Consider the following 66,062-nt stretch of genomic DNA (forward strand, 5'->3'; position numbering starts at 1 on the left):
CAAAAACTTCTGATGATGCAGCACCTCCTTCAAAGTAAGTTCAAAAGAATTATCAAGAACTTTAAAGGCTTCTTTTTTATTTCTACCTTATAAAGGGTTGCAAGACTTGCAAGATATTTTTATTTTGGTATCTGAAATTTTTTGAGTTAATTGATTAACGATGAATATTTTTTTGACTTGCAGGGCTAAGATAGTGGGGTGGCCACCAATAAGATCTTACAGGAAGAACAGTTTGCAAGAGGCTGAGGCTTCTGGGATTTATGTGAAAGTGAGTTTAGATGGAGCTCCTTACCTTAGGAAGATTGATTTGAGGGTCTATGGTGGCTATGCACAACTCCTCAAAGCTTTGGAAAGCATGTTCAAGTTAACCATAGGTAATTATTCTGAAAAAGAAGGTTATAAAGGATCTGAATATGAACCTACATATGAAGATAAAGATGGTGATTGGATGTTAGTTGGAGATGTTCCATGGGAGATGTTTGTGACTTCTTGCAAAAGACTAAGAATCATGAAAGGAACAGAAGCTAGAGGTGTTTGAGAAACAAACAAAAACAACAAAGTTAGTATGAAAAGTGAAGTGTTTTGGTGTGAAGGGAAAAAACAAAGAACCTTTCTGCTTGTGTTATCGGAAGAACTAAACAAATGGATTTTTGAATCACTGTAGTGTATGCTATGCTGCTATCAGCATACATATCTATCTGAAGTTGTGCTCTAAGGAAGGGAAATGGAAGATACAGTGCAGTTTCTTAGTTTCCTCAACATTAATTAATTTCTGGTTACTTTAGCATCTAGGAAGAGATGCTATTCTATGCTGTTAATTATTTCTACTGATTTTTTTTTCTATGTTTCAAATGAGAAATCTCATAGAGATTTGCTATCAAATGAAAGAGATAGAGAAGGGTGCTAATATGTATTATATTGTTAATCCAAGTTTTTTCTTGTATTGATGCAAGATTAATACAGTGTAGTATACCAAGTGTTGTATAAATTTCTTTGTTATTGAATGGACTAAAAATTAAGTATATGTGCACTCCTCTAACTGTCATCTTTATTTGTTTGGATCACATCTCATATAATCAACTAATTAAATTCCAAAACAAGAGACAATTAAATTTTGGTTTGTTAATCTTTTTGTATATCAATAATTTAAATATAGACCATCGTCTAGCTTAATGACCAAGTAAGAAGACATGCTAATCGATATAATTTTTTTTGTTGAACACCTTATAAAGATGGTATCTTTATTTTACATATGCAATTGTCACCTTCAAAAACAAAAATATGCAATTGTCAGTTTTCTATTAAAATTTTAAAAATCATATTGGTGTTAATTTTATTTTTTTTAACAGTCCTTAGGTGACCTCTTCCTTAGTTTAGTACAAATATTTATTATTCATCATATTTACCTGCACACAATCCTTACATATCCAGGCAATTCATTTCTTATCCAAACCTGACCCAAAATAGTGCGCATAAGGAATCTCATTATTAGTCTGCGGATATATATTTAGAGGTGACTATGCAGAGGACAGGGAAGACAATTATTGGTGGTTGGATATAATAATCTACCCAGAAAGTGATCTAATATTTGATAAAAATAAAAGGTAATGGACAAATAATGCAGAAGACAATATCTATGTTTCAATGCAATATAGTTGGTAATAGTGATAAACAAAATTGTGTTGAATAGTTTATGTTATAGTCTATGGATATACCATATACTACGCAGTGGCCTAGTGGGGGGTTAAGGAAGAGAAGGTTGCTCTATAAATCCATAATGTGGATTTGGACTGTTAAAAAAAAGCACACAGTTTCACACCATCTTAGATCACAACCATTGATTTCAAATCAGACAGTCTTGATTACTTATTATCAAAAGCAATTAGAAACGATCTCAAACGTCAATTTTAGATCGGACGGCTATTACGAATAATTGTGTGAAACTATGTGCTTCTTTTACGGCACATAATCCAAATGCCCATAATGTTTGTTCAAAAGACCTCTAATTTATCGGAACATATCTCCCTACCACACAAATCTATTTAGAGATATGTTCCAATCGACCTTTTTCTATTGGAAGTTATCTCTCGATCGGTCTTTTTCAGGGTTTGATTCAACCTCCCTTGGTTATAAAATTTGATACTCCCTCCATTTTTTTCTTTTGATGTTTTAAGACTTCAAGTGTATTTTAAAATATTTGATGTTTCAGTATATTTAATTTTTTTTTCCTCAAGTTTACCCTTGTTAAAAAACACACACCATAAAACTATTAAATAAGTTGTGACATTTGACTTATTACATGTGAATTTAATTATAAACAAATACTTTTTAATCCAAAATATACAATTATTTATATATTTTAATTACTCTTTAAGACTCAAGAATTAAAACATCAAAAGATAAATAAAAAACGATGGGAGTAGTAGTTAGAGAACAACCAATAAGACCATAAATTCCAATTTTAATTATGATATGAATAAATGAGTCAAAGCAGCCTTAAATAGAGTTTAGAAGCCATGTATACAGAATGGACTATATGCAGCTCACCCTACTAATAAAACATTAATGGTGGCGGCAATTTATCAAAGACGCTGTTTTAAGGTAATTGATGAGCATGGAGAAAGTAAGTTCATGCATCTCTGTAGCATAATTTATTAATTTAAGTAGTATTGAAGATGAAGATGAGGATGAGGAATAACTTCATTTTAATAACGCATGCATGATGGTGCCTTTTTTCTCCATATTTTGTGTGGGTCATCTTTTGGGTTTAGAAAGTATCCTATGCTTCTATTCTATACCTATATATATTTTTGTCAAATGACTTAAATTGCTAGAAATTTATTTTTTAAAAGTGAATAAGTTTGCGTATTTAAAATATTAGGTGAATAAGTGGACTGTCTATTCAATCGGTAAATTTGAAAAAATTAAAGTTGAACTTTAGTATAAATTTATTATGCATAAATTAAGGTTAGTATTAGTAAGAACTATAATTCCAGTTTTGAAGGGAACTAACATTAATATTGTATCATTGATAATAATTTCACATAATTAAAAATGTGTATCTTTCTTTTTTGAAAAGTTGAAGTTTAAATTAAGGACTCAAAGTTTTAAAAAAAATCGCAGGCACAATTCTATGTTCACAAATTTTTTATTTTTTTTTGGAAAGAATGTTCACAAAATTATAAACCCCTTAATTTGTCAAAAATAAAATAAAATTTAAGACCCCTTTATAAATTTCACATATAAAAAGAGTTGCACCCATTTTCTTTTACGGCAGGGTTGATAGCACAATTAATTTTTTTTAATCCATTTCTCTCTCACTTTTGTTTGATTCTAACCATATAACCTGATTTCTAGCTCAACTGGCAAAATGCCGAAATTGTTAGACCGGATGTCATGACCGGAGTTCGAACCCCGGTACCTCCAATTGTGTGTGTGAGTTTATAATGGCTTTGCCATTTCGTCTATCTACCCAAAAGAAAAAATATTATTAAACCTTATAAGTCGCATTTCCAAACTATACAAACCCTAAGATAACACAACTGATAAACATAACAATAAGTATGAATCTATAATACCTTTCACAGGAAAGGATCAACTTGTATCTCATGAGTCAAACGATGATAGATCCCTCAGACAAAATTCTTCATTAGGATCAAGACACCGCACTCACTTATTAAAGACGATACTCTACAACATGTTGCTCCACCCATGCAAACAACTGAATATGCCACCAGTCCACCACCATGCATCCCCTCTTGACCCAAACCTAACCTACACATTACATCCACAAAAACATTGTGATCTACATATAACTCAAAACATCTTTTAAATCTAGAGCAAAGAAGATCACCCTCCTATTAAAAAAGTGAATACTCTCCCCATTACCTACCGCTCTCCCAAGGTTGTCATCATACCAACTCAATATTCCAACTATTCCCATCTCTAACACTATACAGACGCCTTACGACCCACTCGCAAAACGCTACCATCCTTTATTCATATTCGGCTACTAACTCCTTAAATCATAATCCCTTTTGACCCACATGCATTCTCCAACACCGTTTATCTAATAAAGATAAATTAAACTCCCTTGCCCTACAAATCCCCAAACCACAGCCGCTATCACGATCATGACATACTCTATCACAATTAACCCAATGTTTTATTCTACTATATTATATGATAAAATAATTAAATGGTCTTTATTTCTATTGAAAACAATTTTTTAAAGAACATTAATTATGAACAAATTAGCAATGTTTTTAAAATAAAAAATATTTGAAGATTATTTTTTTTAGGGATATGAAGAAAATTGTTCTAAAGAAGTTTTTTTTTTGTCAAGTAGTCTAGTGGCTATAATTCACCTTTTTCAAAGTGAATAAGTGGGGTGTCCGGGGTTCGAACCCCGATCCTTGCATGCCAACTGAGCTAAGCTCACGGGGACCAATATAAGTTATTTTAAAAGAACATTAGTTATTTTGTTAATTCGCACTAGATATCCAAAATTATGTGAATATACGTTGAATCGTTACATCTTTGAGTTGATCGTGAGAATTGCTGAAAAAATATAATGTAAGAAAGATTTTGGATATTCTTTTGTCCCGATATAAAAAGAAGATACAAATCTGACCAAAAAAAAAAAAGAAGTTACAAATATTAAGATGCATTGCTTATAATATCAATTTTTTTTTTTAGAGAAACTATAATTGTTTTTTTTAGAGAAACTATAATATCAACTTTTGATCGTGACTTCTATACACTCTTTCATGTTTAGTAGTGTTTAATTTTCATATGAATGAGTTTAAAAATATTTAATGTCAAAATTATTTTAAATGAGACTCTTTGTTCTTTATGATTTTTGATTTTATTTTATTTTTTGGATTCTAAAGCACTAGCTACAAAACTCATGCTAAGTGTCAATTAGTGGAAAACTGCACGTTTAAACTCATGCTTATGCATATCAATTACATCTGCATTTTTCATCATCTAAGTTGTGATTACAAGACTATTTTTCCTTCTTTTATACATAAGACAAGATGAATCTTGGGACCTTTGATGTACTCATCTCAAGGTCTCATATTCGACTCATTATGATGCTAATTTTGGTGGTTTAGTTCATATAAAACTTTATTTTGGTTTTAAATGGGTCCTTTGCAAGTTGATTGTGAGATACCGATCATTTTAGATACCGAATTTTTATTAATTATTTTAATAAAAAAAATTAAAAAATTAGAGCCCTAAATATATTTACAATATTTCATTTTGGATACCAAATTTCTCTATCATCTTGGATACCGAATTTTGTATAAAAATATATACATGTACATATTTGAGTTCAGATGCATTTAAAAAATTTATTAAAAAAAACTACGAGTACGGATATATGATGACTTTGGTATCATAATCAAACCCTACCAATTATCATTCTTGTGCTGCATACATTGACCCCTTTTTTTGGTTTAACTTCATGACTTTTAGACATAATGAAAATGAAAATATAGTAAATAGAAAAACATAATGAAATGTTCCTTGTAGATCCTAATATATTTCTTATCATAATTAGCCCCAAAAAGGGTAGAAAACAAGAAAGAGTAGGAACATACAAAATATAATTGTAAAAGAAAAAATATACAAAAAAGATTATTCACTTTTTATCTCTGCAGTCCAAACTAGCATTTTTTATTTTTTTTTTCATTTTAGAGTTTCAGTTTAAACTTGTTTTTTATGACTCTAACTGGGATTTTCTCAGAAAAAAATTATTTAATTGAATTTGTTTTTGTATCAAATTAAATCTACCTTGAATATTTCCATGTAAGCTTAGCTCAGTTGATAGAGATATTGCATAATTTATGCAGAGGTCGGGGTTCGAACCCCGAACACCCCACTTCTTCACGTTTAATTGTGTGAGCTCCAGCCAATAGACTACTAGACAAAAAAAAAAAAATATTTATCTTGAATATAAAAACTTATAAATAACTCTTTAAAAAAAAAGTTATTAATAATTATTAATTTACACGGTAGTTTTTAATTTCTATAGACATATATTTTCCTCTTTGCAAATTGTTTTTATGTAATTACAGCAATTGGTCTAAATGCAAGGTCTGTGATTCTTCATATAAAATATTCTATTCAGATACAATATGATATTTTTTTGCTTGTTAATGGTAAAACCTACTTTTCTTCCTTCGCTACTGTACTCTGTTTATTTTAATCAGATGCCTTTTGAGAATATGTCTATATATAGTATAAATTTCAGAGATCATGATAAGAAAAATTAATTTAATATATTTATTTTCTGGGAAAATCTTTTCGATCTATGAGAAAATCTGTTAAATTACTAAACAATGCTTTAGCTAATATTAATTTTATTATTCCAATAAAAATCCTAGGCATGACATAAAAAGTGCATCACTTTCAGATTATGTTGGCATTTGCTTTTTTTCACCACTTCATGATAGGAAAACCCTAAATATATTTAGTTTCTTTTGAGGAAAGGTTTGGGTAATTAACTTGATTAATTAAATAAACATAGAAAACGGTTGTTCATTAAACTATAGTATTCACTAGACATAACTTCAGTTTTATGGCAATATTCTCTGCTTATAAACATACCACTTGTTTGTCAAAATATAATACAATATATGAACATGGTTTTATTCTATATAAAAAAAACTTTGGTATCTAATCTAAATTAACTACATTGGCAATATAAAATAATCATGCTACGAATCTAGCTAATTAAGAAGTTTAGATCCCTTTTCCCGGCAAAGTTTAAGGGAAAGGTAAGAAATAATATTTTACTAACAGAGCAGAAACTGTCCTCACTGTTGCACAATATAGGGGGAAACTATGACAAGTAAAGAAAAATAATTGTGCAGACATTAAACTGTGATGTTTCAAAATGCTGTGTTGACCAAATTAAGAAATGCAGATTACACAAGAAAAGGAACATATGCTCCAACTCTCATGTGCTGTAAAAGAATGTGAGACCCGATCTATCAATGTCAGAAAAATTATGTTGTATTATTATAAGTCTGATAAAATATTTAAAAAAGTATGTAGTTAATACAATTTTAAGATTCCTTAAAAAAAAAAAAATACAATTTTAAGATAAATTGTTTTCGTGAACTTAACTCAGTTTGTTGTGACACATAATATATATATATATATATATATATATATATATATATATATATATATATATATATAAGGTTTAAGGTTCAAACTTAAAAAAAAAAAAAAAATATTGATAGTGATATGTATGTCACATATGCATATACACAGTAATATGAAACTACCGACCTATTGACAGTTTTTTTCCTATCCCTAGATCAATGAGTTGAATTTCAACCGTTTTCATTCATTAAAAAGATATGGTTGCTTTGAGCTCAAGGCAATATCATAGTGTTTCTAAATTTTATGTTTGTTTACTTTAGTGTCCCCACATTCAACAAAAGTAAAAGAAGTCCTAGAAACCATATTTCCCTTTTCACTTTAGTTATAATTGAAAACCTAGTTTATGGGTGAAAATCTAATCGATTGAAATTAAAATGTTTGATGAATTTAGATTATTATTTTTTAATATATAAATTTGTGTTCTGAAACAAAGAAAGTGATTGTCATCTCAATTAAATTGGCAACACAACAACGAACAATCAAAATATGTTAATAATTGTTGAAATTGTGACTAAAAATTGATGATTTGGATTTGATGAAATTTTGAAAATTGGCTACAGTGCAAATCGAGGGGGTAATTGTTGGGATTGTGAGGTGGTTGGTAGTGTTTTCTCATTGCCCTAATACTTTCTAGATCACGAGGCGATGACATGCACATCGTGTCTGATTCTGCACACTATTTCATCATTTTGTTGAGCAATATTGTCAAACCAAATGAGGAAACTTTCATAGAACTTAAAGTTAATAAGGGTTGAGTGTCTACCTATAAACCAAAAAGATGGGTCACTAAATGGATGAACCAACGTAATTGCTTGAAAAATCCTTGAAGCTTAGTTTGTTCGCTACAAATTTATCGTTCTCGATGGGATAAAATTTGACTTAAACGGAAAAGAAATATTACTTAATGTGGACTTCAATCTTTCTATTTTTTTTAGAGGTGCTAAATATTACAGATGGTTTTGGCCATGAATTGCAAAAATAACAGTTTTTTTACACAAAAAAAAAAAAAAAACTTTTAAAATGTGCATTTGCTTTCGCCGCAAACAATGTTATGCCAAAATAAAACAACAAGGCGGTTACACATTACAGGTGGGTTTAGCACAAATCATACATGGTGAACAATTAAAAGTGTCGAACAATTCATTCTTTACTGGAAGAAGCAAACAGTGTTAAGAGAAAGGGGCGTTTTTCATGCATTTGATGAAAACTTAATAGAGGTTAGTGTCTATTGTAATAATTAGAGGGGATGTTACTGTCATTTAAAGAGACTTAAGAGAGGTCAATGTAATTTTTCCTATATTTAATTAAAATATCTCATCACCCATCCCCTCCCCTCGATTAAAAATCTTTCCTCTTCCCCTGTTGAACCAAACATACCACTAAGTGTTACAACTTTTTTTGGGAAACGTAAGTGTTGAAAAATTTAATTAAAGAAATGATGAAAACAAATATAATATATCATTAAACTTCAGTTGAAAAATAAAAATTAAATATGACTCTCAAAATCATTCATATAAATCACAAAAAACATCACTAACCAAACACACACACATTAGTCATCAAGAACTTCATCAACCAACTACATGCATAAGTTTTGAATCCACTCTTCCTATTTTTCATGTATTAAATATGTATTTTGGAGTCATACATGTGACGTGATGATAAATATTATATATATTAGCTAGAAATAAAAAAATATTATAAATTTTAACTGTTATTATATTCATGTATTATGTATATATTATAACTTATTTATTTTTTTTAAGGAATTATAACTGATTTTTTTCCATAAATTATCACATAAAATTATACTTCTTGCAATTACTACTTTAAGCACAGAGATTACAAATTATTCTCCCTTTCCTACAATGATTGACCATTTAACACATATTAAGAAGAATATATAAATGAAATAGAGTGCAAAATGTTTTTACTAAAGTACTCTTATCAAAAGTATTTAATAAATGCAAAGTAGAAAACATTGAATTGAAAGTTATACAAGTAATATTAATCTGAGGCTCCGTATTTTACTTTTTTTTAAGGAAGGCTCCGTATTTTATTATAAGTCACTTTGAAAACAAAAATTATCTTTTATTTTATTTTTTGAAAAAAAATTGTGTTTTATTATAAGTCACTTTACAATACCAATGTCCCATTAATAATTTATTTCACTATCATATCCTTTATCACTTATTTCTCTTTCTTCTTTTTATTCTCTTAATCTATTTTTCTCAAGTCATTGTTAAGGGATAATTTTGTAAAAACACTAATAATCTAATACATAATTAACAATATTTTTTTAATATGTGTGAAAATATCAAAACGACTTATAATCAATTACGGAAGGGGAGACATCCATTTTAGGATAATTTTTATTTTACATACGTGTCGCCCATTATTGTGCGGAGGGAGTAGTTTTACATGATTGTGGATAAATAATGGTGTTTTGCTTGGTGAGCGTAATAGATAGAGAAAGCTAGTGGGACATAAGTTGGCTTTAGATTAGATTAATTTTAAATATAAAACTAATAAGATTGCTATTATTCCCTCAAAAAAAAGATTGTTATTTTTTTTTTAGGGAAAGAATTAATTCCCTCAAAAAAAGATTGTTATTATTATTGTTATAACATGTAAAAATATTATTATTATTATTATTATTATTATTATTATTGTTATTATTGTTTAGATGGACACGCCGTACTCGTTTGTTTGCTTTTTTTTATTGCACTAATGACGAAAAAATATGAAAAATATTTTTTTTATGAAATTAAATAGATTTTGATTAAAATTAGAAAGAAGACCAAAATCAACCCTCGCAATTTTTTTTTCCGACCATATTCAATTCCTGACAAAAAATATTACCCAAATTAATCTCTGACATTTTGATGTTGGGGAAAAATTAGTCCTTAACTAATTGCATTAGAGGGACTATTTTTTCTGTAGTATGAAATGTCATGGACTAATTTAGGTTTATTTTTATTAAAGGACTAAATTGGCTTGTAAGAAAGTTGTTAGAGATTGATTTGGGTTTTCACTTTTAAAATTATACGTATAGATGATTGTGATTTCAAGTTGTAACAACATGCTCATCTTTTTAAAATATTACATTAACAATATAATAATAGAAGAAAAAAAAAGCGAGAGCTAAATTTATGTACTTTATGATATATAGTATAGATAAATTATTATTTGTATTTAACTTAAAGTTAATTAATTAAATCAACTTATAAATCCGCTATTGTTCCATATAACAAAAACAAAATAGAAAAAAATTCATATTCAAACACGAAAAACAAACCGTGATTTAATTTCTATGTGATCGTTCGTCCTCTATCCGGTCGTTCCTTCTCTCACGAGACTCTTCGTTGTGACAATCATCAATCGTTCGTACTCATACATACATGTAATGCCAAAACAATATTTGCTCTCGTGAATAAAACTACGATACGATGTAACTGCTAGAGCTAATTTGCCAAACCTAATACTTCAATCGAGTCATTCAAAATAGTGTTTGGTTGTGGTTTTACCAAAAACAATCTCCATCACTTAGTCGTGATCTGCCATGACCCAGCATCTAAAAACTCTCACTTCTGATTTAGATCGGTGTGATAGAGAATAGATATTAATATCCATATAAGGAAAAAATATACGCTTTTGTATTGAATTGTTTAAATATATAAAATTACATTTTGGAAAAATTTTCTTTGTCCCATTTGAAAATAACTGAATTGCACGAAAAATGGCAAAGTACTGCTTAATAAATTAAAACTTCAATCAGAAAAAAAGAAAAAGAAAAAATATGATATTATTATACAAGGTTGACAAAAAATATAAGAAGAACAACTTGAATAAAACTACGATACGGAGTAACTGCTGGAGCTAATTTGTCAAACTTAATACTTCAATCGAGTCATTCAAAATAGTGTTTGGTTGTGGTTTTACCAAAAACAATCTCCATCACTTACTCGTGATCTGCCATGACCCAACATCTAAAAACGCTTCTGATTTTGATCGGTGTGATAGAGAATAGATGTTAATATCCATATAAGGAAAAAAAATATACGCTTATGTATCAATTCAATTGTACATTTTGGAAAAAATTTCTTCTGTTACTGCTTAATAAACTAAAACTTCAATCAGAAAAAAAAAAAATATTATACAAGGCTGACAAAAAATATAAGGAGAACAACTTCCATTAATTTACACAAAAATTTTAAATCATCCAAATCGTTAGGGTTGCATATGCAAAGATTATACTACAATTGAAGACCAACCTTATTGCAGCTTGAACGACAAGTGAACTCATTTTTTGAATGACACTTGGTTTATCGCTCCAATTGTAGAATTGTTTTTATGAGTTGAGTTGAGTTGAAGTGATGAGATACCATCTAAGTTAGAAACCATTCATTTAGAAGTTTAAAACTGTGGTGAGAGTAAAACTGTGTCTTCTAAAGGATTGTCGATTGTTTTTAGCACCAATTATTCTACCTTTCTTTCAAATATAGGTAGTATCTCAGTGAGCTTGACTCTGGGATAATGTAAGAAACTATCGGTAATGACCCAAAAATTTGAGACATTAACTTATACAATTCTTAACGAAAAATGGTGCATATTTTTTTTAATCTTTTTTTTTTATCATACTAATAACTTAAAACTCCTTCACTTCAAAGTAAAAATAAGTAATAAATAAATAAGTTTTTCTTTGAACTTTTTAAAATAACAAATCAGTATTGTTTTACATCAAAATATATAATTCTTAAGAGTAAGGCCCTTGGTCTTTAACTACCCAAAGACACACCCTAGCAATAGCAGCTCTTAAGATTTCCGTCAACGGTCTTTACTCCGTCCTACACCTTCACGTTTAAATATTTACTAACTTAGACTAGATTCCAATTGCTCTTACCCCTACTTTCTACTCAAGGCTTTAGTTTGGTTCTGGTATGATTCACATCTAACTACAACTAAATTTAGGAAGTCACCGATCACTATCCTTTCATAAAGTCATTTAGTGATTAATCAAACTACACTATTTAAAATTAATTAGAAAAGAAATGTTTGATTCCAAATCGGTGTTCAACTCAAAATTTTGACAACAAAAACATAACTTTCCATCTAATCTAATTCTATTATGAGGAAATAAATCATAAATTATTTCTCTCAAAACTATTACTCACCGTTTCAATAAACTCATAAGCACTGTTCCACAAATCGAGACGTTTTTAGGTGGCAAAAACGTGTTAACTCGGAGGTAAACTCGGTTTTTGGTGAAATCGGAAAGTTTGACGAGTTTGACCGAGTGAACACGTGTTAAACTCGGTAAACTCGTGTAAACTCGGAGTAAACTCGTCCGAGTTTACCTTTTAATTTTTTTTTAATTTTTTTTTTGGTTATTTTTTTTGTCTCATTTTTTTTAATCCCAAGATGCTGAAATGTTGCCTTTACGGTTAACATAACTCGGTTTTTTCATGCTTGTTATGTACAGAAGCTACGCCAATGCGTGAGAATGACATACATTGAATTTTAGGGAATGCATTCAGAAGCTTGTTATTATTTATTGTTTTGAAATCATTCAAATATATTACTTGTTCAAGTATTTAAATGAGAAAATGGAACAATTGAAGTTAAAGTTACAACTGAAGATGAAAAAGAGTTTAAATGTACTGATAAATTTTATTTTTTATTGTTAGAGTTTATTATTTAAATGTGGTTAATTGGTTATGTTTTGTTTAAATATTAGCTTACATATGCTATATATATAATAAATTTTATATAATTTTAATTTTAGGTAAACTCGTACGAGTTTACAAGTCGAATTTACGATTCGAGTTTACATAGCTAAAACGAGTTGAGATAAACTCTCGAGTTGTAAAACCTTGCTCATAAGCTTAATTCTCATCATAAAATATAGCAGTCCTAATAAATTCCTATTGCAAATTTTCATACACTAAAACTGATTTCTAGAAGAGAATTCAGAAGGAGAAAACATTTGCAAGAGTAAAATAAATATTCTTACTTGTGATAGATCTAAATGCTAGTTTTAGAGTTGATCTTTGTTCTCATTTCTTTCTCCTGCAAGACTCTCTATGTTTCTATCCCTCTCTCCCTCTCTCTAAACTTCTCTCTATTTTCTTCAGAGTGTAGAATCAGTAAAGTGGTGAATGAATGGAATAAAGAAGGTAACCGATTTTTATTAATCGTGAAATAACCCTCCCACTAACTCCCTTCCTAAAAAGAGTGGCACTATGCTTAAGGAGTGTGAAGTGAAATTGGCCATGTAACTAGGAAAGGAGGTTACATTGTTTCCTCTGTAAATACACGTCCCCATTTTCTTTTCTACAATTATGGACCAATTAATAAATGTAATCAGTTTAATAGTAACATGATATAATGAGAGGCTTGCTACAAGTACACGCATTGAAAAAAGAAACAAAAAGAATGAAAGCCCAGCCTAGTCATGCTATGATACTCTAACTACCAGTACATGTGCTAATTCACTCAAGTCATTTTTCTTTATCACAATAATAGGCATAAATAATTATAGGGTACACTATCTAATAAATAGTACAATGGATTTTGGCTATATAATTTGAAAGAAAAATACAGAATAATATTATCACTCAATAAATCACAAAGGTAAATTATTTTAAAGTCAAAATTAAGATAAAATAATTTAAAATAAAAATATGATAAAATACTGGATCTTACATTCTACCCACCTAAAATAATTTCGTCCTCAAAACTGACTAAACAAAGTAGATTTCCCTAATAAATATGAGGCAAATTACCCAGATGTTACATCATCTCCAACCTAGTTCTGGCAATAACAGTCTGCAAGCAACATTGCATTAGGTGAACCCATCAGTTCTATCATTGGCCAGACATACAACAGAGTTAGAAAGAAACTACCACATGAATATATCCTCTTTGTATTCATATGAAAATAACTCGTAGCGAGTATCAAAGTTATGCTTATGATGTATGGAGTGAAATTGGGTTGAAAATACTTGTGTTGCAAGCTTAGTTAGTTGTACATGTAAAATAGATGTTAAGTAAAATAGTTTGGTTGAACTAAGATGATGTTCTTCCATTCAAGTATAATAAATAAATTATTCTATTAGTTTCCATGACATCATTGTTGATTCCGAAGAGAGGGTTGGAAACACTTCCTCCATTTCTTAGTTCAGGTATACTCCATTTAGTCCATTTACGTCATGGATGTGAGACATGTAGCAAAAAAACATTTAACGCTGAGATTTAAAATTAAAAACAAATATTTTAATGTAATAAAAAAAAAAAAATCAACATCTTCCTCAGGTTCCCTCTTTCTCCTCTGTTCCGACTTCTCTCTCTACCCATGGCCGCTCCTGTTACTCTCATCACCATAATATCCTTATCTATTCCAATTCATGGTGGTTGCTAATGTTATGTGCCAAGTATTAATATCCTAATTTCAATTTCTTATCCTAATTTCAATTTCTTTTCTTGTCATGAATCAGCCATATCCAAAACCTAAAATCACAATTGAAATCACAGTTATTCGTGTAACTAATCCCAAATTCAATTTTAATTCATATCACTTTTTATTGAGAGTATTTTAATCTCAATTTCTGAATTAGCATAAGTGATATGAACGTAGGAAACGAGAGAAGAACAGAGGAAGATGGTGATTTATGATTTTTAGTTTTTGTTTTATTAAAAAAATAAATGTTTTGTTTATTTTAAAATTTAAACAATTGATTTTTTTTGGCCACAGTCATTCATCCAAGGCCTTAAATGGATTAAATGGAGCATACCTAGACACCCCATTTCTTCTATTTGGTCAATGCTAAATCACAAGTAATTTCAAAAGCCTTCGTAGCTCCTGTTAACTCTGCCTGAAAAACATCACCAATATTAGGTGACAATTAGGGTACCCATGGAAAAATGGTGGGTAATTTACCCCAACCAATACACATTAGCCACATAAGCACATTTTTAAATGGTATCTATGAACTATCTTGACCCCACCAACAAATTGTTCATTTTCATTGGTTGGTGGGTAAATTACCCACCATTCTTTAAAGGTAATCTAGAAAAAACTCCAATATTAATGTTTTAAGAAAAATAACCTGTTGTAAAAAAAAAAAAAAAAACTAAAATGGATGCACTCTTATATCTGAAAACACCACTACAAGCAAGTCCTGTCCAACGTATAACTACGCCGCCATCTGTGTTGCACTTAATTAATGAAAATCTAACATAAGACCATTAAACTTCAATGATTTGAGGAGCATTTATAGATGCCCGCTAACCTTCAATGGATCCAAAGAGAAAATGGAATCAATTGGTTTTATTGCTTTTTTTTTTTTGTTTACAAATGCAAAAGAATTGGTTTTATTGCTAACTTCACGAATGAAATAAATTTCCTTATGTATTATTTTCTTTACAAAAATTGTCTTATATGTTAGAACCAAAGTAATTTGGATTTTTAGCCTTTAATTAATTTGGATGGTAACCCTCATAGATGTGTGAACAATTTATCATTCGTTATTTGATGAGTTTTACTTGAGTGTGCATATTACAAATCAAATGAGTGAAATTAATTTAATTTCCTTTCATTTTCTCTCGGAAAAAATATTATTTCTCTAGGGATGAAATATAATTTGTTTAGTCTAGATACCCTGAATCCTGTAGTGCTTGATCTAACATGGGACCAAAATTCAGCAAAAATGGTTCCATATAGCTATTTCACCATTCCCCGGGAAGGAATCATATGTGAGCAAAATGGACGATTAAGATATCGTCAACGATTGAAAATGTGGTCTAATTAGATGTTGCCAATGCCTGTAACACTTACACAACCTCAGGGTAAATAGGCTACAAGGATACAACCAGAAAAAATGATACAACAAAATAAATTACATTATACTTTTCTACACAAGCCCAATGATGATCTATATGCGGGCAGAATAATGCCTCAGACCTTTGGTAACATGACCTAAGAAGTACATCTAACGGGTCGGTTCATCCATCATTAAACTATTTCATCTCCATGCTCCCTATACCAGAAGTTGCTAAATTATCAAACTTACTATCCTTTCTCAACTATGAACATGCTAACAAAACTTTGATTTATATTTCAGGTGGAGAGCCCAGGTAGGTGTGTGAAGTATAAAGTTGAAAATAATTATCCTTCTGTCAATCCTCTTGCTTACCTGAGATCTAATCATCACTAATTGGGTCAGCATCTCGGTCTCTATAAGCATCAAAGCTCTCACTTCAAGAAGTAACATCTGATTCACTAGTTTGACTATCGTTATGATCACTGACAGAATCAGGTACCGAACTGTCAGAACTCTGGGCAGGAAGAAGCATCACTGAATGGCTTTGTACAGTTGTTGATTCTTCTGGTTGGTTGGTTTCATAATCACGATGTTCATCATTGGAGAGCAAGTATGATAAACCAAACTTCTGTCCATGATTTAGTCCTGGGCAGAAACCCTACAGAATTATAACAAGACTCAAAAACATGAAAAAATTGTTTCCCTTAATTGAAATCATAAAATAAAAAAATTCCCACAATACGTAGGACCACAAATCCAATTTCTATAGAGCCGTCTGTTATTATTCTTGAATGTGTAAATCAATTCATCATCAATTGGCAGTTACTTGTCAACTATGTTCAATTCAACCATGTTCAATTCAACCGTGACATATGTCTGTTAGCCCACTGGTGTAGTAGATTGGGATTCATAGTTCTAATAAAAAATTTATTCCACTTAGTTTCTGATCCTGTATCTATCATTGAACCACTTTTATTTTCACAAACATGCATAATAAGATATAGAAAATGTTCAGGGGAAACCCAATTTTAATGAGATACCTAGATTTCTAAACTTCTGATAAATATAAAGAAATAAATGTAAAGAAATTCATCCATTTCAAGTCCTACACTGACGTAAGATGAATAATGCGAAAACAGGGAAATAGAAGTTCCAAGTGTAACACGAATCAGTGAGAGTGATGGGAGAAAGGAGTACCGAATACCTTGATCAAACCAGAAACGGCACTTGGTTCTGACGTAGTGTAGTCTGAGGAATATTTAGCTTTAGTCCAACTCCCATAAAATCTACTATCATTTGATTCGTGCTTATCTTTGTCCACCTCGGATATAAAATAAGTCTGTCTCAAATCACCACTTCTACAATAAGAACCATAGTATAAACAATGTTCCCTCACAAGAGAGATTTGAGGAGTAGCAGGAAGTAAATGACCTTCAGTACTGAATACGTACCTGTATCACAACAAACAGCAAAAAGAAGCAACTTAAATTTATAGTAAAAAAAGACCCACTAAATTGTAAATATAAGCCTACTCACTTGTATGGCCCGTTTTCCACCAGGTTATCGGGACCCACAGCCAAATCAAAAAGGAGCCACAGATACTTCACCTAATAGTAACATGGGTTGGTTATTAGTAAAATTCCTCTTTCAGACAAATAATAGAAGACAAATTGAAAGGAAAGACAAATGTTAATGATAATAAGAGGCGTGATTTGTAAAGGAAGAAAGAAATCTCAAAACAATATGAAATTTATAGAAGTGTATAAAACCATTCCTTGACTCTCAATAAAAAACTTGAGCTTTTATGAGAGCTAGACATTATACCAAAGCACCTAAAATCATAATCGTAACCACAATTTTTAATGTTACTAGAAACACCAGTTGAAGCCCTAAATAAAGATGACTGACCCTACTTGACAATGATTTTCAGTGAAACAACTTGAAAAAATTATGTTCTAAATTTTTGTTTTATGGGTTTCGAAAAGATTAGGAAGGCACATGTTCTCAAAATCACGTAGAATAAATTCTTACTGTCTCAGCTAAAAAGAAGCTCTCCATGTGATCTTCCTGTCTGTGATCTTCAACATCTGAAATGTGACAATATCCACAAGGGCATCGTGTCCCATACTGTAAACTAGCAAGCATGTCCCTCCCAGCATCAAGATATCTACCAAGAAATACGTATGACAGAATTAAAATTCCTATATATAAAACAAAAGTTGCACCACAGCTCTCAACAAATCATTTATAAAAGTTTTATCCTGAAAGGTAATATCAATTTACTATTTTGCAGGAAAAAGGAGAGAACAAGAAAATCTAAATTGCAGACCACTTGAAAAATCGTGAAAGATAGTGCATCCTCTAAAAGCAAATGAAGAATACCAACAACAGAAATCCACCAAAACACAATAAAATTTTCTAATTTGCAGGAAAAATGAGAACAAAAAAAGCTTAATTGCTGACCACATGAAAATTCATGAATGATAGTGCATCCTCTAAAAACAAAAGAAGAATAGCAACATTAAAAAAAAAAAACACACAAAAATACAATATAAACCATCTATCTATTTATAATGACTGTAACGAATTTTCCATGCCTAAAAGTTACTTTTGGTAAATTTTGCTTGCAAGGGAAAATTAATTTTCTTACCGTTAATTTTAATCTAGTCCAAGAATTGAAAATGAAATATTCTCTTAAAGCACTACAAGAAAACATGAAATAATCCCACCTTGGTATGGCTTTCCCTTTTAAAAGAGAAAGAAAGATCATGAGAACACTGGGTAATTGAAAATTCAGGTAAAGGGCTAGACTGACTTCTTAAGTCTACTCTCAAAATCCATAATGATGTTATCTTGAAATTGTAATCTGTTAGAATATATATCAGAATCAATGTTTAAAATATTAGAATTTAGTCAATTGTATTTTGATTTTTGTGTACTGCACTATTACCAAGTCCTTAACTGATTGTGATTATCCTCGATTTGTTTGCCTAGGAAATAAGAGAATGATGAGGACCCCTAGACACACAACTACTCTCATCTGTTTATTGTTAGATCACCAATTGTGGGTCAGATCCCTCCTAGTTATTCCACTGTACATTCCAAAGTGGCAGCACAATCTCTGACGAACAAGATAAGAGTTGCAAAGACTGAAGAAAAATAATAATAATAATAAAATATGTAGAGGGAGGGCGGAAAGAGAAGTGAGAAGTATACAGATTTAGAGGGGGGTTAAAATGAAAAAATAAAGGCACTGAGAAATAAGAAAAAGAATAACATGGTGACTGTGAAACAGAAGAGAAGAGAGTAATTTGCATAGTAATATTCTAAGAAAAAGAGTGAGACTGAGATATAACTGTTGGAAATACCGCCTTTATTGCGGTCCACCCCTAGTCACCTAAATTGCGACCTTTGGTTTGCCTTCATTGCAGCCTCCAACACCTTCATTGTGTTGGCTTTGAGAGGGTGGATTTAGTCCCACATCAGATATATAGCACTCTTGAGAAGAGTTTATAAAGAGGAGCCACTCCTCACCTTACAAGCTGGTTTTGTAAGGATGAGTTAGGCCCCAAATTTCAACAATAATGCTAAACTGAAGACTGGTTCAAGGCTTCAATCCGCAATGAAAATGAAGTAGGCAACAAACATAATATGTAAAGAACGAGACTCTTTAGAGAGATAACGTGTCTTTTGAATTTGTAAGTACATAACTAGCCTTATTTACGTTGGTAAAGTGGGCCTATATACAGTATACATTTGTACAACTATAAGCAGACATAAAGAAGAATTTTTTTTTATTCATGGTACCACAAACTAAAGCAGATATAAGCAGACCTAGGATCTCTGGTAGCTTTGTATAGCCAATATGTGCTCTCTATTAACTCAGGCCGCAGCGGGTAACTCTTTTGCCCATGCTGATATAATGAGAGAAAAATATAGATCACAAATATTAGAGATAATAAAGTAAAAGCTTCCTCCTAAGAGGAGTTGTAAGATGCTTCTCTATTGGCAAAAATAAAAATGCATTTGATTTGGCATAATGAAAATGAAGGGCCATCAATTAAATGGCTGGTTCATATCTTAAAATCTTCCAGTCAATCTGTCATCACCTGCTTGAATTACTCCAACATTAACACTAACAAGACAAACAATAATATTCATCTTGCAGTTAATTTTACTATCAACACTTGTTAAGTTATATATCTCAAACTGCTCTTTCTCTGATATTATGTAAAGATGTAACTAACTTCAAAAAAGTAGGCTCCTTGTTCTTGCATTACAAAAGAAGCTAGCAATTTTCATTCCTATGAAACAATTTTGGTACTCTTCGTAATCTTTGGTTCTGTCTTGTAATGAAGTTTTTACAGTTCATCTTAATTGTTTAGCCAGCTTGTTGTCTTAGCCGTATTTTACTGCACTTGACTTGAGCCAAGTGCTCTCAACAAGGATGCCTCTTTGCCTTTAAAATTTAAACTTGTTATGGGATAGAGTTTGTTAGTTGATTTTCTTTAGGGTTCGATTCATATGACTTCAAGAACGTACCCATTCTAAATTTTTCAAAATTTCTGTTTTAAGGATATCTAATCACCCCAATAGCTGTACCTGCCTATTATCTCAAATGAGACTCTTTTTTCAATAAAAGATTTAATTTATCGTATAATCAGAGATTTTGAGCTAGAAGTTTGTTGAAGAGGGTGTTGCATGCAATTGAAGACCAATTACTTTAAAACACTTAAATAGAAAGAACTTCTTTCAAAGGCTCAAGCTATATAACTAAACAAACAATTTAAAAGCTATATTGGGTCTCAGGTGTCGAAACTAGATATACCTGAACACTGAGACTAGCAAGATTAAAGCCCTCGGGGGTAAAACCATATCTTCTCCAGACACTCAAGAAGGCAGCATGGGTACGAATTGCAGGATTGATATCTCCGGCTAAAACCTTGCAAAAATACTTGTTATAATTAGCCTTAACTATGGCATAGTTTTTTTGTACAGATCAACAAAAAATACTAAATTATATCAAAATCAAGAAAATTAAAACCTGAAGGCCAGGCCAAAATGCCTGCAGACTGTTAAATAATGGCCAGACAATAGCAGCGGAGTCCATATTCACTTCTACATACCTAAAAGCAGAAGTCCAAGTTTCAAACTTTAAATACATTAAAAAAATAAACATACTTTTGAGTTTTGAAGAACTTAGACTGCAAGTCAACTATATTTACAGGGTGGCACACATCACCAAAAGCATTTACCAAGGATCGTGATAAAGATAATGCATGGCAGCGGCATAAGCTTCTTTAAATATATACAAGTACTCCTCATCTCCAAATAGAAGATAAGCCTGAAAGATTATGTACGGAAAATAAAATCAGACAACCCAATATAAATACTAACTGACAAAATTTAGCACCAAAAGGGACACTCGCAGAAGAGCAAAAGGAATTCAAGCAAAAACAATTTCAACTGGTTAATAATGTTCAAAAATTGGTTAATCAATAACCACTATATGACTTAATCACTTGAGTAGACATATGCTCCTAAACTGAATATTTTAACTAATAATTTCATTTTACAATTTTCCCCAACGATCTTTAAGAAACACGTGTTTTTTCATGTAATAACAAACATAAATCATACAATCAAATAGAAGGGCTCATAATTGACAAGCATAAATAAGTTGGCACCTACAAGACTAAGTTCAACGATTGTAACAAAATTATAGTCACGGTCATTGTAGCCAGGATCGAGTGCTGGCTCGTAGGATCTTACGATTCTACGTGCCACGGCACCTCAACCGTGCTTTGACTTCACTCCAGTTCGTTTTTGCTCTGTTTTCCCCTGTTTCCTCTGTTTCTAGCTGTTTTTCCTCTATTTTCTCTATTTTTTTGCTTGTTTCCTCTGTTTTTCCTCTATTTCCTGTTTTTTTCCTTGATTCCTCTGTTATTCCTCTATATGCTATGTTTATATCTCTCAACTCTATCAATAACCTACCGATCCTACTTACGAACTGTGTTACATTCCTCGCTTTTACGTTCCTTCACCGGCCTACTGATCCTACGTAGGAGATCTCAGTCCTGACTACATGGGTCACGGTTGAAAGTAGTCTCTAATGCATAAAATTCTAAAGATATCCTCAGAACATAGGTCAAACAAGTGGAAGAACGGAAATAGGAAGAATATAGTGCGGGCCAACTTTACTTGTTTAAATTTGGTAGATACATAGACAAATGATTTTTTAAATATTTATATAAAAGAAAAAATCATTAATATATAAAGAAAGCAAATTCTCACATTATCGAAAATCTATGTTTTTTCTAAATCAGATAAAACCGATGAAGCAAAAGAAGAGGTATGTACAAATAGGAAGAATATCATATCAAGTAAATTATAAAGTGAAGCAAAAGCAAATAAAACAAAAATGTGTGTCCACTTGAATACAGACACACAGGGAAACACATCACATAAAATATGCAAGCAAAATTCCTTCATCATCATGGATAAGTTTTGTTTACTAAACTAATTCTAGATAGCAATAAGGAACTGTGGTTATTTTGCAGATTAATAGAAATTGACACTTTCAGTACAAATGTCTCTATAGGCTTCATCATACTAAATTTCAGCTACTAACCTTCAATAAATACTCATAAAAAGAGTCGATACTAGTTCCTATCCCAGCATCCTGCACAAAGTCAAAGAGAGTGATGTAGTTACTATTATGAACAAACATAACCTGCAACGTACACACGTATATAAAACAGAAGTAGGAATAGAAGCACTATATAATTGCTGAAAAAAGTAAGACATAAAATTCAATATCCGTGTGCGTGTGTCTTTTCTTAAAATGCTTTATTGTGTAATTTTCAACAAACAAAATGCATGATGTACCTTTTGTGTCCATTCACCTGTAAAAACATTAATATGTGCACCAACCAAATTAAGCTTTGAACGCCGCGCCCAAATTGCAAGCACTGCATTCTTAGTGACTTGTTCAAAAACTGCATGTTAAAAATTCAAAAAGAAAGGAATATAATTAATAAGACAGTGTAACGTTGCCGATCCGATGCCATTTCTACCAGATTGCAATTCTGCTTATGATCAGGATAACCAAGGTCATCAAAGATAAAATTGTATGATCTGATGAGTAAGATCACGATTTTCACCACCTTGTGACCAGATGAAAGCCAAAGCATTTGATGAATTATACAATCTTTAAGCACCAAAATTAGTTGTGTATATGAATGATATAAAATCTATTAGAGTTGAACTCCTTCCATAGCATATGTGTACAAATGATCAAAAGGTGAAATGGTAAACTTACTAGGATCATTTGTCAAACGGCTTAGAACACCAAATTCAAGAGTCAAGGTTCCACCACCAGCTGTTGAAGTTATCTAAGCACAAGAAGTAATAACTTTTAGCACAATATGAAACAAGAGAAAAGTTGACAATATACGAAATATATACGAAAATTGATCTTGGAAGAATTCCCCGTTTCTTAAAACCAAAATAGTGGAGCAAAGAAGAGTGTCTGAGACATTTTCTGTGCTAAATTGAAATCAGCTCATCACTTGTTACTTATGCATCATTTGACACTATTAGCCACTTTGGCAGCTAGACCTACATCATCTAACATAAAAAGCAGAAAGCATAGGTGAAGACATTACCTTGCTTTCATGTTTATCAACTCCATGCAACAAATTTACAGACCCAAATGGAATTCCTGAAAATACAACATAGCATATAAAAGTCAACATATGAAGCACTATATGGAGGAGGTAAAACAACATTCTCTATCAAGCTAGGCTGAAATAGTTTTGATTTTGTACCAATCGCAGTAAATAACTGGAAAGGTGGTTTCTTAACACCTCTCAGCAGCCACTTTACTGAGGTTGTGTATGATATGGAGAACATATGTCTTGGTTTCATGTACAACAAGTGGCTAAGCAAGGTCAACCTCTGTCCCTTTCTCTGTTTACTTTATGGGTTGAATTTGATCATTGAGTCCAAGGCTTTCAAGAGTTGTTGATAGGGAACTAATTGAGGGTATTGAAGTTTGTTCAGGTGATATTCTTGTTCCACCTTTAGTTTTCTAAATAATCTTGCTCTGGTTCACTCTTTCCAAAGAAGGATAGTGATCTTTTAGTTTTTTGAATTTATTTCTAGTCTGATGAAAAATGGGAGGGTTTTCAATAGTCTAATGTTGGTGAACAAAACCAAGTAAATATTCTTGTTAGTAGGGAGAGCTGGAAGGGTGGTCACAGTAAAAATAATGAAGCCAATTTTGATAGCATGCAGTTTATACAATTCTTCAGTGCATTTAGTTGAATCAGAACGCATGGATATTTAAGGGTGTCCTTTTGCTCTTAAATTTTCTATGAGATAGGGTTATGCTTTTAACTTCTATATGATGTTCTGTCCATGGCTTTTCAAGGGGGTTTCCCTCTCCAACTTGCAGAGAGATGAGGCAGCCTTCTTGAATAATTAAGTGTACACTATCCTCCCTTTCAGTATACATACCTTCTTTTTCCTGATTAAATTTTTCTCATTAAAAAAATCATGACAAATTTCAGCCTTTTAGACTTTAAACATTCTACATGAAGCACAAAGAGTCTTTTCATATATACACACACTATCATTCTTCACTTGTATGTGTCAACGGAAGAGAACCAGTGGCGTACAATGCCATCAAAATGCAAATTAGAAAGACAATATATTTAGTTCAAAAAGGATGAAGATAAAATAATCCTTTTCGGAATTGAGACAGATAATTATGAACAAAAACATACTAAAGGATGGGCACAACTATGTATGAATCAAGTAATACCAGTAGGAGTATCAAATGCAGGTAACAACCTCCTAGCAAGATCTTCAGCTAAGTTCAGTAATTGATTATCATACGACGGAACTCTCATGCCCTGCAGCAGACATTAGATGATAAGAGAATCGTTTAAGGCCTTAAATGTTCATGGTTTGGTATCTTACACAAAAGATACCAAACCAGTACAACGAATGTATAAATAAGCACCCAAAAGTGATGGAAAGGGACAAGCAGAGGCCTGAAAAGAATTATACTGCCACCTAAAAAACCACCTTCCTAAAAAATTATACTACCACCAAAAGGATGGGAACTAGAAAGAACTCTTCCAATCAATTAATCACTTAAAAACCACCTTCAGTAATGCATCTCAAAAGGACTCGGCGGCACATGGATAGAAACATCCATATAACTAAAGGGTCATTGCAATTTCAAAACTTGCCAGTCAATAAAACAGTAATATATAGAGAATCTGACAAACCAGAGTCGGATCACCAGACAAATATGATCCAAATTATAAATTTTTATAAACAGGTGTCAGTAAGTTAGTAGTTATGTCAGTTTCCAGAGATCGAACCTTAAGCCTTCTCCTTAAAACTCTTTCAGTTTCCCCTAGCTCACCAACCGAGCTACCTACTTGGAACAAGTATAATCCAAATTGACTTTCAAACCAGATATCCCAAAAGAACTTGAGAATAACAAAAAAGTCAATATTCATGAAAGAGTTACTATTCACCACCCAAAAAAAAAGGTGAGAAGCCATAACCTCATATAATCCTACTAAGTCACATTCAAATTCCTATTCCAATCAACACATTCACGATGCCTCTCATGCCTCTCATCCGTCACGAAACAAAACCTAGACTAATAAATTCAAGTGTATCATAAAATAAGAAAAACCGTACCGTAGCATAATCAGAAGCGATTTGATGAGCTGAAATCAATCCACCAAGTACCCTAATAGTCGTCTCAAAAACAGAAACCGTTTTATTCTGCAAACCAGCCAAACATAGAATAAACCAACCATATCCAAATAAATAAATAAAACTTTTTAACATTTTACTTAAATCAATAATAATTAGAATGAATTAGTTGATTCTACTCACTATCATATCAAAGCGAAGATTTTTACCAATCCATTCAACAGAAGCTGCAAACCGTTCACGATCACCAAGTAACGCCAAAGTATCCAACGAATCAATCTGCATTTCATTTCAATTTCAATTTCAGTATACACCAATAATAATTTGAGAAAATAACATAACTAAATTTAATCAGACACATACGCACCAAGGTTAAGGCGTAACCGCCAAGAGTATCTTCTCCCTTGCAAGAAAGAGGTTTCAATTCATCGAGTGGAAAAGCGTTATCCATGTAACCATTAAAAGCGTGATAGAACATTTCACCAACTTCGTTTCTAAGTTGTTTAGCTTCTTCTTTTGTGACGCTATCGGCGAAAGATAATGTGAGAAAACAACAAGATGAAATGCACGCTAATGTTAAGATTAAGATTGATGAACGGATCTGAATCCACCGCATCATTCTATCACCACCTTCCATTGAATTGAAACTTAAGAAATTTGATTTCACTCTCTAACTAGCTTTTCATTCTTCTTTTTTTAAAACTCGAGTTATTACAATTACAATGAATCGAGTTTAGACACGAATTTTATCCAATCACAATTCATTATTTTGATTTGTCAGCTCTATTTTGTAAATCAATTTCATTTATTTATTATGATCATTATTAAACCTAATTTTCTTATAATATTTTTTACTAAGTTTTTGTACACATTTTCTCATCAAATGTAGTGTTATTAATATCGGATTGTGGAAAATACATGATAATAAAAAATCTGATATAACAAATAACGGGTAGCGTATCGTAGCGAGCAATCAGCAGAGTCCATTAAAAAAAATCTGATGTGACAAATAACGGATAGCGTAGCGGGTAAATAGTGGAGGCCACGAATCTGATGTCGGCATCTCTCTAGTCGACATTGCTGCCGCTCGAGACCATTATCAACACTTCGGCCAACTTGACGGTTTTCCTAGACAAGCTCATATGTTTCTGAAAATCATTTGGTTCGCATGTTCTTGGATGATATGGAAAGAAAGAAACAATCGGATATTCAACAATAATTATTTGGAGCTACATCAAATGGTAGAGAAAATTAAATTAATCTCTTTTACTTGGTTCAAGGTTAAATCGATACACTTTGCCTACACTTATCAAGAGTGGTGGTGACACCCACTAATACGTATGGGCAAAAATCATGACTTATCAAACAACTCGGTCGCTAAAACTTGTCTAAACACTAAATCTATCTAACTCAATTTCAACTGGGATTTAATTTGTTTGCATGGTAAAAGTATCTAAATAAAGAGCAAAGATTATACATTGTACTGGAGGATTGTTTCTTTGCCAAGCGAGCGTGTGAATCCCTTGGTTTTGGGAATTGGCTGAAAATGAGATCTGAAGTTGCAGCAGGCCTTGCTGCCAAATTGTCTTTGGTTACTCGGTGAGTTAATGTGAGATAGGAGTATATTCATTCACTTATACCAATTGTGCGATTGGTTCCAAATTTTCTACCCTAGACTCACGTTTTTCATGGTTTCCAATGTGTTTTTGCCACAATTTTGAGAAGCTCCAAATGGTACCTTTTGCGTTGACATGAAAAGTTGTCGTGATTTGCTTTAACGTGATGCTTTACCAAACACATGCCAAGTCTTATCAGGTCGAAGAAGACTTGAACTATCATTACAACTTATTTTGCTAACAAGGCTTCAAAGTTCCAATATTAATCCCCAATGGAGGGTTACTTGGCATCCTTATAGAGATGATTATTTTGTTTTGAATGTGAATGGCAGCTACCTAGAGCTGGTATTGGTGACCTGCTTATAATAGGCAATGGTAGCTGGATGGTTGGTGTATAGAGGCTATTAGGGTACTTCAAAAAACACTGTTGCTGAGCATTCACAAGGGAAAAAATCTCAAACATAATTATTCCAAAACTTGGTAATCCTTCAAATGAATCAATCATAAATCTAAAAGTTGTAAATGATCCAGCTAACTGATCATTAATTTAGTTTGCGGTTAAACCAGTTCAATGTTGTCTCCCATATGCAGCTCGTTCAAAACCTTTTTCAATAGGCGAGTTCTTTTGTAAAGGAAATTACACACCATATATGGCAATACAATAATAATTCAAATTTCGTAAGAGTAGAATATTGTTTTTGCCCGTAAACAAATTGGAATTTAATTTAAAGTAACCCAGGGTCAGATATGAAGACCCCGTAGTCAAAAGCTATTAATCTACATTAACAAATCCTCAATCTATCCTAACAAGTCAGTACATATATGATCATAACAATGACCAGTAAAAGAGGATCCCTGCAGGTCCACCGCAGAACATGTCCCGTCCAGGTAAAAACGTAATTGTAAGAATCTTGAATGAATGTGAAGAAGCTGATCCAAATGCCATAGCATGCTCAGTTTATCCATCATTCCTACAGGTGGAGAATAAATGTGCATTACAATTAGGGACATCAGGAGTAGAGAGGAAAGTAAATACTTGATGTATTGAATTTGATGAACACATAAACCAATCGTAAGTAGTCTACTGAAGACACACGTAACTCTACAACAGATGGAACATATATAACATGTAAGTATTGATGCGCAGCCCACGCTGTTTGATACATAATACATATTGTATCATCCTGTTTTATTTAATATTTAAGTATTAGACAGTAAAACTTGAGCTAACTTCTCAACTGGTAGTAACTGTGTTCAATTTGGGGCGTCAAACTCACTCAACCAAACATAGTTGCCACAATAACAATAAATTGGAAATAAGGTGTCAAGTGTGTTTTGGTATGTGTTGAAATTAAAACGAACAAATTCATCCTGTCATCATATTCTCATGATTCTTATACTTCATATCCCCTTTCTTTCAAGGAAGACAGTAAGAAAATATTTTCTTGATAAATTCCCACATTCAAATAGTTATTATAGGCATTTACACATGGTAAAACTATCAAGTGTGATACATATTAAAGAATAATAACTAAATCCACCACTTTAAATGCGAAATTGAAAAGTAACTAAACTAAAAGATATGAGAAAGGTAAGGGACCTGAACACAAAAGACATAAGTGAATTTATTTATAAATAAGAATGCATTTCAAGAGGGTTCTTTAAAGCCAGTGATAAGAGTAAATCCTTATCATACAATCATACGTGAATTATCAAAATTAAAAGCTTTTAATGGTCACATACTCACATGACCGCTTAAAAAAGTCTCAACTTTGTCTTTCAAACTAATATAAAGTTGTTTCCAGTTGGAATGAAAGGTAATTAAAAATATGAAATGTAATGCAAAAGGTAATTAAAAATATGAAATGTAATGCAACATATATTAGAACAAGCAAAAGTTATGCACCTGCTTCTTTTTCTTCTTAGGTCTTCTCTTTCTCCGAGGCTTGTGAGCATCAGAGTTGGAGCTTAGACTACTGCCATGACCTGTCCGAGGCTTGTGAGCATCAGAGTTGGAGCTTAGACTACTGCCATGACTGGTCCCTGATCTTGAGGGTTCCCTTACTCTGAAGTCTGAGCTGGTCCCTGCTCTTGAAGGTTCCCTTACTCTGAAGTCTGAGCTGGTCCCTGATCTTGAGGGTTCCCTTACTCTGAAGTCTGAGCTGCTTTTGCTGTTTGATGCGTAGCGGGATGTAGAAATATCAGATCTCTGTTTAGATGAATTTTGGCCTGCAGACCCAAACCTTGACAACTTGTTTGAAGGGCGAGGAGGAGGCATCAAAGCTCTGGCAGAAATGTGCCTCTACAAAAATGGGCTAAGATACTTAAAAACTGCAAAATAATGTGTGAAACTCTATTCGGTATTAGAGTAAATTGAAAATTAAAACAACAAATTACTAGTTGTTACTCTAGCGGCGAACCTGATTTTTTTCATCGCTGGACATGCCAGACACAGCTTTTCCAGAAGCCTGCTCTCTGCAACCAATAGAAAAAATTTATCCACTACTTTTCATCAATCTAATTCCAAAAAACTTATTGAGATAACTACCCAAGTACTAAAACATCTTTGATCACCTGGTACTTTTGTCTGTCAATTCATCATCTGCGTCAGCTTCATCACTAGAACTCCCAGCAAGGAAAAAATCATCATCACTGAGATCCAGAAGACCGTCATCCTCACTGCCAGTCTCTGCAACAGTAGCACGAAATTTTGTTGACATTTTATCAAACAGGAAGGAGGTATAAATACAAAGGCACATTTATAAATATGAAGCATAGCTAAAGAACCCAGTCACCAATTTCAAACAGAGCTCAGCTCACACCAACTAAAACCAAGTACTTCAAAATAAGGGTAAGTAGCAATAAAAACATTCTATGCTGGATGGGAAAATTATCCAGGTGTGCCAATTTATGAGCACAACCATACCATGATAAAAGAAAGTGATAAACACAGAATATTAAGGAAGGTGTCATTTGTTCAATTGATTTAAAGTGCAGGGAATACACATCAACCAAAAAATGTAAAGTCACATAGACAACTGACTCAAAACTTTCAAATTAAAGTGCCACAAATAATTTTACAAAGAAATGTAAAGAACGATGAAAAATTAGGGGTTGCCATGGCTCGCATAGGCACCCCTTGGCTCCACCCCTGGTTCTATGACCCTGCTTACATAAACAACTTAATTAAGCGCTTATAGCGTTAACACTATTGATATAAGTGCTTAAGTATACACTTTCTATAGCAAAAAGTAAAATAAAATCAAACTGTTTTCGTATGAACTATCCTAGAGAGCTTATGAAAATAAGCTGAAAATAGTTTATGGACATATCATAAGCGGTTTCCTTAAGGTCCCCAAAGTAGTCTCCCTCACAAGTGCTTGTGTTAGTAGATAAGCTCAAATAAGTGAACCCAAACAAACCCAAATTCTAAAATCAATACAAAGCAATGGTATAGATAATGAAAGCAATGATAGTCTCCAAAGCATATCTCAAGTGGTTGATCTAGGGTTCAAACTTTGACTACCAACATAATACACCAACAACAAATATTTCCTTGTAAACAAAATTAAAAACATTTATAATAAACCACCTTCTAAATCCTTGCCACTTGCAGCAGCCGCAGATAACCTGTCTTCAATCTGTTTGCGCAGCCCATTTCGCTTGTCAACTATCTCCGCATCATCAGTTCCACTAAATAAAGGAACATATTTCTCATTCTTGGGAAAGTACTGCACATTGAAATTGAACCATACTCAATTTTATTAGTCACTATTTATTGCCAGCAGCAAGTATAATACCCTGTTTAGATAAACAGCTTAATTAAGTGCAAACCTTCATCATATAAGTGCTTATGTTGTTTTCGTATAAGTTATAAGTTGTTTTCATAAATTATCCTAGACAGCTTACGAAAATTAGTGGAAAACAGCTTATAGGCATGTCATTAGCATTTCTATAAGCTCAACCAAACTGTCTCACAAGTGCTGATGTCATTAAATAAGCTCAAATAAGTCAATCCAAACAGACCTAGATATAATGTCAAAAACACTAAAGGAAGTAACATAACATAAACTATTTTTATAACAAAAGATAAATAAAAAGAAAATCATTTCCATAAAAGCAAATTATTTTCATATAGGCTATAAGATCTTTTCATTAGCTATCGTTTGTAGAAATAAGCCGAAAAACACAGCTTATGGACATGCCATAAAATGTTTCCATAAACTCTCCCAAACTGTCACACAAGTACTAATGTCAGTGGATAAGCTCCACTAAATAAGTTCAAACAGGCAGTATAAACCCCTATTCAGATAAACAGCTTAATCAAGCGCAAAGCTTATTATATAAGTGCTTGTGTAGTTTTCGCATTTCATATAAGTTATAAGTTGTTTTCTTAACCTATCCTAGAGAGCTTATGGAAATAAGTTGAAAAAAGCTTAAGGTCATTTCATTAGCGGTTCCCTAAGCTCAATCAAACTTGACGAATATTTATGCCAATCCAAACAAGCATAGGTATGATTTTTGTGACATGAAAACACCGAAAGACATACCATAACATATTGAAGATCTTGTTTAAGCGATGCAAGCTGATCAGGAGAAGCAGATTGAGACGAAGAAGCACGCTGAAGCTTCTCTAAGCGTCTAATTCTCCGTTCAATCTTTCTCCTCTCAAAGAACTTAATCTTCTTATCACGTAAAAATATCTTACGTTCCACAGCGAGGCGAGTGTGAATATCCTGCTGTTTCTTCAGTGCTTCCAGTTTCTGCTCCTGTGCTTCTCTAACCTCCGCTGGTAAATTCTGCAATTCAAAATTTAACGAATAAGTAACGGAATTAGGGTTTGGGTAAGGGTTAGGATTAAGGGGTGTTTACCTTTCGGAGCATGCGTTCGGCGGATCGGATTTGGTTTTTGAGAGAAACGGGTGGTCTGAATTTCTTGGTGGTGGTTTTTCTACGGTTTGAGGCGGGGTTGACCCTCTCGCGGCGCTTGTTGACACCGCCGCCGTGAGCCATGGCGCTGTTTTCAGTAGTAGTATTTTGTTTCCTTGATTAGGTTTCCTGATTATCTATTTGCTTTCTTCATCTTTAGGAACTCGACGGAGGGATATTCTATTTCTCACCGTAATGTTTTTATTTTACAGAAATGATTCTTTTTTCTTTTTTTTTTTTGGGTAAAAACAATGAGTAAATTTTAAGGGGACTTTGAAATGTTCTTTTTTTGTTAAAAATAATGAGTAAATTTTAAGGGAAAAAGACTAGTGTAAATTCGAGCTTCATTTAGTAAAAAAATAATTACACAAAAAATATTTTGTGTGGATGGAGTAATAAAAAAAATTATTGTTAACATTTTTGGGCTATTTTTATAAAATTTAAATGTTATGGGTCAAACTTGAAAATTGAAAATAGGGATTAATTTTCACATTTCAAAAACTGAGGGGCCATTTTACAATTTTTTTAAATTATAGTGACAGTTTAAAAAATTTGTAATTGCAAATATTGAAAAAATTATAAGGAAAAAATTTGAAATTCATATTTTTTTAGTTGTCATTTGAAATTCTTTAAATTTAACTTAGATAAAATACTTCATAGATTTCATTTTAAAATTCTCCAAATTAATCATCTAAACAATCAAATTTTTCTAAAAGAATCTAAATTCCCTCTGAAAATTACATTATCTCGAAACATTCTATCATCCAAACATGCTTTAAGAGTGACTTCACGTGGCTCTTTTCGGCCATAACATAACATAATATACATTTTGATTTGGTAATATATTTCATTTTAGTCTCTTCAAAAAAAAAAAACATAATATACATTTTTTGCCATTTCATTCATAATTAAGGAGTACAAAGTAGAAGGTACAACATTAAAAATATGGGGGCTAGGATGACATAAGGAAGCTCTAGCAATACTATGAGCAACCCTATTAGCTTGCCTCCGAACATATGACACTACAAAGTCGGGTCAATTGAGCAAGAGGCTCTTACATTGAGATATGAGATCACAAATTCATTTTGAGGGATATTATTGACAGAAAGTGCATCAGGTATTGATTTGCAATCAGTTTCAAACCTGACAGCTTGCATTCCAGTTGATATGGCCTCTTTTGATAGCTTGCAACAAGCCGATGGTTTCAGCTTCCAGGACCGTAGTGAAGGAATAATAATAACCGGATTTGCCAAGAGTGAGTACGCCTGAAGAGTTTCTGAAGCATATACCATACCTCATGATTGAGTTATTATTGAAGGAAGCGGCATCAACATTACATTTGATTGTGCCCTCCAGCGGTCTACTCCAACTAAGAGAGGTATCCACATTATTCATCGGTAACTTTGCTCTTTGCATACAACTCCATTCATTAATTGTAGTCTTTGCTCGTGTAACGATGAATTCCGAGGAGTTTTCTTTGTCTTCCCAAAGCTTTGAATTCCGGTTCTTCCATAGACTCCACAAGATCGTAGCTACCAAGTATTGTTGTTGCAAGGACAATCTGTTCAATAAATCAAAGAGCATAGCAGAAAAGTTATGTGCCGTTAAGAGCAAATTTTGGACTTAAACTTGTACTTGTACATTAGTAAACTCAATATTAATATTTTCTTAGGAGAAGATAGACTTAAACTTGTACATGCCTATTTTTGTGTTAGATTTGTTATCCTCAATCTGAATTCATTTTGTTGTGTATTCTTCGTCTTCTCAAACATTTGTATTCATTATCATGTTTTAATTCTTATTTTAGATGGGTAGTCACTGTTTTTAATGCAATATATTTTTTTTTTTTAGTGTATGAAACGATGCCTTCAAGAAGAGGTGGCATTTAGCCTACACAAGTTAATGAATTTGTGTATCATACCAAAAACAATTTTTACCCACAATAGTAAGTTAACCGGTAATACATTTAACACACATTTGACTCTAAACTTATTTCTATTATGATTGGGTCCAAAATAATTTTCAGCTTCTCTCTCCTCCACCCACCTCCTCAGTCCTCATATCTCTCTGACTCTCTCTCTTACTCACTACCACCGAGACTTGCATAATCACGCGCATTATTACCTCTGCAAGTCTAGATCTCAAACTCACCAACATCAATCTCTTATCTATCTCCTCTGTTTTATTTTCTTTTGATCTTTGCTACATTTTTATTGATAAACTTCTTTATTTAATTATTTGAAGGTTAATATCCAGATCTAGAAGAAAATCCCCAAATCTCAATACGGGGTTGAGTGTTTTTAAGAAATGCCACACCCCCACACCATTTTTTTCTTCTTTTTAGAGAAAAAATCGTGCCACTAATTGTTGGCTGTGATTATGTATATTAACAAGTACTTTTGAGATTTATGGATGCAGTATGGGCTTTTCCTGCCTATTGTTCTTCTTCATCCATTTTCATTCTTTCTTTTTTCTTTTTGTTATTCTTATTCGTAAATTCTACCTAAACATCCTTAGTAAATTTAAGTGCTATTACATCCTTAAATGAAGCAATATTTTCCGTCATAATTTTACAATTCTAATTAACTAATTATAGGTTTTTATTCCTTAAAAAAAATTACAGGGTTGTTATGGAAAACAAATAGTATTATTTATTTTTTTAAAATTCAAACATTAATTAAAGTTTTGTCAAAAAAATTAATAGTCCTTCTTGTCAGGTAAAACAATTTTAAGTTTAGTCAAAAAATTTAAAGTAAATATCGTAAATATCACCTTTTATTTGGACTGTATTTTTTATAAAATGAGTAAACAATCATCACAAATTTAGGTGAATTTTTAAAATTCTATAAATATAATTTACATATAATATAGGATGACAATGCAAATAACACATAGTATCACAAAAACCCACCAAGAAGGTAACCCATCTTTAATCTTGACCATTGAATAAAATACTATTATATCAATGGTGAAAAGTTCACTTTTGTATGATACACAAAAAGAGTTTGTTGTGTATGCTAAATGCCACCTCAAGAAGATATCTGCAAAAGTTCCATGAAACCAGTATGTCAAGTCAGGTTGCTCTAATGGTGAAGAAAGTGAACGTACCATTCCATAGGACTATGAAACTCACTATGGAATCCTCACTGGAGTGCTCAGTACTCTAATAACTACTTGGACCTCAAAGTTTGTCATTTGATGAAACTGAATTTGTTTGAATGGAATATCAATGTTGTTTATAATCTTTAAAACTCTAGCTCAGACATTACATGTCATGTGAACCCTGTTAGAATATTTATCATAACTAAGCAATTATATGAATTTGCATAATTAATTATGGATTATCCTTTATGTATTAACTAAATATATGATCAATTGTTATTATATCATCAGTCCTTTTGTCGACATGTGCTGAACTTTGTTTTGAATGTTATGTGATGAATCAGACCATTCTATAGTTTACAAGTGGCAGCCGTTAAATCTTTATATTCAGCTTTAAATCTTTATTATGAAACAATGCTTCATTTATTAAATCACCAAGTTATATGGTATTCACCAGGAAATGCACAAAAACTGGTTATGGATCGCCTTGCCAAATTTGATTCATTATCGAAGCTTTGAGCTAAATAGGTGATGCAGCAGAAAAGAAGAGGCATAAGCTATAAAGCATGGTTTGGCAGCAAGAAAGTCAGTATCAAAAAGTATACTATATCTGAACAATACTTGTGCAAATGGATTCCCTTGTGAGAGAAAGAGACTTCCAATCCTAGAAAATCATTGAGGGGTCATATTTCTTTGATTATGAAGATGTCCTCAAGGCATTGGTTTACTGAATTAATCTCAGAAAGGTTTTTTCTAGCTAAGGTTACTTTATTTTTATTTTTTTTTAAGAAGCTAAACTAACCCCCTCAAATGAGCATCAGAGAGAATCGAACCTGAATTCTTGAGGAGGAGATACTTCTGTATTAACATAGCCAATAAGCATTATTACAAATAAACAGGTTATATTATTAAAAAAAAAAAAATCGAATAACATTCTCTTAGAACATTATTATTGTTGAAAATACTATTTTTCAAAATGCTTTTATATAACCTAAACAAACATGTTGTCGAAAAAAGAAACTAAATTAAAAACCACTAAAGAGAGGTCTAGGATTTGACAAAGACATGACAATGTATTGCAGTAGTGACCTATCATCTATAATTTCAGAAGTATTTACAGTTTTTTAAAACATTTTATAAGATAATTATTCACATAATATTTTTAGGCTTAAATATGTAAATCGTCCCTATAAGTTCGTGTGTTTTTGGTTTTATTCTCTGTATCTTTTTTTGTTCTAAAACAAATCATGTAAGTTACAAACGTTTTGATTTTCGTCCATCCCGTCAACATGTGTTACAAATCCTCTAAGTTACAAACGTTTTGATTTTCGTACCTCCCGTCAGCATCTATTACAAAAACATTGATGTGTCTAACGGTGACCGACATGGCGTTGTTTGATGTGGCAACACAGACTTATGTGTCCTTTCAGGCAAGATTACAGGAACCAAAATAACAAACGAAAAATTACAGAGGGACGAAATTAAAAATCAGTAAGTAACAAAATTTGAAATTAAAAATCTTTCCATCTTCTTCCTCTCTCTTCCATATTCTTCTTGCATGAACTTGTAACATTATTTCCTTACATTCCATTGTGGTAACTCATTCTGTTTCATTTGCCGACAACAACAGTACAACATTGGAACTAAAGTGACACTTCCAACAGTGATACTTTCACAAAAAAATAACTTGAATACCAAAACCAAAATTTGTGCATTGAAAATTATCTAGGTTTTCAAACACTATGCAGAGGAAGAATAATATAATGGAAAACATCAAAGGTTAATGGCAAGAAAACATAACTTAAACCACCAGAAGATTAAAACAAACCAGTTACATGATGCATCTGAGATTAGAAACATTAATCTACTTCCACACACACACTAGTAAACCTTGGCTCTCTTACAAGATGAAGCAATTCCATATGCTATAATATCATACTATATATTTTGTTCAAGTCTACAATCTCTTGCTAATTGATTTCTCCATAAGAGAAATTGAATTTGTAAACAATATGGTTTGAAGGTCTTCAATTATTATATACAAATAACTGCAATTTCATAAGTCAAGATTAGACTCCAATTTGTATAACTACATAACTCTATCAATGAACTTCTAAGAAACACATATTATATTACACCATCAAATATTCATTTGTTAAATTCCTTCATATGGCTAAATTAAATTGTTGTGTTCTTGTTAATTTTAAGTAAAGATAACTAAAAAAAGGACGGAAAAAGCATATTAAGATTTACTAGTTCCCGAATTGACCTACCGTTGGATTATAAAATGATGCTACACTATATATGAACACAACTACCTCATCCTTCATAAAACTACTTATTGATAAACAAAGGAAAATAATTTACTTCTTTATATTATACTTGATCAGTACACTAAAACCAATAACCTGTGTTGATTTATGTTGTTAGGTACTAGATTTTTATTATCCTACAAAGTTCACTATAGAGAGGATGGAACAGGGTTCCCACAACAACATTTGGTTATTTGTTGTGGCTAGTAATCTGTGTTTGTTTCTTTTATCGAGAGAAATCATATTTCTTAAAGACTTTGAAATTTTGAATTGCCAACCGAGAATAAAAAGAAAATTCAAAGCCAAGTTATCACCTTTTTTTAAATTTTCTCCCATAAACATGTACTTACTCATGTGACGTAGGACAAAAAATGGGACAAGTTTTGGCCTCAAAATGATGAAAGTATATATTTGGTGAATGGAGAAATCACGATACAAAGTCTGCAGAAGCTACAAATGGTATCTTTACAATTTCACAATGAAGAGAGTCCGAGCATAAGAAGAATAGAGAGGAAGAAGATGGAAACATAAAGGATTTTTAATTTCAAATTTGTAACTTAGTGATTTTTAATTTCGTCCCTCTCTAATTTTTCGTTTTTGATTTTGGTCCCTGTAATCTTGCCTGGAAGGACACATAAGCATGTTTTGCCACGTCAAACAACGCCACGTCAGCCACTGTTAGACACGTCAGCGATTTTGTAACAAATGCTAACAAAATAAATAAATAAATAAGCAAACAAGAGGATGATATTCAAAATGAATCCTCATGATCAAGCAGTTAACAAACATAAAAGTTGACTTAAAGAGTAGACAGCAATGTCAAGCATGCATACATGACAGGTAGAGGAATAAATCAAATATTGTACGTGCATCTTCAAACTAACTTTCAGAATACAAAAACAGTTGACGATTTGCAATGGAGGACAAGCTCGCAACACAACCCACCTTCTCCAAACATATGTCTGTTATTCCCTCAGTTAAACTTGTAAGCCGATAGAAAATACAGCTTCTGGAGATACACCTAAAATAAATTGTAAATGAAATGAGAAAAAGAAAGAACCCAGAAACAATACTAAATGAGATTCACAATCAAAGTGAAGGAGTGTCAGTTTACCATCAACTTCTTTGTCATTGGACGGCTGCTCTTCATTTGGGGTATCAACAGGGTAGCTACCAGACAGTCCACCTTTCCGTTTCACTTGTAAACCTGCCTTGAATAAAAGACTCTCCACAGGTTCTGAAGGTTGAGCACCAACAGAAAGCCAATACCTAAAGAACATGAGGAGAAGTTACGCTATTAAAACTATGATGGAGATTTCTGTCGTATCAAATTCATAAAGATGGACTGATGATCCCCAAAATTATCACTAATTTCCCCAAAATTGTGTAGAAATAACTACATAAATTAGAATTAAATAAAAGTTACTTACTTCACTCTTTCAAGTTTGATGTTCACTCTTTTCTCATCATCTTTAGCTGTACAAAAGTAAATCAAGTTAAAAAAGGATTAGATGTGTATAAACTTGAATCACCTTCCTTCTCATCCAAAACTGGTATACATTACAATTGACAGTAACAAACAGGGATGACATTTGCAACTTGCATTTTTAATCCTTTTATTATGGAATTATGGCCAACAGTTTTGGTCATTGATGATTTTTTGAAACAATCAAATCCCTCCGTGTTTAAAAATGACAAAACCAAACCCCTCTATCATTCACTTTCTAGAAAAAATAGTGATGCAGATAACAATTTATGTATCATGATACTTCACAAAGTAGAACATTTGAATGAGACCTCTAGTGACTTCAATCCGTTTAAATACATCACTTTGTTATAATTAAATATGTCACTCGCTTAATATATAGATAAAAGTCACTACAAAGTCCATTAAGATGCAAACAGATAAGTCCCATACTGAGAACAGAAATCAGGTTAATGAACCTATCTTAAACACAGAAAATTCCATACCATGTATGTAATTGTAAATCATTAGTCACATCACATCACTGTAATTTTAAAAAAATAATGGCAGATTGACATAGGTTATAGGTACATGTTTCAGAACTTACAAGGAAACAAATTTCAGAATTCATTATGGCAAGTAAGGAATCAAAGTGAAATTAAGCATACAATAATGTTCTAAAGGAACACCACTAACAAGAGATATTACCAAGGATTGATAATCCAAACATGTGTTTCCTTATGGTCATTTGAGTGAAAAATTCAAGATAATTTCTATATGCAATATTTTTTTTTTGGTGTTGACCCTTCTATATGCAATACTCATAACTGTGTTTTTTGTCCCTAGCTATAAGGATAGCTAAAGTGATTCTTACTATTTCATTACATACCAAAATCTCTTAGACATTCACAACACTGATTAATTCTATATCCTTTCAAACAAGTCCTATATATGCAAATATCAATAAACTCGCTACTCATTAGTGAAAAAGCCATAAGAAAGCGTGCTTCTCTCGAAGAGTTATGTTATTTGAACATCAAAATACAAACACGGTATATGTTTATCTTTATCTCTTTCTCTCTTATGTTTTATCTTCTCTAACATCAAAACAAAGTGCACTATATTTGAGTACTAGTCCTCCATAAAGTATACCCAAATGAAAGAAAAAATCTTTGGATATCACCAAATAATAAAAATGCAATTTTTAATAACATAAATTACAAAAAAAAATTGAACAAGTAAAATTTGAGCATAAAAAACATATAGAATTACAGATAAGGTTAAAGAATTGATGTTGAACCTGCAAGGGGATTGTAGTAACCAACAACTTCGATGTTCTTGCCATCTCTAGCACATTTGCTGTCAGTAACAACAACCCGATAAAATGGGTTGTGTGTGCATCCAAGTCTTGCTAATCGAATACTCACCACCATTTTTCACCTGCAAGTAACAATAACATCATAATTCAAGAACAAGGAAACCCAGAATTCGAATGAACAATAACATATTAAACTATTTTTGAGTGTTTTGAAATTGAAGAAAAGGTTGAGAAGGAAGAGAGAAGAAACGAACCTGGCTGGTTGGGTTCGATGGAACAATGAATGAATGTGTTTTTGCTCTCTCTATCTATCCCTTTATGCGATAGCATAGCAGTTACCGTTCCCTCCCAATCCTCTTATCTTTATCTATTTTTTAATTTTTTTTTTCTTTTTTTACATTTTTTAAATATTTTACTTTGTGGAATTGCATGTGTGTTTGGTTTTTTTTTTTTTGGAGTATAATTTATGTTTATTAGGCAAATTTTATGGTACATTCAAAATTTTGAGTGTACTGGTGCACCAAATATTTAAATTAATAATTAAATTAGTTGTTTTTTGAAGAAAAAGAATCATTTTCTATCATTGACAATTATAATACTTAAATCCTATTTACCAAAAACGTCGACAAACGTAAAATTGACTTTTTTTGAATTTTTATTACTCATAAGAAAGAATATGATTATTATAAATAATGAAATGACGTTTTTTCCTTATGAAATGATGTTTTCTAAAATATAATATTGACAAATAGCTATTTATTTCATAAAATGATCGTTAATTTATAAATTTATAAAGTGAGAGTGCCAATATACCTCAATTTGTGAGTGTACCGTAAAAGTTCCCTTATTATATCTGGATTATTTTATCAATTAACTACTCTTTCAATGTTTTCCGAATTTAAGTTTAAATTTTATAAAATTTTTGGTATAATATATTTTAAGTTCTAGTTTTTTTTTAATGAATTATAGTTTAGGTGAGTTGTGTTTAACAGGTCTATTGAAATTATAGCTTAGCTCAAATCTCAAAGAATAACTATAAAGGTACTTACATATCATTCATCAAAGAGATCGTCATATTGATAATATCAATTGAATTTACAATTTTTATTGTAAGTCATTCTTTTAATAATTAAATGAACCTTCGTTAATTCAAAATATTGAGGGTGCAATTTACAATCATGTGTTAATTTTATATAAATAGCACTTCAAATTTAACTACCAAATAACTACTTCTTAGTGAAAAAAAATTCTTGGATAAATAATAAATTTACCCATATCAACTTAATTCTTTTCAAATTTAAATTTAAACTTACATAATCTATAACATACAATTGTATAAAGACAACATCAAGGTAAACTATCATGTAATTTCTCATCATCCAAATGTGTGCCTTACACTCGCTATTATAATCCTATTGAATTTCAGATTATCACCCCATTTTATGAGAACCGGATTAACATAATAAAAAAATCAATCAAACAAAAATAAAGATAAACGTGTAAACCACATTTTCTTTTTAAGGATATGTGGTGTTTTATATGCTTCTATATATTAGGATATGATCTTTTATTTATTCTAGGATCAAAAGGCCTCTAAATGAGTGTGTGTGTGTGTGTGTGTGTGTCTGTGTAACTTTAAATACAAGTAATAATATCCACCAGTTCTACTTCTTGGCCTCTAGAGAAGAACATCCTTGTTTCCAATTCAGAAGAGGTATTATTTCCTTTGCTTCACTTTGCTGCATTTTAGTCCTTTCTCTCTTTGCTGTATTTTTATCCTTTTCTAATGTCTGCAAATGATGCTGCAGACTTGACTTGATCGTTTCTAGAAGTGGTGCAACTGCAGCGACTTGCTATGAAATATTGACGACTGGGAAACCGTTTATACTGATTGTTAGAACTAGTATAAACTATCCAATATGATTAGTCCATTAGTTTATAAACTAAAAAGTAAATGCAACAATGCAGCTAAATTAAGTTGAATAGCCATTTCTATTTCGACCCTTTAGCAGAATTTTGATCTCTGAGGAGGGCTCAGCCACCAAAAAAATCACAAGAAATAAATTGTTAACCTGCAACAAAGGCATAAATTATTTTGCAGAAACTTGATTTTTCAAATAAATTCCTGTTTGAAATTGATCAACCAAAACTGTATAAGTTTTAAATTGCCGAAATGTCTACGTTATTAAAAACTCCATAAAACAATAGCTGTCTGTAGTGATCCTACTACATCGCAGTTTGAATTCTTAAGAGTATTTTGGCATATAATTCTAACAGACACGCACAACTGTGGCACTCAAAACAAATGAATGAACACAAAGATGAAAGATATAATAGCCTTACCCGGTTAGTCCATCAACAAAAGCAAGGGATAAGATAAGAATCAGATCATGATATTTTGCTGTAAGACAAGAATATTAATTTAATTTTTGGCAATTCATCATGATGGACTATGTGTATGTATCTACTCTGATTGATGATAATGTTTTAAGAATAAAGAAAACAAAGGAGGAAGAAAGTGTTAGGAAGAGAGTTTAACATGCAACCCTGTTTCAAAAAAGTCCCACATCGGTTGTTCAAGAAAGCAAGTGAAGGGAGGTGATATATAAAAGCATAAGTGAGTCCATCTTTCAACTCATACCTTTCTCGGCCTTTTGGCTAAGATCAAGTGTAGTATCTGTTCTTATCAGTTTAATATCTGATATGTGGCTCAATGAGTCACACGATATTAAATTACTTTTTTAAGGGGGAGAGGCCATTTCAATAGCTTGCTATTGGGTTTTTCAAGTGTCGCTTATGCTCTGCACTATTGCAAAGGCCGGCGCACCCCACCGATTCAAGTTCAAAATTTTTATTTTTATTTTTTAACCATCTTATGTTCTTTCAAAACAAAAACAAAAAAAACCATTATCTTATGTGGTTGTTCATTATGTTAATGTTGATTTACGGATGAGAATCCGAATAAACCTATTAATGAAGATACAGTTCTGCAAACTTGCAGGATGATGGAGTATCATAATCCACTTGGGTTTGTTCCTAAAGAAATAACGAATTCTGATTCCTCACCTCAAACTGTGGTCACAAAATAAATTCAAAAAAGTATTGTGAATTATACATGGTAGAAAAAGGATAGTTCAGATGAAACAAAGTCCGAGCTTGATGTAACAGAAGCATTACGGATTACCAGGTTTGATATGCTAATTTTTGTGTTTGATGGGATGATAAATTTGATGTTCGCTACTGATCTCTATTCATTTGTATGTGACAGACCATTGAATACATTACCTTATTCGGTAATGATGGGAAAGCCGCAAAGATCTTGTACTGAATCTTTGGCAGCCAAAACCAAGAGATTGTGGAATAAGCCATAAGTTGTTTTCATGAGCCGTCTCTGAGAGGCTATTTTCATAGATTATCCCAAACAGTTTTACAAGTAGTTATGTCAGTACATAAGCTCAAATAAGCCATTAAACAGGTCCTTAACATAATTTGTGATTGGTTGACAGACACTAGATAGTGTTACAAATATTTACACTATAGCATTTAGATCCTATATACAAATTAAGTCGATACCATGCAGCAAAATAAAATGTTCACAACATTATTGAACTAGGGACTCTTGCTTATTTGCATTTTTCTTTTGCAGTACAAGAAAGTAAATTAAATTCCATTTACATATTTTACATTTAAGCATCGTTTTTCACCAATTTATTCTGAAAAAAGATGAGATAATATAGACATGAAAGATGAGAGATAAGAACAGCAATATTAGCAATCAATCACCCCAATGCAATAACCAAATTTTGGGGGTCAGAATTTTCCTAAATTATTCTCAGCATAATTACAAAATGACCGGCTGTTCACCTTCCAGCTCAGATATGACTATCAATGAGTCAGTCAATTCAAGAGAGAGGGGTTCTGACTTTGGAATTGGGTTGATTACCTGAAAATGGGAAAAGTTATTAGTAACATGTTCTAACCGATTATTATTCAAAATAAAACTTGAGTTGCAAGCAATTGTCATACATTCTTGTTCTTCTTCACATAACCTATGGCTACTTCTCTTCTTAAATATGCTCTCTCAGAAAGCTCTGAAAATGATGGATTCTCTCCTTCTTTCATGTAAAGGCTAATATCCTGTATAATAAGAAAAAATAAACCTTGAGTTAACTGCAATGCTGCAACAGCTACAATACATACTTACTCCCTAGTTGGTAAACCATGTGAAGCAAGCCAATGTTTATTTGAAGCATAGCTGTAAAAGGATCACCATTATTCCTTCTAGGTCTGGAGCTTTGCAAGTGTTTTTCCCAAAATTATGTTCGCCACAGTAAGTTCCAAACATACACTTGCTAGTTGAAATTGAAATGAGTCTTAACTATTTTGGGAATGAGTCTCTTTGATAAATTATATAGATCCCTCACTAATTTGTCGTTTATCATTTATTCATTTTGTAAGGTTTATCAAATTCATGCACGAAATTTCATGCTAGGAAACATCCAAAGAGAGGCATGATATCAACAAAGCAACATTCCTCGGTCGCAATGATTACATACAAAAAAATAAACAGCCACAATCACAACATGAGTAGATATTACCTTCACATATATTTCATCACCGTCTGCATCTAGTATGTCTTTCCAAACTTCATTCAATTCACTATTCTCGGCAACTGATTTCAAGTTTAAAAAAAAATAAAAAATCATTCACAACAAAAGAAATACTGCAACAATTAAAAGCTAAAACTCAACCGAGAAGAGGGAAAAAGATTAATGACCTTGAGCAGTTACAAGGCTCAATATTTCCTCCGCCGCAACATAGGTCACTGATGGCTTGATTCTAGTAATCTGCAGCATTATAAATAATATAATCACCGTCATCAAAACATTCTACAATCTAAAATTTGAGATCAAAATCAAACCCAAAACGACAAGAGACTTACTTGTTTCCCCAATTTTGAATCAACAATTTCTGCAACTAGATTTTGTACCTACATAACAGCCAATTTAATCCAACGATGATTATCCTCTCAAGTCAAACTAAAACTTCTACTCCGTCCCTAAGTATAGGACTCTGTTGACTAAATCATAGGAATTAAGAAAGTTTATAGTAGTACTAAATTTATTCACAGTTGCTATTGTTTTACCAGTTTACTTACTCTTCACGAGAAAGAATTGGTTTACATTTCTTTATCACAGTATTTATTATAGGTCGCAGAAAAGCATGTGGCATAATTAGGAGTATGTTGGTAAATAAGTAACTAATGTAGTTGAAAATTTGAAAAGGGTCTTATAAAAAGAAGACAAGAAAAAATCTCAAGAGGGCCATAAACTTAGGGAAGAAGTTAGTAATATTTCCAAAATGAAAAATTCCTATCATAACAAAAAAAATATCACCTTGACTCCAAGTTTGTCGCAGATATTTTCTGCAAGTAGGATTGAATAAGCAGATAGCTTATCTGTCTTGGATGTATCTGCAAAAACAAAAGTCAGCGACATGCCATTTTCAGTTACAATTTTTTGTGTGCGTAATTACCTCCAAGAAGCCAATCTTTGTCAGATATGCAAGCAATTGAAAAAGGAATATCTTCCTTCTTCAATGAAGTCTGAATATTCAAGATGGTTTCCTTTAAGGTGCCATAGTCCATGGGGTTTCCAATCTATAGTATCCAAAAGAAGCAAAAGATCATATCAAATGAAAAAACAAATTAAAAAGAAATTTCAGCACATTAATTGATTGCATGAGACAATACCCTATGAGAAACTCGAACATTCTTGAGTTTGCTATGACCAGCGATGTTTTCCCTAATAATCCTGTCATTTAATGGCGTTTCTGATAAAACTTCCTGCATATTATTATGGCCAGAAACCATAAGTATTGAACTTCAAGTGAATGCATATATAATCTTGAAAAATAACCCTACACAATCACCAATGTCATGAATCTTCTGGTGGTATAGAATTAAGATCAATCTATACCAGTAACATAAGGCTTTGTTTGGGAGTTGGGAGGGGAGGGTTTTGGAAAAAATGAAGGAGCAAGTGGAAGAAATAGAAGACATTGGGAGGAGAGGGCTTTGGAGGTTAATTTTTTACTCATAATAAAAAATCCCCCTCATTTGGGGGAACTCAAAAATTGTATTGGGGGAGGGTTTTGGGGGGTTATGGAGGGTTTATATGAATTTTTTAAATCAAATCTATGTTGTTATAATATTCTTAAAATTAAAAGTATATTAATCATAAGTATTAGTTTATCATTCTCTAAAAAACTGTTCTTTCAAAAAATGTGAATTTTTTTGTCCATTTTTCTATATATTTCCAACCCCCCAAAGCCCTCCCCTCCCTTCCCCTCCAAACTCCCAAACAAAGCCTAAGTATCTAAGTGGTAGGATATTGCATTTTCGGTTCATGTAAATATAGCAAATAGTAGTAGATGTATATTTTTATTATTGTTTTGTGGACCAAGAGGAAGAACGATCAAGGTTTTACGGATTCAAGTATACACTCCCAAAAATGTGTGTATGAAAAAAGATTCCAAAACACATAAACATACCAAAACACTTCCAGGACCGAGATAGTTCTCATACTCTTGAATCATTTCTACAACATCAGGTCGCCACCCAAGTAAAAGAATGCATTCTTTTGGTCCTACATTCCCGTCTGATGCCTAAATGTTGATAAGTGATAACGGTAAGCATTTCAAATAGTACCCTCGGAATAACAGTCGTTGAAAACATCTATACAGCACAGAACAGGAAGTCATACCTTGGAACCTGATCTGTTAGGACGTGTTACAATATTTGCAAGTCTTACTTTACTCAATTCGATGGCGTAATCAAAATCTTTTTCAAGTAATTCATTGTTATTAATTCCATCTTTTCCTTCTTTCCCATTTGTGGTTATAACTTGTGGCTTATTAGTATTCTGAAGGGATCCAATGAACAATACCTAACGAGGAAAAATGAATTTAGAAAATCCAAGATAAAAGGTAGACACAACATATATGATATAAATATAAGTAATCTGTAAGTCAATGTACTTTATCAGTTATCTGCAGAATTTCATCATCATTTGGGTGGAAGTATATTTTCCCATTCCGGTAAAGACCACATACAACAGCCTGAAATAATATCAATATATAGACAGCATTAATGTAAAATTATATGAATGGAATTTTCAGTCAAGAAATTACATTTGAATAAAGTAATTACGTCTTTAAATATATGTCTTATTTGCCTATATGTCATTCCTTCAAGATCAGGCAAGCTGCAAAGATTGAACACATTTTCTGCGAGCAGAAGTAAAAAAAATAAAAAATTAAACACGAATAGATATGTGTAGGGCAACAAAAGAAAAATGAATAAAAGTTTTAACTGATTTTCAAATGTAAGACAAAAAATCTCAATCTACTTCAGTGTAAAACCAACTCATCCGGTACCAAAATTGAATGAATAATTTATTTAAAAAAGCATCTAGAAATCATATATAAATACCATAATAGAAAATCTAGGAAATAGGTAAACATGCAATCTTTAGAAACACGACACAAGCATAAATACATTACTTCGATAATTTAGCAAGTGCCTGTAGATCTTTATAAGTCCTTTCTGCCGAGAACATTGAACAAATAATTTGGATGCAACATCTTCTACTGGAGATACTTTCAACCCTGAGATTGACTTCAACAAGTCACATGTTTGGGATCTTGAAACCTACATATATCAATTAAGAAAACATCAAATAGTTTTATTCTCTGTATCTTTTATTTTGTTTTTAGTTTCACATAGCTGCTTATGAGTAACAAACCTCAACTATTGTGGGGACAGAATCCATCTTTGGAATTGGTTGAAGGGCTAAAACAGTAAGAAATGCATCTGTGTCAACTTCAAACCTAACAATATAAAGGATCTGAAATCAGTAAACCTTATCAAAGTGAAATTCAGCATATGGTAAAATTCAAATTTAGTAAAAGTTAAAACTACTCGAGCTATCTATGGAACTAACCAATCATACGAGGCAAGTAATTAGTTGATGGATGGAAAAGTTGGCGAAAATTTTTCTCAGTTACACCAACGAATATTAGCAGTGAAGTCACTTGGAGAGGTAGGTTTCCCTAGATTGAATAACTTAGAACTGCTGCCATGATACAGAAACTAAAAAGTAATAGAAGCTACAGTCTAAGACTGTTTATATAGAAGAAATTACAATAAATCCTGTCCCAATAATTAGGACTAATGATCTGAAATAGTTGCAAATCAAATCAAATCATACTCATGGAGAATAAAATTATATATCTCTCTCCAGATTCTCCTACATATTAACTCATACTCATGGAGACCGATCATTCGGATTAGTGATTCCAATTTTCAGCTGTCCCTCTATCTCTCCCTCCCTCCCTCTCTCCTCTCTTTCTCACCCATTTTAAAATCTCCATAACAACTTAAGCAGGCACTAGTAATTAAAATTAAAACTAGTAACCCCTATGACTTAGATGTTGATGACGATTACTGATAGCAATTTTCTCTAACATCAGTTGACACCCTAACGCACTTTCAATAATATAAATTCAAGAAAATAAGTCAAGTGATTTCAATTCAAACAGAATTATAACAACCTATACCATTAGCAATTTAAGTAGATCAACACTTACCGATCCCCTTTTGTTGGCAGTATAATAATTGCACGTGCTTTGTTTGCTGCTGCTCTTTCAAATGATTTTGTTAAACTCAGGGTGCAACTGTAAAGCAGAAATTTCAATTATGAGGGCATGCAATAAAATGAATTTCTAAATCAACTAAACAAATGACTATAATTCATTACTTTACTAAACATATGACTAATCTAATTAATGGACTAATCGACTAAAAGAATAATAGTCCTTGTTCTATTCAAATATACATCCTAACACAGTAAGCAATCCTAAGCAAAGGAATATAATAGTATTTTTACAAAAGTCCGTTTGACAAAAGAAGGAAATTACCCAGCGTCGATACCTCTTGCTAAGGAGATCAATATGATACAAATCTTTAGCAATACTGTCAGCTATCCTATCAATCTGTTTTCTTGGAAGATCAGACATAAGAAGGATTCTTTGTTTCCTGCATAGAAATGAAACGACATATTACAGAATCCAGCGATCAAAACACAAGATGAAAAAATCAGTAACTGCCTTTTATGAAATATTTACCTAGCTGAAGCAGTGCCTAGGCGAACAGCAAACTCGTGATACTTATTTAGCTGCTTTAATATGAAAGGAAGATGACTATTCATCCCACAGATAATGATATGATCGGTCTCCATAACTTGCATTTGTGCTCCCTCCCTGAGCCTTTGCATATTACTCTGTTGTGAAGATTCAATTGTTGGCATACAAAGAAAAATATTGTTTAAGGAATGCTTAATCATTCAGATCTTACCCTAAATTGTTCAGTCATGGTACTTAGAAGACGAGAGTAAAACAATATACCCCATATTGCAAGAACAAAGCCAATAACACGCTCAATACGTGTTGGTTGCTGCAGGCCAACAAAATGTATGTCATTTGGTTTCGCAGAAAGTGTTTATAAGCAATTGGAAAGGACTCGATAGCAAAACCAGATTATGAAGTCCAAAATAAACCGAACATACTTTTAAATGAGTAGATGATGAAACAAGACATGCCCATGCCTCCCAAAAACATTCTTCCAGTGATTGTTTATTGTTCCTGGATAATTTAATAATGGCCCAGATTAACAAACATATATAAGCACAGAAGCACTGAAATCAAAATATTAAGCTGCCGAGGTCTAATTGGGTCGTTAGCAAAGAGAGCTATAAAAATGATCCCATGACTCTGGTAACAAACTAAAGAAGAAAAGAAAATAAAGAAGGGGATAAGTTCCACTAGATTCAATTTTAATAATAAAAAAATGATAGAAATAATTTCTTGGAAACAGGGGTTGGGTCTATATAGAACAATATCTTGGATTTTTTGCTCAACGGGAGATTTCAGGACTAGTTTACCGACTCCACAAGTTTTATATGATCTCAAACAATCTCCTAAGACATGTTTTGGCAGATTTAGCATTGTGATTTCGCAATTTGGTATGACTCAGAGTGAGGGTAACCACTCAGTTTCCATCTCCATTTAGTTGTACGGTGCATTTACTTGGGTGTGTATGTTGACGAAATTGTCGTAACAAGTAATGATCACCGTGGCAGCACACATGTAAAGCAACATCGTGTCATTTTTTCAGACAAATATCTTGGCACACTTCATTACTATCCAAAAATGACATTGCGATTTCTCAGAGGAAGTATGCAATGAACATTTTGAGGAAATAAGGCTAGATGGATGAAAAGTCTATCAGAACTCCTATGGATCCCAATACCATACTTTTGCTTCGTCAGGGAAAGCCACTTACGAACCAAAGACATACAGAAGACAGATTGAAAAACTGAATTATCTCCCTGTAACTCGTCCAAGTATTTTCGTTTAAGTTAGCGTAGCATGCCATATTCTTAATTCTTCTCGTGTAGGACAATGAGATGCAGTAATTCACATTCTGAAATATATTAAGGGAGACACAGGGAATGGTCTCTCGTATGAAGATGAAGGTCATAAGCGAGCTGTGGGATACATCAATGCAAATGGGGCAAAGCTCTCCTACTAACGGGGTATCAATTTCAGTATAGATTGTCATTTCATTAGCAAGATCTTATCTCGATATATTACCACTACCTTCATAAATTCAAATTATCAACAGCTAGGTTTCTTCACAAAGTCATTAAGTGGTTCTCATATCAGTTATACGTGTATCAAACTTGGCACACGAGACTTTTATGCTCCATCTTGAGAGGTAGAGTTGAAAATAATGCAAGTAGTGTAACTATACATCCTTGTATTTATAGCTTTTAAGTATATATAATATTCTCAGTGTGTAATTAATCCACACAGATTCACACATACTTTCTCGCATTCTTCTTTTTCAACAAAAAAATAATATTAAAAATTCTTTTCCTTTTTTTCAAGGCTTCTGGGGAACAAAGACAATTCCATTTACAATAAGGAAACCACAAAATAAGAATAGGTTAACATTTTATTAGAGTGCATTTATCTATGATTACCTTAGCTTGAAGAACAAGAAACCTCCAATGAAAACAAACGAGCTGCATGCTATAAGGAGCACCAAAAAGAACCTGGAAGATTCCAGACAACAAGAGTAGCTTAAAATCTATAAATTAAATAACCAACAGATAGATAAGTTCTAATCCAAATAAGCAATGAAGTGATTAACTTACGTGGCAACATTTCTCTCGAGTTGTATGTTAAATAAGAAAAACAACCGCGCTAAGCTCCATCTAATATCATGAAAAGAAGGCAAGGAGACGTCTAATTTAAGTGGCTTGGGTGTGTTCAAGGCATTAGAAACACAAGCAAGTGCCAAGCTTGTTCCATCAAGAGTCTGAGGCACATATCGAACTATTGCTTGGACAACATTTATCATCAGACCAACAAACTTTGTATGTGTCAGTTTCAGTACAAAGTACAACGATAAGTACTCTATCATGTTTTTAGCCTGTCGACCCTGTAGCACATGCGGCATTTCGAGAGATTTAGCAAACAATAATAAACACTGCAAAGTTTAATAATACATCCATTGCTCCAAAATATTTGAATTTTGAACATAAAACATTAAAGGAAGAAACAATGTGCACTGAATTCAAAGAAAATAGGACAACTACATATACCATCAATACTTTTGTACATTTTATCCAAACTTTTCCACACATTTCTTACCGGAGAGCTACTATTATTTTTCCCTGTCCAAATGAAATTGGTGCTCACATTTTCTGGAACATGTTCACTACTTTCGGAATTGGAATTAAAAGCTGGCCTTTGAAAATCAACCTCCCATCTCCCTACAGTGTTTTCATCGATTAAGCTTTTAGTTGTTTTAGGTAAAGAACGAACAATCAAATCATAGAAATTATTTCGAATCAAACAATGAAGAGCATCATCTATCATGGGAAATGACAGGAAAGCAACAAAAGGAAATATTAATAAATGGTAACAACAGAATTAAATTCTTCCAATAGAAAAAGAGCATTTTAAAATAGTCAGAGCTGATTATAGATCAAACCTCCAGATACAAGGTTATGTAATGAAACAAATACATTAAAAATATATTTTGAAGAAAAAAAGGTGACAGTAACAGTCTGCATATCCATTCAGGAGAAGATCGTGACAATACAAGATCTAACAAATGCAGACAATTTAAGACTTGTTATTTTATCCATGCATTTTGAAAACTTAGAATCTGAAGCCAGTTAGATCACTCCTTTTACAATTTCATAGACACAAGAATAAGGGGAAAGGATTATTAACAAATTATTACTAGTCAAAAAACAATTATTAAATTTATTAAACCAAATGCAATAGACTTGTTTTACCAAAAAAAAATAAAAAATGCAATAGACTTTTCCCATATAAACTTATAGAGGACGAATAAAAAGGATGTAAACAGAAATAAGAAAGAAAAAGAAAGAATTTATCTGTCAATTACATGAACTGATAGATTGAGGGCACAATAGATAAGTTAAAATTGTGATCAGGTAATGGAAATAGGTAGATGAACTCCAAAATCACAGATGAACTCGAAGTATACAAGCTTGAGACAAACCACTGAAACAGTAATTCATATCACGAGATAAGTGACTTTTTCTTTTGTAAAGATAAAAGTCAAATACAGGCTATTATAGCTTATACAAGAATTGAAAAATAAGTTTGGTTGAGTCGAGTGATATTGGGATTAGCTCTTGGTACTAATAAAGCGAAAAGTATTGCTTTAAATAGGTACACAAACAGTTCATGATAAACAAGTAAGTCAATAACACTTATCAAACAAAAACTCAATGTTATCAGGTTTAGGGTTCTGTATGTCTAAATAAAGCAGAACATTATTTAAGCTGTTAATAAAAAACTGAACAGAGAAACTCTATCAATGTTTTCTCTTAACTCATGCAACTCACCTTTCTTTTGTGATCTAATACCATGCCCATGTAATGATGAAGAACTGAGCCAGCTGAAGCGACAGGGCGTAAACCTCCTGTGAAGTATCACCCGCAATCAAACAAAGGAATGATTCAAATAACAAACTCATTCAAAATATATAAAACCTAATTCATCACTCAGCAACAGTGGAAAAATGGGTCAAAATCTCTAACTCAACAATGGGAATATCCAAATCCATTGAAAACAACAATAATAAACCATGTTAAGTAACATAAAATATTAGTAAAATGAGAAATTACTATTAATTAAAGTGACATTAATGACTATTTTACAACTGTTTCATAAAATTTGAACTCTAACTAGTGAAATTTGAAATTACAAGGTCAAACTCTTACCACCGAACTACTTGCACATTATGTACATCCATTTCCATAATTGATTTATGTAAACATCATAAAAAATCCACATATAAGAGAAATCAGCAAGAAATAACAGTGAGAGGTTGAAGATGAACAACAAGTACCTGGAATTTTTGTTGTTGGTGGATGATGATGATGATAAGCAGTGTGTTTGCCTTGGAATCCATGGAAGACAGGTGTGCATGTGGAAGTGAGTGAGATTCATAGCTGGTCTGCTCTAGTGGACAAAAACAAAAAGTGTCTTCACAATTATTATAAGGATCCAAGTCAGTCAAAATCTAGAGACTTAAACTAATCTTGCGTGTACCAAAATTCATTTAAGAAAAAAAAAAATTAACATCTCATAAAAATGTGCAATTTCATTTCATACCCTAAAAAAATTAATGTGTGCATTCGTGACACAGACACGATGTTGTGTTCCACGTTGAAAATAAAAAACATCATGCAACTAGTTGTTTGTTGCAAAAGCATGATGTCACAAACTACAACAAAATTGCCATCCCTTGAAAGCGTGACTGGTCCCTTTCCCTATTCGGACAATTTTGACACTATATAGGGTCCCTAAGACACCCTAACTATGATCATCAAAGGAGTAATAGAACTTCGTTCGTACACTCGTAGTGCTTTGGTGGTCCATAGCTATGTGGTTATGGATTCACTTGAAAAATATATCCAATTACATGAAAATTTTAAGAAATCGTCTTGGATACATTTTTATCTCTTAGTCAATTGAATGTGGAAAGTTATTATCATTCATATGGAAAGTACTCGTAGTAATATAAAATGGTTTTGTCCATTAGTAAATGTGGGACGGAAGGGTAACTCGAAGAATAATCCTGACATAATTCTATTTTGAAAGTTACCCTTGAATTGAAACTTTTCAAAAAAAAAATTAATCCTTCACCGAGGGATACTTAAGTGTTGATCTCTCGTTTAATGCTTTTTAGATTGATTCAATTACTTTTAATTGATTTAAAAAGTCTTAAGTGTTGTTTCATATCTTTTTATATTTAGGAAAAATATTCTTCTTTGAAATAAAGATGTGAGCCTGCTGACAGGGGCGGATTTACCACCCAACTAGCCTGGGCACGCGCCCGGGCTCAACCCATGCTCAGGGGCGGATCTCTTTGGGAATCTATGGGAGTCATGTCATCCCCCATGGTTGCTATATATATTATATTGGGCATAAATAATCAATAAGTTTCCCTAGTTGGAGTGGAATGGTGAGTGTGCTTTCATTTCATTGTGATTTCTCTAATTCGAGTCCAATTGTCTCTACTTTTTAGTATTTCTCCTATATTTTTAATATTAATATTTTATTAAAAAAGTGTCCATGTACTAAAATCAAAAGAAACTAACCACTTTATCTACTAATCAATTCTTGTTTGATATTGAAACGGTTCTATATATATTATATACAATTTTGCCACCCCCAACAAAATTTATGAAACGGTTCTATATATATTATATACAATTTTGGCACCCCCAATAAAATTTAATCAAGATCCGCCACTGCCCATATTTTATTTGTATCACTACAAGAAATTTACAACAAATTTGATTTTTTGTGACGGCCAAAATCCGTCATTATAGGAAAAACATTTGTAGCTAAATCCGTCTGTCATTGCCAAATGACTGTCACGGCATGTTTTCCAGCTTTACCAACGGTTTTTTCCGTAGGTTAAACTTATCATTGTTTTATTTTGCCGAGACTCTATAAATTTTCTGGCTCCGCCACTGCCTGCTGAAGTTTAGAGAATACAGGTTGTAATTGTTCCAATAGAACAAAGTTGTACAATGCAGGAATTAAGATGTTATATCAAACAACATAGTGGAAACTCTTACAAGATTGTGACGAGTAGACTAACCCACATTGGGTGAACCACTATAAATTATGTGTGTTCTTCTTCTCTTCTCTATACTCTTTACTTATAGGAAACGCAACATACACACAATTATTTACATTTAGTTTATTGTTTTTGTACTAACACTTCAGAACTTTCTGAAGTCTGTTTTTAACTTAACTTTTCCAAGTTTCAACTTGAGAATTACTTTTTAAGTACATGATTAAATTTTAAAAGGGTCACAATTCAAAACTCTCATTCCTTGTGACTATTATATCTACTTCACTTTTATCCTTCACCAGTGGACACTCCAACGGGTTAAATATCATTCGACATTTTTTAAATTGATTCAATCACTTTTTAAATTGATTTAACCGATTTAAAAGTCATTCAATGAAGTTAACTGTCGTTCAAGATGTTTTACTCTTTACAAGGTGGTTGGGAGAAAAAATGGAAATCTAAAGGGTAATTTTATTCTACTTTTATTGTGTCCTATCTTTTGTCCCGATTTTAGTCTCTTTTTCCTATCTAAATCAGGTCAAACCCGATCTAAAGTTTATGGGTTAAAGGATCGGACCGAGTTTTTTACACCCTAGTTTTGACAACATTACACTTAGTTATGTTATTTTTAGTTTAGTTTTCATTGGTACAGTTTGTATTTTTAGAGAGTCCAATTGTGTGATTTTTAATTTTGTTTTTATTACTTTCCTCGTGTAAATTGTTTTTCTCACAATATTTTTTGCTAATTTCCAACACAAAATTGCTATTCTCAGCGTGAGGTAACTCACGTTACACTATTTTGTTAGGAATGAACAAAAAAAAATATTGTGAGAAGAGTCGTACCCTTTCCTCATTGGTTCAATTTGTTTTTTTAAGAGAGTCGAAGGTTACGTGAGATGACTCATCACGTGCTAGCTATGGAGTGTGGGTCATTACACAAATTATATGACTGAAACAACACTTACTATGCCTATATATCTGACAAATAACACACGCTGTATGGTGTTCCTCACCCACTTCACCATTACATGAACTTTGGACCACCCCCAAATTCCATCCCTCCAACTCCAAGTGCTTATGTCACCAAGTAGTCAGTAGTTGGCATCCATTGCTGAACTTACGGCTATTGTTCTCCATTATCCCATTAGTAAGGTTTGGGTCCAGTTGAAGGAGTGTTCGTGGTTTGTACATTAAGAATATCTTTATTGCAAAAGGGGTGAAGAACTATCTTTTTATGTTCTGAAAATGTTTAGTCAATAGAAGAAGTTATTTTAAGGGGATAACATGATGCCACATGTAATTTAAGAATAATCTCATATTTCTACTCCAATACTAAAATTATAGTTGTGTTCTTGATTTATAGTTTTATTTTCACTTTTGACTCTAAAAGTTTAGTGTGCAATTTTGGACTTCCTTTTTTTTTTTTTTTTACGATTTTGACCTTTTGTGTTTTATTTTCTTTGTGATTAAGCTTCCTCAAAAAAATTCTCAAATTTACGCCAAAATGCTATCTTTTGTGAGTAGTGATATATGTACAACTATTTGGGACAACTTTGATCACAACTTTCATTTTCTCTCTTCTTATTGGTCCAAAACAATGGAGAGAGAAAAAGAAAAAGATAGAATAAGAATATAATATGAGTATCAGAGAGAAAGTTGTTAAAAAGTTGTAATAAAGTGGTTGTACAAATATCATTTCTCATCTTTTATTCATGCGTCATATGTAAAAGGGATTGTCGTATATAGGGGTCGGTTTTCAAACCCTGAATGTCTCACTTATTCATCTTAAAATATGAATTTTAGTCAATAGACTCCTTCATTAAAAAGAAACAATACAAAAAACCAAAAATGTAAAATTTACCCAAAAAACTACAACTCCTAATTTAATTCATCACTAACAATCCTAAAAATAACATGCAAACCAATTATTTTATTTTTTAAAAAGGCTAAAGTATGATTTTGGTCCCTGCAAATATGTCTCGTTTTGGTTTTGGTCTATAACCCCACTTTTGTGACGATTTGCACACGTGGCACATGATGACTGAGCCAATTTATTAAAAAAAATAGTCCTTGCAAAATCTTTTGATTTTTAAAAAGGTCCCTGCAAAATATTTTACTTTTGAAAATAGTCCTTGGAGGGACTATTTTCAAAAACAAAATATTTTGTAGGGACCAAAACCAACAAAAAAATTTACAGGGACTAAAACCAAAACAAGACATATTTGCAGGGACTAAAACCATATTTTAGCCTTTTTAAAACAATGCTAACCAATTTTCTAAAAACCTAAAAATATAAAATTTCTCCAAAAAAAATATAAAATTTCAACAAAAAAAAATAAATAATGCAATAGGATAAGCAACACTTACTTGTTGATTTGCATGATGTTGATTTAGTTGAGTTTGGTGAAAATCGATCAAAATGAAAGAATTTTCGTATTTGGGAAGTTTAGAAACATAATGGTTATGGTTATGTTTCTAACTTTGCTGTTATATAACAACACACAACGTGAATTAAGTCATGCTGGGTTTACAATCTGCGTGAGTTAACTCATGCTGAAAGTACCTAGAATGACTTAAGTCACGTAGAGGTACTTTCGTCCATTCAGTTGGGAGGGAGTGTTTTTTTATGTGAGAAGAACAATTTTCAAACTTGACGGGCTATTACTAAAGTAAATTATTTACTTTTATAGTGTGTTTGGATGAGTGAATATTTTAAAGCAATATAATATTTTGAGGGCATTCAAATACTTTGAGGTGAATTCCATTATTTGGATGATAATTTGATGAATTTTCAAAATGAGAGAAATTTATGAAATGAGAGAATTCAAATACTTTGAGGTGAATTCCATTGTTTGGATGATAATTTGATGAATTATCAAAATGATGGAAATTTATGAAATATTTTGTTCAAGTTAAATTTAGAGAATTTAAAATAACACCTAAAAGTTAAGAATTTCAAATTTCTTCATTGTAATAAATTTTTAAATTTTGCATTTTGGTTCTCAAATTTCCCAAAATTTTCAAATTGACCCCTCAAAATTTGCAAATTGGCCCCAATTTTAAAATTTGGCCAAAAAAATTAAAATTTATAAAAATTACCCAAAAATGATGACAAAAAAGAAATTTTTTATTACTCTATCTAAACAAAAATATTAAAAAATAAAATCAATTTAATTGAATCATTTAAACTGTCTATAATTCTACATTCTTTAAAGTTCAATTAGTTTTAAACCTTAAAGTTGTATGAGTGTATCTGATGATCGTGTGACTGATGCTAAATATATTTAATATGGATGGTTATAGACATCTATAACCCAAGAGTAGCATGGATTTATTAGTGATATGTTAAACAAAATGTAAACTCAGTAAAGACCAAATTAAAATGGTAACATTAACAGGGAAAAATATAGAACTTTTCATTTAATCTCCTAAATGGATTTATTACATATTTTGGAAACTCTTCCTTCAAATCCAAATGGATTGATTATTGCATTAAGAACTACATATTTCTAAGTCCTCAAATTTCTAAGTCCTATACGACAACAAATGGGCTCCCACACTCAACATTTAGATGCTTGTACCTCAAAATCAATAGGAGTTGAATATGGATATTTCATTTCATCCTTAATTCCTTGTGCGGTTTCAATTCCTCGGGTGTTTCCCACCATAACACCGACAATAACAATAAACAACAATGCCATTTTCAACACCATTTTTAAGGAAGCTGCCATTACAAACCACTTTTTTTTTTCTATGAAAAATCTAAGCAGTTAAATATATTGTGTCTACCTCTAATTCTATCTATTTATATATACCTAATAAGATTAATTTTGGTAATAGTAATAAATGTTATATATTTTTTTGACTAGTTAAAAGTATATTCAAATTAAATATTATTGTTATGTTAATTCATTATAATATATTAGAAAAAATTAATTTATGGAAAAGTAGTCAATATATTCAAATTAAATATAGGGTGTAGATCACATTACATGGATATAATAACACTTTAACCACCTATCTGGGTTGGGTCATGTTGAAGGGGATACTTTATTAGCATAATGATATAACGATATCTGTACAATAAATTTTTAATTACTTTTATGACAATTTGTTTTTTTTTATTGATCAAAAACATTAGAGAGAAAAAGAAAGAGAGATGATATAACAGTCCATTCTAGTCTTCTGACCCAACTTTGAACATTCAGTAAATTGCATAGTCTGGTACATATATATAACGTTGGTATATTTAATTTATGTGGTTTTTAGTTTTGTTTCAATTATTTTCCTTTTTGGTACAATTTGTATTTTTATAGAGTCCACGGTTAGGTGAGATGAATCAGCACGTGCTAGCTATGAAATGTGGGTCATTACAGATAATAGAGATGATATAACAGTAACAACACTCATTATTTCAGACAAGTTATCTGAATTACTTGTGCGATATTATGGTGAAAATGTCATGTGACATAGCTCAATCATAATATGATACATAGTTTTTTTTTCTTATTACTTCTCTTTTTCACAAAACTTTGTTTTATTTTAATATGATAAAGTCACATGTCACATTATGGCTATGCAATATCACGTGATATTCCTACCACAATGTCACACAAATGGTTCCCAACAAATAACACACCGTAAGTTGTACCTCCCACTTCACTATTACATGGACTTTACCCCCAATTCCATTCCTCCAAATGCTAATGTCGCCAAGTAGTAAGTAAGTTGGTATCCATTGTTCGATTTACGGTTATCGTTCTCCCACTGATAAGGTTTGGGTCCTGTTGAAGGAGTGTTCTTGCTCTGTACATTAAGAGCATCTTTATTGTAAAGGGATTAAAACACCTTTTTTTTGGTTGAGTATGACTCATGTATAGATAAGGTTGGAGGCAGAAAACCACAAATATAGTTTTATATAACACTCAAATCTTAATTCATCGTAGAAATAACTACTAGATATGAAAAAATATAGACTTTGTTATTAAAAAAAAAGTATAGACTTTGAGACACTTGTCTATTTCCTATGGGTGTTAGTTATAACCACTTCTTGTTTTGTTTATTTATCAACAAACCTTTTCTTTTAAAAAAATAAAATAAATAAATATAGAATGTAAAAGTTAAAGTTTATATCTTCTAACCTACAATAGGATGTAGGGGTAGTAAAATGGATGGATATAGATTCTAATGGATGGATAAAAAAATATATTAGTCCATTACAATCTATTTTATTTTATTTTTTTTAAAAAACCATTCATCCATCAATTACTAGATTTTAACGGATGGATGTCCATCTGATCCATCAAATAAAATATGTTATTTATTTAATTTATATTACATGAATATTTAGTTGATAAATTGATGCCAAAAGTAAAAATATTCTGCCTAATATTTATTTGTGTAAGCCCAAAACAAATATTTTTAGAGTATTACTTTTCCCACCCTATGCATGACTAACGCGCCCGGTAAATTTTTAAAAAATGCCCTTGTGCAATCCAGATTCAGTTTTTCCTTTGTTATAGGGTGAAAAATTGAGTTTTTCACAAATTTGGAATTTTCCGGATTTTTTAATCCGGAAAATTCAAAAAATAGGGCGGGCTACATGATTTTTCCGGATTACATAATTTGAACACCCCATAAACACCCTTTTTCAAGGGAAAAACAGTTCAGATTATATAATCCAAATTGTATTAGCACAAATTTTAAAGATGTTTGTAACATGGATAGTCATTTTAGGGAACAATATTAATCTTCCTAACTCTCATCCTTCTATTTTGTGTCATTGCTACCTGTTCTTAGTCAAAAATTAGGTTTTCGGGCTACTTGATCGGATTGCTCCGAAACTTCCCCAGAAAATCAGAAAAAATTCAAGGATCATGACTCCCGTAGAAGGGACTTCTTACGGGACTCCGTCCCTCAAAATCCAAAATTTCATCGTTAGACCCGTTTTTAATTTTTTATATTCTTAGAAAAATCCAAAAAATTGCATTACTTTTATTTGATTTTTAGAATTTTTTGTTGTATTTTTTTTTTTTTTATATATTTTTATGATTTTATTTGGCAGGTTTTTAGCATTTTTTACTTAGTTTTTTTGTTGTTTTTAAAAAGTAAAACTCAAAACTGCTGAAATGTGAGAGAGTCTGATGGCTGATTATACATAAAAATTATCCGGATTATAAAATCCGAAATAGTGAAACTGAATCCGAATTTTAAAATCCGGATTGCACAAATGCATTTTTGGAAAATTTATAGGGCGCTCTAGTCATGCATAGGGTGGGAAAAATAATACTCATATTTTTAACAAGCTCAAACTAGATTTATGTCTCAGTCCAAAAAAAATTAAATATAAAATAATAGGTGGAAGTTTTACCCCCACACTCCTACAATTATACATTGACCCCAACATTTGACTTAAACTACCCAATTTATCCTATTATATAAAATAGTCACTTTCATTTGTTCACTCCACTTTTTCCCGAAATCATTTGCAGAAAAACAGTAAATGCATTACGAGAACCCTTCCTTGTCAGAAATTTTTTGGATTTTGTTCTTGTTTTACCATAATCGACTCTTATTACTAGAATCATTGTGAGTTGTAGATTTCCAATGGTTGTATTTGTTCCCTAATCATTGATGGAGGCTTTCAGGGCTTGCTATGGTTACTTAGAGTGTGTTTGGATGGGGAAATATTTTGAGGGAATTCAACTACTTTGAGTTGAATTCATTGAATTCAACTCAAAGTAGTTGAATTCCCTCAAAATATTTCCCCATCCAAACACACTCTTAGGTTCACGGAAATCATTTTCCAATGTTCGATTGAATCGTTTACCACTGCTTGATTGAATTCTGGAAAACAGGTTGATTGAACCCCAAAAAATACACGACTGAATCCAGAAAATCCACTGCTTTATTTCTTCCTAAAAATTCCAATATTTGTTTCCGGGATTGTTTCTTGACGTTCTCTAGTTCAGGCTGCAATTGAAGCCACTTTTTTTTTTAACATAAACTTTTTTTTTAATAAAAGAAAGGTTGTGATTGAAAACCTTTTTACGATTAAGGTTGTTTTTGTTTTTAATTTGCTACTTTTTTTTTTTTGATTCTTTTTATTTTATTTTGAGTTCATATTGTGATTGAAACTATTATATATGGTTTTGTGTTTATGGTTTTCGGAATTGTCATATTTAGTTTCTCAGAATTCATACGTCAAGGGAAAAGATTTGTAGAGGTTTTCGATATATATTTCGGAAACGTTAACATCATGATTCCAAAAAAATTGTTGAATGCGAAAACGTTTATACAAAAAAAATACATATTAGAAATGGGAAATACATACCTAGATGTGAAGGTGAGGGTAAACTCATTGAATTGAAAATGATGGTGAAAAATTAAGGTGTAAAAGATTAAACGGCAAAAAGGATAAAAATAGAATTTTTGAAGATTTGTAGGGGTGAAAGTACATCTATAGGGGTATAGGGTAAAATTTCCTAGAGAAATGATATTTGAACATCTATTTTATGACAACTTTTGTGACAACTTTCTATCTCATACTCACATTATTTTTTACTTTATCTTACTATTACTATGGTTTCCATGCCAATACTACTTTTTCTTTGTAAATTTTAGTTGTCAAATAAGTTGTCACAAAATTGATTGTTCAAATAACACTACTCAATTTCCTAATAGGTGGTGAGCTCATGTGGATGTTTGAACATAAACAACATTACTCAAATCCCTCTAATTAATATCAACAATAATGATGAGCTCATGAGGATGTTTGAACATCATGGTGACTACACTGTGAAAAGTGGATATCAGGCTATTCAACAATGGAAAGTCAATCATGTTGTGCCTACATTATCTAACGGTGACGTTTAGCCTGGACATGGGGAGTTTTTTTCCACCATGGGAAAGCTCCCATTTCGAGGACACCTGTCAGTTGAAAACTTGTTTGAGAAATAAAATAAAAAACTGAATTGTTTTTTGGGTCCCTCTAATATGAACCTCTTTTTTAAAGGTCCAAACATGGACCTCTCCAACTTAACCTGCCATAGTCTGTTACAATTTTTTTTAATTTTTTTCGCTATACTCTTTTTATCTGCTTCTTCTCCACGTGCTATATCATCTTCACGTAATCCTTCCAAGTAGCTTTCTTGATTGTGATAAACCTGTTTCTACGTTTAATTAACTATTAATTAATTAATAATATGCAACATATTATATATTATTCAGTTTCTTTGCTCTCCCAAAAAACTGAAGTAAAAAACAAAACAAAAGAAATGCAGTTTCTCCACCGTCTTCCATTCTTCGGTCATCGGTGGGTTTATTTACCGTCAAAATTAATTCATTTTTTCACAATTTTTAACTGTTAAATGCTCATTTGTTTTATTTTTACCGAAAACTTGGTAAATCAGATCTAATTAAAACTTACAAGTTCTTAAATCAGACATGTTGGAAACAATAAACTGTCAATACCTTTTTTTGAAGAAATCAGATCTAATTTGAAGAGACTGTTCATACCCATTTGTTGTACTACACTATTCCTTACCATGTAGCACTATTTCCATTGCATTCCTTAATTCACTTTAACTTGCAAATTAAAAATGTGTGCGTGTTGGGGAATTACAAAGGGATGGTGACCATGGAAATGGAGGCACAGTAAAGGGCATTCTCTTGTAACAAGCAAAGAAAAAGGGTAGCATTTTTCTATTTTAATTTTATTATTTGATCAACCGGTTGCATTACCTAGTACAACAAGTTGAACTAAAAGGTCCATGGTTGGACCTATTTTTGAAAGGTGCATATTAGGGCTCCCCTTGTTTTTTAATTTTGTTTGTTTTTTTCTACCGTACCACCTATGTTTGCTATTCATTTCACCTCACTTCTATTCATTCATTTTCTTCGATCCTCTTCTCCAACCTTCTCTCCAACAGCTAAAACCCAAACTCAGCATATCCATGGACGAACACAATCTTCATACGATCAATCTTCAAACAACAACCAATATTATCCTTTGACAATGTTCTCCATTGGCACATCCATGCATAAACGCTACTAGATCTTACACTGATAAGTTGTTGTGAATCTCTGCTTCATCGGTTTTGTGTTCGGGAAGCTTTTATTGTTACAAAGCTTGGTAGTGTGTATAATTGAAGGATTTGAATCCGAATCCGGAACCGAGAGTTTGTTTACTTTTGGGATCTTGTTCAATCCATTTCAGAAGTGCTTTGTTTTCCTTTCTTTCTTCTTTAATTAGAAATCGTTTAATTTCAATGTTTTTTTTATTAAGTTCAATTCAAATTGCTTCCTTGATATTGTTTCTTCGTTTTCTGATTATGGACGTTGCAAAGATGCAAGAGGATCTGAGTTTCCAATAAAATCTATGAATTAAATTAATGAATTTATCCAGAAGTCTTAGCTCAACTGGCAAAATGTCGAAATTGTTAGGCCGGATGCCATGATCGGGGTTTGAACCCCGGTACCTCCACTTGTGTGTGTGAGTTTATAATGGTTTTGCCATTTCATCTATCTACCCAAAAAAAATAAAAATTAATGAATATTTTTTTTTTTTTAAGGATTAATGGAAAATTTGTTATTAATAAACTAACTAATAATTGCACCTATTAATTTGATGGAGAGAAGTAACTTGAGCCGCTTTAGCTATTAGCTGGTAAATTAATTTGGCGGTGGTACGATCAATTTTATTTTTTTTTTAAACCAAGAAAAAAGAAATCTATAATTTTAGTGCAAATTTCTCTTTACATGCTAGCATTATCTCAAATATTTGGTGGTACACCAATTTTAAACAAAAAAGATTATGTTAACAAAACAAAAAAGATTTGCAACACTAAACAAAATGTTATTTTCTTAAAAAAAAATATGTTATTTAAAATAATAAGTAATTTTTTCAGAAACAAAAATAATAATCATGTTATTTCAAATATTATGTCATTTTTTATAAAATAAATAAACATTATAATTTAATTTTATATAAACACAATTAAGAATAGATCTTATCTTGGGAGTATAGTGAAGGAGATCCAGACGACTTCCAATTCACCACGTGTAATTTTCATTTTATCTCTAGGATGAGTAACAAAATAGCTCATCAGCTGGCCCATTTAGTTCTTTCTGACCCAAATAGGGTGTGGATAGAGGAGGTGCCAGAAGTAATATCTAATTTGTACTTTCATGAATTAACGAGTTAATAAAATTCTTCGTTTTTAAAAAAAAATAAAAAATACTACCCCACTAAAAAAAAATCTTATTCTCTTTCTCTCTGATACTATAACATTTTTTTTTCTTATTCTCTTTCTCTCTACCAG

General features: G+C 31.9%; 5 protein-coding genes and 1 non-coding gene across 11 annotated transcripts in view; 2 read left to right on the plus strand and 4 right to left on the minus strand.

The window, feature by feature from the left end:
• LOC11417809 (auxin-induced protein 22B) overlaps positions 1–1,024 on the plus strand; it is a 1,362-nt gene extending 338 nt beyond the window's left edge. The window contains exons 1-2 of the mRNA XM_003591768.3: positions 1–34; positions 184–1,024. The exon at positions 1–34 is cut by the window's left edge and continues 338 nt beyond it. Of these exons, the coding sequence (XP_003591816.1) occupies positions 1–34; positions 184–538 (389 nt within the window). The 3' untranslated portion in view covers positions 539–1,024. The remainder of the gene's footprint in view (positions 35–183) is intronic.
• Positions 1,025–15,877: 14,853 nt separating this feature from the next.
• On the minus strand, positions 15,878–26,505 carry LOC25484459 (alpha-mannosidase I MNS4). 3 transcript variants are annotated; one of them, XR_005643445.1, is made up of 17 exons: positions 26,110–26,501; positions 25,926–26,021; positions 25,725–25,811; positions 24,829–24,919; positions 23,669–23,724; positions 23,323–23,395; positions 22,890–22,999; positions 22,633–22,683; positions 21,257–21,345; positions 21,046–21,127; positions 20,830–20,943; positions 19,836–19,915; positions 18,033–18,168; positions 17,538–17,608; positions 17,206–17,452; positions 16,374–16,659; positions 15,878–16,217 (listed from the first exon to the last, which is right to left on the minus strand). XR_005643445.1 is itself a non-coding variant. In XM_013613292.3 (16 exons), exons 1-16 carry the CDS (start codon positions 26,377–26,379, stop codon positions 16,438–16,440), a joined length of 1,875 nt encoding a protein of 624 aa, XP_013468746.1. In that variant the 5' UTR covers positions 26,380–26,501; the 3' UTR covers positions 15,878–16,437. The 3 variants fall into 3 exon arrangements, 2 of the variants coding, with proteins under 2 accessions (XP_013468746.1, XP_039684582.1); XM_013613292.3 differs by having other exon boundaries at positions 15,878–16,659; XM_039828648.1 differs by lacking the exon at positions 15,878–16,217 and having other exon boundaries at positions 16,510–16,646; positions 26,110–26,505.
• Positions 26,506–27,953: 1,448 nt separating this feature from the next.
• On the minus strand, positions 27,954–32,482 carry LOC25484460 (rRNA-processing protein efg1). 3 transcript variants are annotated; one of them, XM_039828651.1, is made up of 7 exons: positions 32,231–32,481; positions 31,909–32,157; positions 30,951–31,089; positions 29,933–30,047; positions 29,779–29,833; positions 29,265–29,654; positions 27,954–28,329 (listed from the first exon to the last, which is right to left on the minus strand). In XM_039828651.1, the coding sequence occupies exons 1-7, from the start codon at positions 32,369–32,371 to the stop codon at positions 28,324–28,326; spliced, it is 1,095 nt and encodes a 364-aa protein (XP_039684585.1). In that variant the 5' UTR covers positions 32,372–32,481; the 3' UTR covers positions 27,954–28,323. The 3 variants fall into 3 exon arrangements, with proteins under 3 accessions (XP_039684585.1, XP_013468747.2, XP_039684588.1); XM_013613293.3 differs by having other exon boundaries at positions 29,265–29,660; positions 32,231–32,479; XM_039828654.1 differs by lacking the exon at positions 27,954–28,329 and having other exon boundaries at positions 29,491–29,689; positions 32,231–32,482.
• Positions 32,483–38,430: 5,948 nt separating this feature from the next.
• Positions 38,431–40,847, minus strand: LOC25484461 (30S ribosomal protein S16-1, chloroplastic). The gene is made up of 5 exons (XM_013613294.3): positions 40,739–40,847; positions 40,467–40,606; positions 39,132–39,177; positions 38,816–38,970; positions 38,431–38,722 (listed from the first exon to the last, which is right to left on the minus strand). The coding sequence occupies exons 2-5, from the start codon at positions 40,597–40,599 to the stop codon at positions 38,679–38,681; spliced, it is 378 nt and encodes a 125-aa protein (XP_013468748.1). The 5' UTR covers positions 40,600–40,606; positions 40,739–40,847; the 3' UTR covers positions 38,431–38,678.
• Positions 40,848–43,121: 2,274 nt separating this feature from the next.
• Positions 43,122–43,316, plus strand: LOC112418824 (U2 spliceosomal RNA). Its single transcript, XR_003008904.1, has one exon. It is a non-coding gene; the product is annotated as a U2 spliceosomal RNA (small nuclear RNA).
• A 743-nt stretch (positions 43,317–44,059) lies between these two features.
• Positions 44,060–54,304, minus strand: LOC25484462 (putative ion channel POLLUX-like 2). 2 transcript variants are annotated; one of them, XM_013613298.3, is made up of 25 exons: positions 54,267–54,304; positions 54,001–54,108; positions 53,495–53,571; positions 52,311–52,384; positions 51,764–52,050; positions 51,590–51,661; positions 50,111–50,186; positions 49,900–49,998; positions 49,671–49,825; positions 49,477–49,581; positions 49,134–49,220; positions 48,290–48,374; positions 48,048–48,195; positions 47,695–47,771; positions 47,523–47,603; positions 47,249–47,431; positions 47,037–47,150; positions 46,237–46,329; positions 46,020–46,143; positions 45,881–45,957; positions 45,427–45,474; positions 45,262–45,331; positions 45,083–45,156; positions 44,511–44,621; positions 44,060–44,427 (listed from the first exon to the last, which is right to left on the minus strand). In XM_013613298.3, the coding sequence occupies exons 1-25, from the start codon at positions 54,287–54,289 to the stop codon at positions 44,326–44,328; spliced, it is 2,550 nt and encodes an 849-aa protein (XP_013468752.3). In that variant the 5' UTR covers positions 54,290–54,304; the 3' UTR covers positions 44,060–44,325. The 2 variants fall into 2 exon arrangements, with proteins under 2 accessions (XP_013468752.3, XP_024636908.2); XM_024781140.2 differs by having other exon boundaries at positions 52,263–52,384.
• Positions 54,305–66,062: the final 11,758 nt, after the last annotated feature.

Source organism: Medicago truncatula, chromosome 1 (assembly GCF_003473485.1).
Source record: "Medicago truncatula cultivar Jemalong A17 chromosome 1, MtrunA17r5.0-ANR, whole genome shotgun sequence".
Classification (NCBI taxonomy): Eukaryota; Viridiplantae; Streptophyta; class Magnoliopsida; order Fabales; family Fabaceae; genus Medicago; species Medicago truncatula.

What these genes read in the sequence shown, in the direction of transcription:
- LOC25484459 (XM_013613292.3), bottom strand. Translation starts at nt 26,379, where the DNA reads ATGGAAGGTGGTGATAGAATGATGCGGTGGATTCAGATCCGTTCATCA. An exon ending in ATCTTCGCTTTGATATGATA is followed by an intron (nt 25,812 to 25,925) that starts GTGAGTAGAATC and finishes GCTGGTTTGCAG; the next exon opens with AATAAAACGGTTTCTGTTTT. An exon ending in TGCATTTGATACTCCTACTG is followed by an intron (nt 23,725 to 24,828) that starts GTATTACTTGAT and finishes TTGTATTTTCAG; the next exon opens with GAATTCCATTTGGGTCTGTA.
- LOC25484460 (XM_013613293.3), bottom strand. Translation starts at nt 32,371, where the DNA reads ATGGCTCACGGCGGCGGTGTCAACAAGCGCCGCGAGAGGGTCAACCCC. An exon ending in AAGTGGCAAGGATTTAGAAG is followed by an intron (nt 30,048 to 30,950) that starts GTGGTTTATTAT and finishes CTACTGTTGCAG; the next exon opens with AGACTGGCAGTGAGGATGAC. An exon ending in CCAGCGATGAAAAAAATCAG is followed by an intron (nt 29,661 to 29,778) that starts GTTCGCCGCTAG and finishes CCATTTTTGTAG; the next exon opens with AGGCACATTTCTGCCAGAGC.
- LOC25484461 (XM_013613294.3), bottom strand. Translation starts at nt 40,599, where the DNA reads ATGGTGGTGAGTATTCGATTAGCAAGACTTGGATGCACACACAACCCA. An exon ending in TTACTACAATCCCCTTGCAG is followed by an intron (nt 39,178 to 40,466) that starts GTTCAACATCAA and finishes ACTTTTGTACAG; the next exon opens with CTAAAGATGATGAGAAAAGA. An exon ending in CAATGACAAAGAAGTTGATG is followed by an intron (nt 38,723 to 38,815) that starts GTAAACTGACAC and finishes AATTTATTTTAG; the next exon opens with GTGTATCTCCAGAAGCTGTA.
- LOC25484462 (XM_024781140.2), bottom strand. Translation starts at nt 54,289, where the DNA reads ATGCACACATTAATTTTTTTAGG. An exon ending in CTCGAGAGAAATGTTGCCAC is followed by an intron (nt 51,662 to 51,763) that starts GTAAGTTAATCA and finishes GGAATCTTCCAG; the next exon opens with GTTCTTTTTGGTGCTCCTTA. An exon ending in CTAACAGATCAGGTTCCAAG is followed by an intron (nt 47,151 to 47,248) that starts GTATGACTTCCT and finishes ATCAACATTTAG; the next exon opens with GCATCAGACGGGAATGTAGG.